A 72,089-nucleotide genomic window follows, 5' to 3' on the forward strand; every position below is an offset into this window, starting at 1 on the left:
CCTTCTCCATCATATTAGAGTAAGAATATAAAACAATTTTTAAGTTGCATCATGACAAGGATGAGATTATATTTATATATATATATATATACATCTTACTATTATAGTAGTGACAATTAATGTTCAAATCACCCGATGAGTCTCTGTTGACCCTAACCCACTGAGGGCCCAGAAGTACAGTATAACTTGGATATTTAAGATAAAAAAAAAAACATAATGAGTGGACTTTGAAAAAACTATGCACAATTGCACAGTATCATTTGTAAGGTGCTGTAGTTTCAAGGAAGTAAAGCTGATTCTAGTTAATCCAAGGGAAGGAGTTTATTGAAAGACCATCAAGGATTCAAAAGAAGTTTGGAGAGGCAAGTATTCCTCAGATGCTGCTGCTATTGTTCAGTTGCTGAGTCATGTCCGACTCTTTGTGACCCCATGGACTGCATGCAGCACGCCCGGCTTCCTTGCCCTTCACTATCTCCCAGAGTTCGCTCAAACTCAAGTCCATTGAGTCAATGATACCACCCAACCATCTCATCTACTGTCATCCCCTCCTCCTCTTGCCCTCAGTCTTTCCCAGCAGCAGGGTCTTTTCTAATGAGTTGGCTCTTTTAATCAGGTGGCTGAAGTATTGGAGATTCAGCTTCAGTCCTTCCAATGAATATTCAGGGTTGGTTTCCTTTAGGATTAACTGGTTTGATCTCCTCATAATCCAAGGGACCTCAGATGTGGCTGCTGTTAGAAGGTGTATGTATTTTTGTGACATAAGGCAGTCTCAGAAGCTAGGAAGCATGGGCCACACTTAGAGTTCTGAAGCTCACACAGTATGATCAGGATACAATGAAGCCCAATTACTTTCAGTTTCTGTATCCCTCTACCCAAGATTCACAGTCTAGGACAAGAGCCTCCATTGAATCTAATCATGCCCTTCGGCTAAGAGAAGACTATTTCCATAGAGGAAGAAGAGGAAATAAAAGAGTTCTTCAGAAGTGGAAAATGATATTGGGAAATCCCAAACAATAAATGCTAAGAAAAAAATGTGCTGGAGCATTCAGGGGCACACGCCCACCCTCCCTAGAAGCGGGCTCGTCTCCCGCCTACTCAGCAGATGTACTGGGCTATTCTATGGTGGTACTGTACTTCATCTCAGCTTCTGGCTCCACTGCTATTATTTTATTTCAAAAGCACTACTACAGCTTCAACGTCTACTTTTCTTCTCTTATTGCAAGCCTCCAAATTCCCATCTTTATACCTGTAGTCACATGATCCTGCTGCTACTGCTAAGTCTGCTGCTAAGTAGCTTCAGTCGTGTCCGACTCTGTGCGACCCCATGGACGGCAGCCCACCCGGCTCTCCCGACCCTGGGATTCTCCAGGGAAGAAATGGAGTGCATTGCCATTTCCTTCTCCAAAGCATGAAAGTGAAAAGTGAAAGTGAAGTCTCTCAGTCATGTCCGACTCCTAGCGATCCCGTGGACTGCAGCCTACCAGACTCCTCCATCCATGGGACCTTCCCGGCAAGAGTAGTGGAGTGGGGTGCCATTGCCTTCTCTGTCCAGTTGCCAACTCAGCCATGATCCTTGAATCTATTAATAGAAAAGGAAAGATACAGACTCAAAGGTCTTTTGAAGGATTAACCTTAACTATAATTCATTATTAAAGGATGCTTCTTCACTGTTTTTATTCCATGAAATAAAACTCCATAGCACAGATGTTTCTCTAGAACAGACCTCTTTACAAAATTAAAAGAATAAGAATATCTTCACCAAATGCAAGTCCCATAATATTATGGAGCATTTTCTTGTTTAGATTTAACATATTATCCCACAACGGAGAAGTCAGAGACAGCTGTTTTGGAGTTTTGGCATGTCAATATGTCAAATCACTTATGCTGATTTTCAGCTCCTTTATAATGCATATTCTTGTCTAAATAAGAAATTTACTTGAGTACAAACTTTCCCCCTTGAAGTTTCCCATAAAATGTTTTATCTTATGAAAAAAGTTCTTAACCTTGTGGCGGGGCGAGGGGAACTTTCATGCTTTTAAGATCATCCCTCTCATGATTGGAATTCTAATACAAATAAAACTGTTTTTAAAATACTAGTTCTTAATACAAAAATAAAAATAGAAATAACTAGAGGCTTTTATGGAAGTGTCTATCTTTTAAAATCTGGAGACAATTTCAAGTTCAAATTCCTCTCCTAAATCTCAATCAACATAACACATTTGTTGGTCTAATTATTTGATGTACTATTCTGAGAAGAACTTAGAAAAAGAACTGCAGGGCCGATATCCAAAATTCTCTGGAATAATCTTTAAAAGTTAAAGTCAGATATTATTGAAACCAATTAGATTAAATGTTAAAGCAAACAAAATTTCATCTACCTGTCCATTTATTTACGCTGCGTGTATTGTTTTCTTTCTTTTCACCAACAATGAAAACTTTGATTGTGCTCCATAATGTTGCAAGAAAAACTTCGCTGCTGCCAACAGTTTCTTCTAAGTCAGAGAACCTCTATTGTCTTTGCTCTGGTAATAAATGATAATAATTAAAGGCAAATACACAATAATTAGTCACACTAGGTTTATCCATCTGGTCTACCTGTATCCTATCACTGTGTCTTTGAAACAGATGACAAGCAACATATTGCAGCACATCCCACTAATGGGTCTAAGTGGAAAATGAGGAGGTAAAGAGGTCATTGGAAAAAAAGGTCAGCAGCAAAGACTAAGAGCATTATTCCTTTTTAAAAATTTAAAGTGGTCATTGTTCATTTAGCTCTGTATCCTCCCAAAACACATATGATTCCACAAGATGATAGTGAACTATTAAGATACTTAGCAAGCCTAGGGAGGTCTATAGATTCTATTGATTTCATTGTTGTTTAATGTTAAATTTCATTGTTGCTTAAATCACAAGAACCATGAACATGATCATGGCTACTATTTATTGCTTGCTTGCTATCAGGTACTGTGTTCGTTTAAAATATATTTTTCTCTGCTTCTGAGAATCTCGCAAGGTAGATACTAAGATCATCTCCATTTATAGGTGAGAAATTGAGATAAGGAGAGATTAAATAAATTCTTCCAAGACTACTTTATTCATCAGTACTGAACCAAAGTTTAAAGAACAGACATTTCTGGAAGGTTTAACAAAGTATATGGAGCTGCTTGTCAATTATCTTAGTTGGAGGCTGACTTTAAAATAGCTTAAAATATTTTTGTCCAAGCTTTTATGCATGATATATACTTTCAGAGCTTCAGTTAACATGGTCATCAAATTCTTCTGAGGAATATAATGCCAAAAATAAACATAAGAACTAAGTTTTATATGTGAGAAAAGCACATCTTGGATGGACTATTAAAAGTGAACTACAAATGAATTCTTCTTCCCCTACAAATCCAAGAGAGATGGTCCTTCTCGAGAGTTATTGTATTTCACGTGCATTCTTTAAGGAAGAGAAACAATATTACTCTATTTAGGAGCTGCCTCTATAAACTAACAAAAGCCTGATATCTCTCTTTAACTCATCTAGCATATTCTGTACTCGGTTCATGTAACTTCAACCTCTATTCACATTTTTAAAGCTTAAAATGCTCTCAATAGACAAATTCATATATACAAGATGGGCCATTACTTGTCACTCCATCTCTTTGCACTCTCTGAATTTGTCATTAGCTTCCTACAAGTAAAAATATAGACATTTCTATTGGCCTTTTTTTGTCCCCAAAGTGGAAAATTAGGCACTTCCAGATTATTAAAGATAACCATCTCATGTTGTCAGTGTTTCTCTGGGAAAATATTCTTTCTTCATTGTTGTTAGAACTGCACATTATCAGGCCCATCAGATGAGAAGAGAGTAAAAAGATATCGTGGGAGATAGAACCTTCAGTGCAGAAAAAAATTCACAAGTGCATGTGTAAAATAGGTTGAGTAAGAAATAGTACCTCCACTTGCTCAACAAAAGAGGGAAATTTGAGAAAAACAAGATGAGGGTTTTGCAATCAGTGTAAATTGTTACTCACCACCATTTTGGAGTCTCAGCTTCTCTTTGGAAGCACACAGTCCTACAGAAGCAACAGCACCTGTTGCTGACTGTGCAGTCACAGCCTCACCAAGCAATCAAGACACTCCCATCTGTGGTGAAATTTCCCAATTTTTCTCGTACAGAACAGATCCTTCACTGCTAATGAGCTAACTGGAGGCATGCAACATCGGATGCTAGTCTATGGCTGTGGTATAAAGCAGTGGGAATTAAAAATTAAAATCAGCTGAGGTTTTCCCCAACATCTAAGGCTGATGGTCCCCTTTTTCCAAAATTCCCTACTTTGCACAGATTTTTCAAGCTTTTATTTAAATCAGGACATTAGGCATGTTGGCTTGCTTACATTTCTTACTCATTGTGTATCTGGTCTTTCTTTGCAGGACAGAGGCCACTCATGATCTAAGGTTGGAACGTTGTCCTGGTCTCTTCCTTTCCTCTTAAATCCACGTCCAACTTGATAACCAAGAACTGGAAATTTTGCAGCTTTAATGCAAATTTAAATCTATTCTCTCCTCAGGGGTTTCATTCTCATGACCAATGTCTTAGGATATCTATGTATAGATATTTATTTCTCAGGGATTTTTTTCAACAGCTTTTAAACAATCTCTCCTTGCCTCCCACTTCCCTCAACTTTCCCTTTCAACCCAGAATTCATGTCACTATTGTGGAGCCCTATGCCAAGGGCACAGGTGTGGAGCCCTATACTAAAGTCAAAGGACAAAAATCTCTGGAACTGATCAACCCCCACAGCAACTGTTGCCACGAGCCTCCAGATCTAAACTGAAACCCCATATTATGCAAAGGCTTCCCAGGGGTACCAGTGGTAAAGAATCCACCTGTAGGAGACACAAGAGACACAAGTTCAATCCCTGGGTCAGGAAGAACCCCTGGAGTAGGAAATGGCAACTCACTCCAGTATTCTTGCCTGGAAATTCTATGGACAGAGGAGCCTGGTGAGCTACACTCACAGGGTCTCAATGAGTCAGACACAACTGAGCACACACACATACACACACACACACATTAGGTAAAATACCCATCCTACTGCATCCTAACTAATCACCTAATGCCACCCTTCCAGTAGGAATTTTCTCTGCTTTGAGGCTATAAAGGGGTTCCCAGGTGGCAGAGTTTATAAAAGTCGGCTGCTAACCTATGAAAGGGGTCAGCTCTCCCGTGAGCTGACCCACTGTTCTAACAGCATCTCCCATTTTAATAAGCTTTATTCCCCTCTCAATATCATGTCTCAGATATGATATTCTGCCTCATATCTAGAAAATTTTTTCCAACCCATGCACAGACCATGACGGATATTCTAAAATATAAGTCGGACCACAACACTACCTTGATGAAATACATCAGAAACCTGAGTGTGACTCTGAGATTCCTCATGACCTGATTGCAGCCCCCAAGTTCACCTTTCCCTTCAGCCCCTTCTCTCCTCTGAATTCCTTGCCCCCTTTTCAATGAATCTTTGCTCTTCTTTTGAACACTGTGCCTGTCCTTGCCTTGTATTCCTCCTTACAGTGTCCCTGTCCCTCTGTCTTATCTAGTACCTTGCTTTTTTGCAGGAGAGTAGAGAGGTGGCAGAACAATTCATCCTTTAAGAGAGGCATGAAAACATTACATTTCACATGGTAAAAGCAATGTCATTCAGTAGTGTTCATTTCTGAGCTTCTGTGTTCAGTGGGGTAAAGATGCTCTGTCTGGAATTGGTGCAGAAATAGGTTAAAGATGTCTTTCCAGGATTAGGAAAGGAGTAAGGGTTGGTCTGGATAAAATGATACCCCCTCTGAGAAACCTTCTCCAACTTCCCCAAGAGGATTTATCATCCCACTCACTTGCATTCCTACAGCATCCTGAACATCATTGTATTTAGTTTCTTCTGTATCAGTTCTCTAGTTAGACTGTGAACTTCCCTGGGGCATGTACTAGACACTGGGCACTTCCTAAGTACTTGTTGAGTGAATGGTTAATTCTTTTCTGATCCCACCATAATGTGGTCTAGAGCTGAGTTTGGGAAACAGCTATGGACTGCCTGCAAGGTAAATCCTGCTGACTAGGTGTTTGAGTCAAGTATTGTTGGAATACATCCTGGGCCATCCTTTTATGTAGGACGTATGGCTGCTTTCATGCTACAACAGCAGACAGAACTGAATGGTCACACCAGGGACCCGGTGGACTGCAAAAGCTGAAACATGCACTCCTTGGCCACTTGCAGAAAAGGTTTGTGGACCCAGCTCTAGAGCCTAAAAATAAAAGCTAAGATTTCACACATTGCACCTTGTTTTTTTAATTGAGGGTAGGAGGAGCAGGGGACGACAGAGGATGAGATAGTTGGATGGAATCACCGACTCAAATGGACATGGGTTTGGGTGGACTCCGGGAGTTGGTGATGGACAGGGAGGCCCGGCGTGCTGCGGTTCATGGGGTTGCAAAGAGTCGGACACGACTGAACTGAACTGAACTAAAGGGAAATTCTACACCATGGAATCTAATTAAGCCCAAGTGAGAGACCCTCAAGGTCAAAGTTGCCTCCTGAATTTCATTTGCGTTCTGCAGCAGATTCCTAAATGATTTTTCAACACTTTTAAAAGTTTTGCCAAAAAGACACTTTACTAATTCTGGAAAGAACTCTGATCATTAGTATGGTATTTTATGGCTTTTATGAAAATGTTCTGGATTCTGTGGCTGTGCACAGCACTGCTCTTTGAAATCATTCCAGCCTTTTGCCTTGTATCCATTTGTCAATATAATTATGCTTAATGAACAACAGGAAATGTTCCTCCAATAGTCATATCCTTGATTCCCCTTCTACCATCCCTAAGTCTCATCTCCTGATATAGTTCAACTAGCTACAACCCAAGCAATATAACAGTTTCCTACACATTAGAGGGCAACTTGCTCTTATAACCTAACTGTGGTAGAGTCAGATCATTGGAGTCCTAATCCTGGCTCTTCAGATAAACTACAGGAATGATCATGTATTTTTACCATCTTCAGTATCCTCCACTGTAAGAAAAAAAAAAAAGATTATAGCAGCAAAAATCTCTGCAGATTGTCATGAAAAATCAATTCAATTATCCCTGAAAAGCACTTGACAGTCTTGTGATCAGAAGCATACCATTTGCTTTCTATTTTGCTTCCATCCTTCACATCAATTCAACTTGCCAACTCCATACGAGGAACTAGGTCTTTTAAAGTACATGTATCAACCTCCAGGTGTCAAGGTCACAATCACGGCCCTTTGACTTTTGATGTTGCAACTAAGCAGGACACTATGGGGCTCCTGGGCACAAAAGCCTTTCTGTGTCCCCAGTTTCCTGACCCTCTCTGAGTTCCAAAGGGCAGGTTCAAACACCGGGTGATCAGGGAAGTGAGGGGATGCAGAGCAAGGTAGGAGCAGTAAGGAAACAATAAGGCAGCTTTGGGGCAGGGTCTTAGTTTCACCTCAAGGGCTACACATGGCAAAACTAAAACTCCCAACAAAAGGAAGATGTTGGCTACTTGAAGAAACGGTCTTCATTACAGAGAAGGTCACAGTTTGATAACCTTGAGAAGCAGAGAAGCATCAGGAGACCATCTAAGGCCAGATTAAAGGAGTGTGGGCCCAGGACACACCCTGATCCTTATCAACAACTCTCAACCCCACCCTTGAGCCATTGCTGTTAAACTCCTCATCAAATCCCCCCAGGTTGCAACACGTGAATATGGGAGGCGCAAGTCCACTGTGTCCCCCTTTGCCTGGCAAAACAATAAAGCTATTGTTTTCTACTTCACTCAAAGCTCTGTGTCTGAAATTTGGTTCAGCACCTATGCACAGAGGCCAAGTTTTTGGCATCAGTGTCAAGAAATCATGGTTTACAGAAGCCTGAGGGGGCCAGGTCATTCTAAGTATTCTAATCTGCATCAAGGTGAACCTAGAATCATTCTAACAAGTTGGAATCAGCTTCAAAGCAGTGTATGTCTTGAAAAGTAAGACAATTCTCAAGATACCTGACTTGTCAAGTCTCTTCAGGAATGTTTTCTAGCTCTCAGAGTGGAAGAAGATTACCCCCTTTTTCTAACAGCCAAGGGTGTTCCTAATTGTAACCTATGTGGCCAGTCTGGCCTGATATATCTGTGCTTTTTCATGGCTCAAGGCCTTGGGGAATGAAAATGGCTGCATAATTTCCCTCTGGTGTTTTGATTCTAAGTTCATTGGCCCAGAAGCAGAAAAAAGAACAGATTTTTTTTCCCCCTTGAGCATTATTTTTCTGATTCTATCTTGGAAACCAAAGAGAAACATGTTTTGATTATATTTACAAATTTATCTAATCATCCTGGAATGTTGAACTACATTTTCTCTTTGGAAAAGGCCACTAATAGAGTGCCTCTGGGCATGAAGGTTATTGGCCTTCAGGGACTTCCTCTGTGGGACACCAGGCACAAAGGGGGAACCAGGGCAAAGACGTAAATTCCACACGACTCGAATGGCTCCACCCTCAGGGGACCCAGTGCACAGTGGGGTCTTCCGACATTTGTTTATTTAACAACAAACGTGTTTTGGAAGCCTGGACAATTGGAACCACCTTCAAACTGCTATAACTGCTGTGAGTTTCTCTCCCCGACACCATCCATCTCTGCACCAGAGCCATCGATCCAAAACACAAATCTGATCATGTCGTTTCCCCTCTTAGAAATCATCAGTGTCTCCCCCTTGCTCAAAGGATCGTGTCTTAACACCTTTAATAAGACCCACTAGCATTCACCGTCTGGCCCTTCAGGTCTCCAAGGCAAATCCATTGTTTCTGTAAAAACTCAGATATCTTTCTTCATTCTTTTTTTTTTTTTTTTTAATTTTGGTATTTTAGCACAACAGTTGCATGTGTTCAGGATTAAAATATTTTATATATCATTAAGTAACGTGGACATAGCTACCTATCTCTTCTCTATTGTACACACCAGAAAGTCAGAGACTATGCCGAACTTTCTGGAAAGCACCCATGATTGGCTAAACATAGGGTCTTTGGTTGGAGAAGGAAATGGCAACCCACTCCAATGTTCTTGCCTGGAGAATCCCAGCGACGGCAGAGCCTGGTGGACTGCCGTCTATGGGGTCGCACAGAGTCGGACACGACTGAAGCGATCTAGCAGCAGCAGCAGCAGGATCTTTGGTGGGCTTCCTGAGTTGTTCAGGGGATAAAGAATCCTTCTGCAATGCAGGAGACACAGGAGATGTGGGTTTGATGCCTGGGTCAGGAGAATTCCTTGGAGGAGGGCATGGCAACCCACCCCAGTATTCTTGCCTGGAGAATCCCATGGACAGAGGAGCCTGCTGCAAAGAGTTGGACAACACTGAAGCAGCTGAGCACACACACACAGGCTCTGTGGAAATATTGAATGAACGAAGGCAAGACTTGGTTCTCCAGCAGATTCCTAACTGCATCTCACTCTCGGAACTTTCATTTTCTACTGCAGCCAGGTCTCTTCTAGCAGATTTTATAGTCTTTGAGGGCTAGAATGCTGCGTCTATCTTATTTTCCACTGTCTCAGGCTTCTCTATACTTCTGATGTGTGTGGAAAGCTTCATAATGATCTGTTGGGGAAAAGGTTAAGATTTTCATGTTAAAAAGTAAATAGTGGTCCAGTGGTTGAGAATATGCCTGCCAATGCAGGACACATGGGTTTGATCCCTGGTCCAGGAACATCCCACATGCTATGAGGTTAGCAGGCCTGTGAGCCACAACTCCTGAACCCTACATGCCCTAGAGCCCATGCTCCATAAGAGAAGCCATCACAACGAGAAGCCCTCGCACCAGAGCTAGAGGGTAGCCCCGGCTTGTGGCAACTAGAGAAAAGCCCCCGTGCAATAGCAAAGAGCCTGTGTTGCAACCAAGAGCTGCAACAGAGTCTCAATGCAGCCAATAATTAATTATTTATTTTTAAAAGTAAATAGACCTGGAATCTACTCCCAGGCAACTTTCTCTCCATGTGTATGTAGAAGACAGGATTCTGATACCAGGCAGACAAAAGTCTGATAATCTGTTTTAAATGTCTAAGATTTAAGAAAGAGGCAGAACAGGGAAGCATGACAGTGTGAGAGAAAGAAGAGATTACCTTTGGTTGCAAGGATTTATTTTTTCAGCAAACATATATTGAGCATCTTGCATATGCTTGGCATGCGATTGGCTCTGGAGAAAAGAGGAAGAGACATGAGAATAAGACTTCGCTTCCTGATTTTCCAAACTCAGGACTAAGACAGGCCATTGCCCTTTCATGGGGCAAGGGTGATGGCAGAGGAGAGCACTGCGGGGGCAGAGGCACAGTCCCCAAATCTCCCAGGAATTGGGAGGAGGAGGGGGGATGGGAAGCATAATAAACTATGCTGTGAAAGGTCAGCCAGCTCCTTAGCGCTGTCTGGAATCTAATGGGGGAATGTGGGAAAGATGACTAGCTTGAGAGTCCCTTGATCAGTCTGATAAGCAACTCTAGGTTAGTTGCTGTTTCTCCTATTGTCCTCTCCTGGCTCCAGGGTAGCCGAACAAACCATGGACACAAGGACACTGAGGCTCTGAGAAGGACACAGAAAGGCCGAAGTCAGAAAGAAAGGCTGGTTCCAAACCAATGTCCCCAAAGTACCCAGCACAGAAGCACAGAGAGGGTCAGGTCAAACCCTAATATCTCCTGGAAGGTCATTCCAAACCTGGAACTATTAAGATGGGCTTGGTGGAGATAGAAGGTAGCAAGTTTCCCTTTGACCAGTTTTGCGCTGAGTGTCGTCTTTGGCTTGATATAGAGGAGGTGATTAATCCATAGCCTTTCATATTTTATTTTTGAGAAACTGAAAATTAAATTATGGTTTAGTTTTCTAAAACTAAAAACTAATTTCCTATGGAATTCAGGAAACTCTCAAACTTCTTCTTATGAATGCTCTATTTCTGAAAAGATCTCTGTGTAGCCTCAGAACAGAACTGAGCAGATTTCAGGTTCTTGACAACTGTTCTTAAAAATGAACTCAATTGACTAATTTGACACATAATCCCATTATGTGTCTGGCAGTAAAGATATAGAAAAATGAGATAGATGGTTATCTCTTTTCAAACAACCAAAAATCAAATGGGAAGGAAGCTTCAGAAAAGGTAAAATAAGAATATACCAAGTACAGATTTTTTTTTTTAATTGCTATGGAAAGTCAAAAAAGGAAGAAATAAGATTTTTAAGTCAATTAGGAAGAGTTTAAAAAGAAGGTAGCACTTGAAGATCATTGGTTTTCCTGACCTAGATTTGGGGTTTGTTTTTGTTCAGTTGCTAAGTTGTGTTGAACTCTTTGTGATCCCATGAACTGCAGCACACCAGCTTCCTTGTCCTTCATTATTTCCCAGAGTTTGCTCAAACTCATGTCCACTGAGTCAGTAATGCCATCCAACCATCTCATCCTCTGTCACTCCCTTCTCCTCTTACCCTTAATCTTTCCCAGAATCAGAGTCTTTCCCAGTGAGTCATCTCTTCTCATCAGGTGGCCAAAGAATTGGAGCTTCAGGATCAGTCCTTCCAATGAAGTTTTGGGATTAGAACATCTCTTATTCATCAGCTTACAAAATGCTTTCAGTTCAGTTCAGTCACTCAGTCGTGTCTGACTCTTTGTGACCCCGTGAATTGCAGCACACCAGGCCTCCCTGTCCATCACCATCTCCTGGAGTTCACTCAAACTCACATCCATCGAGTCGGTGATGCCATCCAGCCATCTCATCCTCTGTCGTCCCCTTCTCCTCCTGCCCCCAGTCCCTCCCAGCATCAGTCTTTTCCAATGAGTCAACTCTTCACATGAGGTGGCCAAAGTACTGGAGTTTCAGCTTCAGCATCATTCCTTCCAAAGAAATCCCAGAGCTGATCTCCTTTAGAATGTACTGGTTGGATCTCCCCGCAGTCCAAGGGACTCTCAAGAGTCTTCTCCAACACCACAGTTCAAAACATCAATTCTTCGGTGCTCAGCTTTCTTCACAGTCCAACTCTCACATCCATACATGACCACAGGAAAAACCATAGCCTTGACTAGACGAAACTTTGTTGGCAAAGTAATGTCTCTGCTTTTCAATATGCTATCTAGATTGGTCACAACAAAATGCTCTAATGAGGTATAAAAACTGGTACTATCCCACAACAATAATCAAACAATTTAACTTGGAAATTAAACTAAGACAGAATAAGAAGGAGTACGGGAAGAAAGAAAGAAGAAACAATTTATCAGTACTTATTCTTTGACAGCCCACCATTTTGTATCACAAGTTTTGAGATTTCCAATAATAGCCATTGTTGCCTAAAGCTCTGACCACATGTCACATTTATATTTACTTCACAGGGTTTACAAAGTCCTTTATTACAACCTGTTTCATTTGATCCTCCTATTAACACTGTAAGATAGATAACCTGGGTAGTGGCAGCCCCAACTTACTTCCCATACTCTGAAGCTCAAAAAACAAAACAAAACAAAACAAAAACTCATCTTCCATGTTTCTTCAAGAAGCAGAAGAATAGAACCAGGTTTTGACTCTGTTCTCCCAGCTCCCTCAACTCTACTCTGCTGTTTCCCATAGAGTTTTGAAAAGTCCTTCAGCTAGATTTATTTGAATAAAAATAATTGCCAAAGCCTTCCTGAAAGCAGTCTATTTTTAGCTAGCCAAAACTGGCATCTCTTGCTTTCATCTACCATCACCCTACGTCATTTACAGGGCACTGTTCTTTAGTGTTTCCATTCCCATCTGAAAAACAAGCCTTTTGTGTTAGAAGGAATTAAGTCCCTGAGAACAGATATGATAAAATAGGATATATAAGCTGCTGCAGGAAACAGGAAAGGTAAGGTATTTTGCTAGTGTGACTCTAATATCTCAAATGGAAGAAAACTAAGGCTTGTTAACAAGAACAGTGGTTTCCCAACTTTAGTAATGATAGATAAATGCCGTCTTGTGTGCGGGTGTGCTCAGTCATGTCTGACTCTTTGCAACTCCATGGAAATCAGCCTGCTAGGCTTCTCTTGTCCATGGAATTTTCAGGTAAGAATACTGGAGTGGCTTGCCATTTCCTACTCCAGGCGAACTTCACAACCCAGGAATTGAGCCCACATCTCCTATGCCTCCTGCACTGGCAGGTGGACTCTTTACCACAATGCCACCTGGGAAGACCAAATGCCTTCTTAGTTCAGTTCAATTCAGTTGCTCAGTCATGTCCGACTCTTTGCGATTCCATGAATCGCAGCACGCCAGGCCTCCCTGTCCATCACCAACTCACGGAGTTCACTCAGACTCACGTCCATCGAGTCGGTGATGTCACCCAGCCATCTCATCCTCTGTCGTCCCCTTCTCCTCTTGCCCCCAATCCCTCCCAGCATCAGAATCTTTTCCAGTAAGTCAACTCTTCACAAGAGGTGGCCAAAGTACTGGAGTTTCAGCTTTAGCATCATTCCTTCCAAAGAAATCCCAGGGCTGATCTCCTTTAGAATGGACTGGTTGGATCTCCTTGTAGTCCCAGGGACGCTAAAGAGTCTTCTCCAACACCACAGTTCAAAAGCATCAATTCTTCAGTGCTCAGCCTTCTTGACAGTCCAACTCTCACATCCACACATGACCACAGGAAAAACCATAGCCTTGAATAGACAGACCTTTGCTGGCAAAGTAATGTCTCTGCTTTTCAATATGCTATCTAGGTTGGTCATAACTTTTCTTTCAAAGAGTAAGCGTCTTTTAATTTCATGGCTGCAATCACCATCTGCAATGATTTTGGAGCCCCAAAAAATAAAGTCTGACACTGTTTCCACTGTTTCCCCATCTATTTCCTATGAAGTGATGGGACCAGATGCCATGATCTTTGTTTTCTGAATGTTGAGCTTTAAGCCAATTTTTTCACTCTCCTCTTTCACTTTCATCAAGAGGCTTTTGAGTTCCTCTTCACTTTCTGCCATAAGGGTGGTATCATCTGCATATCTGAGGTTGTTGATATTTCTCCCGGCAATCTTGATTCCAGCTTGTGCTTCTTCCAGCCCAGCGTTTCTCATGATGTACTCTGCATATAAGTTAAATAAGCAGGGTCACAGTATACAGCCTTGACATACTCCTTTTCCTATTTGGAACCAGTCTGTTGTTCCATGTCCAGTTCTAACTGTTGCTTCCTGACCTGCATATAGGTTTCTCAAGAGGCAGGTCAGGTGGTCTGGGATTCCCATGTCTTGAAGAATTTTCCATAGTTTATTGTGATCCACACAGTCAAAGGCTTTGGCGTAATCAATAAAGCAGAAATAGATGTTTTTCTGGAACTCTCTTGCTTTTTGCATGATCCAGTGGATGTTGGCAATCTGGTCTCTCGTTCCTCTGCTTTTCTAAAACCAGCTTGAACATCTGGAAGTTCACGGTTCACATATTGCTGAAGCCTGGCTTGGAGAATTTTGAGCATTACTTTACTAGTGTGTGAGATGAGTGCAACTGTGCGGTAGTTTGAACATTCTTTGGCATTGCCTTTCTTTGGGATTGGAATGAAAACTGACCTTTTCCAGTCCTGTGGCCACTGCTGAGTTTTCCAAATTTGCTGGCATATTGAGTGCAGCACTTACACAGCATTATCTCTCAGGATTTGGAATAGCTGAACTGTAATTCTATCACCTCCACTAGCTTTGTTCATAGTGATCCTTTCTAAGGCCCACTTGACTTCTCATTCCAAGATGTCTGGCTCTAGGTGAGTGAGCCAGACATGCTCCCTTATGGACCCAATTAATAATGGCTGCCTGGAGCACTGTTAAGAAGGCTGTGAGCTCAGCTTCAGGAGCCCTGTATCAACTATCAGTGCATCCTTGCTCTAACAGCCATGGGGTCATGTGGTTCTATTCCAGGAGATCCTGATTCTGCCTTATTCAAGATTTCCCTGGTGGGTAGCACGTTTACGGATGATAGTGGTGACAGAACTTATAGCCTTACTAGCCTCTGATGTTTCTCTAGAGCATCATGCTGACTTCAGGTCTCTCCAGTAGTAGCCTTCACAACATCTCTCTGATATGTGACTCATTCATTATATAGTATAACTACTCACTGTCTCTTTCTGTATCTTTCAGGTTTGTTTTGTCAATATATTCCCTAAAAAAGGGTCTAAAGCCAAATGAAACCAATTAAAAGTCAGATAGTGAAGCTAAATTATCTTCTGTGATGACAAACATTTTTTGCCTCATAAAATTAATACTGCTTAATGTAAAAAAAAAATGTGAGTACAGAGAATGTACTGAAGAGTGTGTTTGCTATGCTGCTGCTGCTGCTAAGTCGCTTGTGCGACCCCATAGACGGCAACCCACCAGGCTCCCCTGTCGCTGGGATTCTCCAGGCAAGAACACTGGAGTGGGTTGCCATTTCCTTCTCCAATGCATGAAAGTGAAAAGTGAAAGTGAAGTTGCTCAGTCGTGTCTGACCCTCAGCAACCCCATGGACTGCAGCCTACCAGGCTTCTCCGTCTATGGGATTTTCCAGGCAAGAGTACTGGAGTGGGGTGCCATTGCCTTCTCCGGTATTTGCTATAGTCATCTACAAAAATAAGAATAATATCCTTTAATAATGTTCCCTTTATCTTTTCTATTAATATATAATATTATTGAAGAGATACTTCATAGGTAATTTCATTTTGTACCTTTTTACAAAAAAAAAAAAAAAAAAAGGAAAGGCTTGCCAGGTGTCTCAGTGGTAAAGAATCCACCTCCCACTGCAGGAGATGCAAAAGATACATATTTGATCCCTGGGTGGGGGAAGATCCCCTGGAGTAGGAAATGGCAACCCACTTCAGTACTCTTGCCTGGAAAATTTCATGGACAGAGGATCCTGGTGGACTACAGTTCATGGAGTTGCAAAGAGCTGGACACAGCTGAGCACACATAATAAAAATAACTCTTATGTGTTATATGATGAAGTCTTTGTAGGTAGTTTTTACAGCCAGATTTCACATATTCGTACAGAAGTCTCAAGTCACTCCACTAAAAATGTACTTCTTTCAAGTCTGCCAATCTAATAAATTGATACCACAATCCACTCAATAACACTTGCCCCAAATTGAGGCATCTTTCATGATTCTTTTTTCCACTTATATCCTGAATGGTGCTGCTTTTATCTTGAGTGGTGTTTTATCTTATCTAGAGCTAATCCTCATCCCACACATCTGCATGCATCCATACCCCTCAGTCTCTGGCCTGGACCATTTCCCTCAGTTGGCTTCCCACCTCTGTCTTTCCCCTCGACCCCTCCAAAGGATCTTTTTTTGGTAAATTGCATCATGTCCCTCCTCTGTGTAACACCCCCAACCACTCCCCTTTAAATGGAGATAAACTTCACGTGCCTCATTGCTGCTGGGAAGGCCCACCACCCTCTGTACCTGTCGCTCTGCACATCTCCTGCAACTCTTGCCTACTCATTATCTGAAATGGCCACACTGTTTGCTGATTTGCTGCCCATTGGCTTCATTGTGTGTGTACTGCCTGTTTCTCATCAACAGATTACCAGCTCCATCTCTTGCCTGGGCCTGTCTGCTCATGGCCTATCCTCCGAGCCTTGAATGGTGGCTGGTATATGGCTGGCGTTCAACCAGCATTTGTTAAACGGATGAATAATATTCCATGACAAATTGTTTTAGCTCTCCTTCAGTTTTAAAACATTTATCGTCTCAATACATTCCTTTGGCTTCAAAAACATGACATGGAGCTTTATTCTCCCTAATCCGAATTCTCACCCACCTGACCTCTGCATCCCCCACACATGGAACTCCAGTATTTGAGCCCACAGGGACATCCCTGGCACCAGCCTAAAGTCTCCTTCATGTTATGCCCTGCCAGACAGAGACCTCCCTATTCCTACTCCTAGGTATTTTCACTCTCTGCTCCCTTCCTTAAAACACCGACTTTCCCTCCGAGACCCAAGTTTCCATCTCTTCCTGAGGAAGCCTTGTGGTGACACCTGCCCTCTGAGGACTTATATCCTCAGAATACAGGATAGAAGGAGCAGACAGTAAACAAGTAATCCAAATAAAAACCCAGCATCAAAAGGTGATAAAGAGCTATGAAGGCCTAGGTCTAGTAAGAGATCAAAGAAGGCCTCATGGGGAAAGTGATGATTAAGCTGAAACCCCAAGGCAAACCATCACGATGCTTGAATTTCAGTTTCCCTGCGCTATGTCTCAGCATATATAGGTGCCAGTTCTACTTTTCCTCTTAGGTTTTAAACTCCTAAAAGACTGATTTCTCATGTGATTCACAGCACTTATGCCTTGCACACACCTCCCTAAATGGGGGAGAAGAATTAGGGAGAGAGAGGTGGGGTTTGGGGTGAGCAGGAGAGCAGAGAGGAAACGGAGCAGAGAGTCAAGGGGGAAGGGAAAAGGGAGGGCAGGGAAACCAAGAATCTGACTCTGAGTATTATAACATCAAGGCGGCATCTGGCTTATCACTGGGTTCTGAAACTCAAGCGAGGGTCTTTGTGCCAGTGCAATACATTATTTTCTTGATGTCAAGTACCCTTAGCATCACCTTAGAATGGAACCAAGCCTATGTATTTTTGCATTCTCTTTGCTTCCTTAATTAGCTTGCACCCTATTAAAGTGAAATTAGTGATCCATTGTGCTTTTCTTTTTTCTTAAATGGAGACTTTGCCTTTTAGTCCGTGCAATTTTGTCAGGTCCTTCAAGACCAGCTCCAATTTGGATGTATAAAGCCCAGTTAAGTTGGAGCTGGCTTTAAACCTCACCCTGTGCAGGGCAGTGTGGATGAGCTTCAAGTCTGAGCCTGTGCAGAGGGTGAGCAAGGGACCATCCTGGGCTTGTAGGTGACACCCAGGGCTGATGAGAGGTGAGGTGGAGAGAGCAAAGTTACCAGCCCGTCTCCTCCTTTGGGACAGCTTCCATAAAGTCTCTAGAAAGCAGGTCACCCTCTTCTGTTTGCTCCCATCCCTGCTGCCCTGCAAGCCTTTCTCCAGCCCGCTGGAGAGGACTAGGGCTTTAATAAGGGGATCTGACTGCCCAGAAGCTGATGTAGCTTAGAAAAAAGAGCCATTGGCCAGAGAGCAGGGAGGCCAACGGGCTGACCCCAGGCACAGAGGAGAACACCATGGCAATGGCGAGAAGGAGGCCAGGAATGAAAAGAGGATAAAAGTTAATATTTACTGAACATCCACTTGCATGAGGGCTTCCCAGGTGGCACTAATGGTAAAGAACCCGCGTACCAAAGCAGGAGACGTAAGAGATGTGGGAAGATCCCCTGGAGGAGGGCGTGGCAACACAGTCCAGGGGTTACCCGGAGAACTCCACAGACAGAGGAGCCTGGTGGGCTACAGTCCATGGGGTCGCATGGAGTCAGACGCGACTGAAGCAATTTGGCACAAACACACACTTGCATGAACCTGGAACTCTTTTAAGCAGCTCTTTGAACGCTCACTCAGCCCTTGAGATAAATATTAATGTCATTTCACAGGACAGAAAGTCAAAGCTCAGACCTGCTGAATTTCTTATCCAAGTTCACTCTGCTGGAATTCAAGCCACTCCACCCCAGTTTCTAGGAGAATAGTGTCTGTATCTTGCTATGTTTTTCAAGCATCTAGAATTGTACTGAAAACTCAGCAGGCTGCAGATAGTTTCATTGCAACTAAATGAACAAACTACAGAGAAAAAGCACAAACTCCCGTCTTTGGAAGTGAATTTATTATTCATGCATCTGGATGATATTAACAAGTCTGAAGAGAAAGTTCACCTGGGGCGTGGCTGGAAAGTTCACCTGGGCACATCACTTAGCCCTCCTGAGCTTTATTTTCTTAATCTGTAAAACAGAGATCAAACTGTCCACCTCAGGAAGATCCCTGAAAGGATCAGAGGCAATAAGGTACTACAGCACCTAACCCAGTGCCTGGCACCCATGCGCCCTCTGTCATGGCAAGTTCATGGTTTCCCTGTTTACCAGCAAGTGTGTGGGGTAAAGGGCCGTGGGAGAAATGCGCTGGAGGTTTGAGTCGCCGTGCTCCAAGGTCATGGAAATTCCTTCCTGCCCTGGCCCAGGCTACCCCTGCAGGGTTTACTCTGGCCTTCCTAGCACATTTGTCATTTGGATTTCCTTTTTCCTCTTTCCTCTTTGACATTCATGGAGTGGGATAGGATCAAGAAGTTCTTTGCAAACAAGCTTGGAAAAGGTGAAAGGTGTCATGCGCTCAAGTTTGGGGTCCTGGACACCAGATTTCAATATCAGGACCAGATTCTCTCTCTCTCTCTGTTTTTTTTTTTTTTTTTTAATTGGAGGAAAATTGCTTTACAATGTTGTGTTGGTTTCTGCCGTACAACATCGCAAATCAGCTGTTACTATACACATCTCCCCTCCTTCTTGAGCCTCTCTCCCTTCCCCCCAAACCCTTCTGGGTCATCACAGAGCCAGGCTGGGCTCCCTGTGTTACACAGGAGTGTCTCACCAGCGACCTATTTACACATGGTAGTGTATATATGTCGATGCTACTTTCTCTGTTCGTCCCGCTCTTTCCTTCCCTCACTGCATCCACAAGCCCATTCTCTCTTTATGAAGGCTTTGGACTACCGGAACACAGTGGGTGGATGCTGACTGAAAGACAGATTCCCTCAGGGTGGGGCTCACATGATCTTTCTGGTGTAATTCAAGATCCTCTGGCTACAGATGAGGGTTAGTTAGGATGGGCTCCATCCCAAACAAACAAAACCCCACACAGACCTGCATGAGGTCAGTGCTCTGGGCCAGACCATTTAGAAGCAATATTTGAATACTTACCCTTTTAAAAAGACATCATTGTTTTCATACATCCAGGCACATCCTCGAATGGGGGTGGGGGAGCCAAGTCAGGGGGAGAAACTTCCCTGCCATTATCACCTGCCTTCATCTGCTCCTGGCCCGAGCTGTGTGGGTTGCCATGGTGACACAAGACTGACCTCTCACTTTTTACTCTTCCAGGAGCGAAAAAGGTAAAAATGAGCCATTTGGTCTCAAATGAAAATCAACCTCTCAGTTAAAAGATGTTAAATCGCTTTCCCTTCATCAAACCTAATGTTCCGTAGCCAAGTTTTTTGAAAAAAAAAAAAAAGGAAGAAGGAGGGGGTGGGGATAGGGATGGGAGAAAAAGGGTAAGAAAGCCAGCCAGAGGTCTCAGAAGCAGAGATGTGGGGCTAAGGCAGCTGGCAGAGAAGCAGACGCAGCTCCTCCAGGGAGCGGCAACTTTCCCTGAGCTCACATTGGCCGCTGTCGCGATTCCTCAACTTCTCCCGGCCCGTGATGCTGGCTCCAGCGTTCTCTCCGCCTCCCTCTTCCACTTGCTTTGCAGCGGTCCCTGATGCGGCTGGTCTCTTGCTTTTATTTATTTATTTTTTATGTGGAGGGATGTTGGTTCAGGAAATCAAAATATTGATTGAATCCCATCACACTTGAGCAAGCCTCTTATTGGTTGGGCTCATACATTTGCTGTGATCAATCGGCCAAGGAGGCTTTCTGCAGCAAGCCAGGCCGCTCTGCCAGGCTGCCAGGAACTCCATCACTAGGAGCCCCGAGTGCAGGAACTCCCAGGCTGGGGACATCTCCTGCTGGATGAAAAGTACCAGCTGGGCAGTGGGAGAGGTGTGCCATGTGTCTCTGGGCAGCAGGACTGACTGTGCTTGGGAGCTGGAAGCATTTTGCTGCCCGTTCCTGGCTTTCTGATGCGTGGTAGGGCAGCTGGAAAATTTCCCTTCCTCTTCTTTCCTCGTCCTCTCGGTCTGTGAAAGAGCAGACTGCAGCCTGTCCGCCTGCAAAACTTCTGCAAGGGCGGTGAGGCTGTGCTTTGGCTTCAGCCGACTCATTGGTTCCATTCTGATGCAAGTTTCTGAGTAAGGGGGCTAGAGCTGCCAAACCATCTTCTACATGTGAATTACCCTTAATTATAAACTAGGCAAGAACCACCGATTTATTCCTACCAGACTTGGTTTTTAATCCTTTAACTTCTTGAGAGTGGTAACATTGAGAAAAATGGGAAAAAGTAAGTGGATGTAGGGAATGGGTCTAATTCTTATCAAAAAGATTTCTTCACAGTATTTGGGAGCAAAATCCTCAGTTTTTCAGGAATTACTGTTAGGAACCTCAGGTGTCAAACATACAGAAACAATTAAATGACCAATTTCACTAAACCCAACATCAGAATAAACAAAAGCAAGTTATAAATGATAACCTGAAGAGGGAGAAAATGATGCCCGTTTGCTCGTTCATCCATTCAAAGGATATACATTCTTGAGTCATATTTCTCCCAACACTGAGAGCATTTGGCAAAGATGTGCTAGTTTAACAGTCCTAGGCTTTATTTATACCATCAACTTCCTGTGGCAATAAAACTTACAGAAAGATCCTTTCTCTGCTGCATTCATGACATCTCTTGGATTCTACCTGAAATCAGCTGTCTCTGAAGCATGAGCAGTCTTTTTCATGTTACACATACACACACACACACACACAGCCACCCTTGGGCACACACACACACACACACACACACACACACAGCCACCCTTGGGCACACACATACACATACACAGTCCATATTCCTAATGAGATCTCTGTGGTCATCTTATTCTCGGGGGCCATTGCTAAGCCCATGCTCTGAAGGCAGCTTAGTCGCACTGGACTCTTTAATTGGCTGGCATTTGAGAAATTGAAAGGGTTAATGCTTATAAGAGAGAAAGAGAAAATACTCTACCGCGCGTGCATTTTGATCTGAGGTTCAAAACATACATGGAGATGAAAATGCCAGCCTCATCACAACACACAGTCCCTTTCTCTGCCTCCCGGTCCTTCTCTTCCTGCCTCTTCACAATCTTACAGATCTGGTGCGATGAGAGCGGCCGATAAGTGAATGGACAGTGGTATTCTATGGTTTCAATGTAGCCTGAAGATTAAATCCCTATGAAAATAATATATCTCTTCTCCTCTCCCCTACCCCTGGCCCATTAGAAGCAGCCGCTTTTCACATTTAAATGTAGCAGGGGTAACAAGAGCCTCTTTTATCAGCTACTCCTATTCATAACGCATTAAAATACATGCCTTCTTAATCCCTAGCACAGCTCTAACTGGGCTTCAGCTTTGTACTGAAATAGTACGTATCTTTTTAAAGTGGCTGATGGAAATCATCTTCTAAACCAAATCAGTCTCTTAAAAGCAGCTCTCCCCAAGGTTTACACAGAACACAAATGGAGTCCCGGACACAGTGTGTGTCCGATCAGAAAGGGTTTGAGAAACAAAGCCAAAGTTTGTTTATAAGTAGCCCGAGCGACTTGGCAAGCCGCTTCCTCCTTTCTCCCCTCCTTCCCACCCCGATTCCATACCCATCTTTGCAGCAGCAAAACTTGGCATGGTACAGCACCTCTTCTGGGAAAGGCCTTTCCGCATGAGCCAATCAGCATGCTCCATGCAAGGTCACTTTCAGAGGCAGCTCTTTTTGAAGGCAGAATCTCCAGGAATGGAAGCAGAGGGAGTGGGGGCATGGATCAGGTAGAAAATCACCTGGATTCCCAGTTAATCCTCAAGCCTCAGAGGAGCGTGTGCAGGACTGGTGAATTTCACAGCCACTGAGAAAGCTCTCTTATAGGCAGGTGGCCGATAGAAACTAACACACCACCATGCTGTATGTATAACATATACATACAGCATGTATCAGTGGTGCAGTTGATAAAAAATCCACCTGCAATTCAGGAGACACAAGAGGCTCGGGTTCGATCTCTAAGTAGGGAAGATCCCCTGGAGGAGGAAATGGCAACCCACTCCAGTAATTTTGCCTGGAAAATTCCATGAACAGGGGAACCTGGTGGGCTACAGTCCATGGAGTTGTGAAGAGTCAGACACAACTGAGAGCATGCACACACAAACACCCTTACAGATTCACACAGAAGCGAACACTTTCTGCATCAGATAATAGCATTGGTTTCATGCACAATCATCTAAAAATAGCATTAGAAGCACCATTAGTACAGAGCGAACATTTAAAACATAGACAAAAACAAATACTCAAAATTGCAGTTAATTATTGCAGCTATATTTCTTTGACATTAGTTCCCTAAAACCAACTCTTTCTTACATTTTAATTAAGACTGCCCTTTAAAATGAATTCATGCTGGGAAAGATTGAAGGCAAAAGAAGAGGGTGGCAGAGGATGAGATGGTTAGATAACACCACCAATTCAATGGACATGAATTTGAGCAAACTCAGGGAGACAGTGAATGAAGGACAGGGAAGCCTGGTGTGCTGCAGTCCATGGGGTTGCCAAGAGTCAGGTATGACTTAGCAGCTGAATAACAAATGACATATATATGCTTTTATGTACATAAATTTTAAGGATTTATTTTAAATGAATATATTTTATATATTTATAACTAAATTATTTCATATCAATTTTATTTTAAATAAATGTATTACATAGATACTTAAATATTCACACTTTCTTCACAAATATATCTATCTTTGGTAAAATTAATGGCTTCTTAGGCTTTGGCATTATTGTTAATGAAGAAGACAAAAAGGTGGCAGAAATATTTGTGATATTTTGTCTTCAGCTCTAGCTTACTTCCACTTAGAAGCTTACAGAAGATATTTCTATAAAAAGTATAGAGGGAGAAAAGTGTTACATTCTTCCAACATTGTTTAACGCAAAGCTCCAGTAAAAGTGTAATTATCTCTTTCTTCAAAGCAAGTAAATGCTGCTAGAAATGTTTTGGATTCGAACTTCCTGGGCAGATACCTGTTTTTCAATGGCTACGAATCCTCTATTTTCTAATTCTCTCTCTTTTCTTGACTTGCAGCCCAAGTGCTGATGAGGGCTCTTTTCCTTGTGCAATGTGTTTCTTTTTTACCTATAAAACGTCACAAAGTTATAAAGTAGAAAAACCGTCTACAGTGTAAGATTCGCCCCCTCCCCCAGTCGAACACTGAAGATGGCCGATAGGAACAGAAAAAAAAAGAAAGAAATGCACGCAGCAGCAGAACGTACACATAAATATGTACCAGCATTTCACCCCTTTTGTGAAAGTATCCATCTCACAAAGGTGGTAAGGTTCTTAATAAAAAGCGGAACATCTTCGGGTAATTCTAAATACCCTTTAAAAGCATTAAAGGAAAACTTAATTCAGATCACTGAAATTTATTGAAAAAAAAATCTCACTTTCTGGGGTAATGGTGATTACTTCTCAATCGTGTAACCTGACTGCCCTCTTCTGGATATAAAGAGAAATAGTAACACCCTGAAAGTATGTGGAGACCTATACGTTGAGTATTCTTTCACTGATTATTCCTTTACTGCTAGAAAATCTGTAATAAAGACTTTCTACTTGCCTATTAAAATTTGAGCAGGACTGTAATTACAGACTAAATAATCTGACTTCCCCATCACTCTGAGTGAGATGATCCCTAATTTTTTGGACAGCATTTCTGACTTGTGTCCTATTTTGTGTTTGAGACCCTCTAGCCAGACTCGTGTTCAAAAAAGGCTAAATTGAAGAACAAGCAATTTCTCTGATATTTCCACAACTCTCTGAAAAACCGATATTGAAGTGAGCCAAGCTCTCTTAAACCTTGCATTCACTTTATAGGAGGGACTTAATATTTCTGGAAACTTCTCCAAGTAGCTTGTCAATAACTAACTAGACCACATTTTAGAAATTTTAAAAAGTGAAATAAAACTTTTCACAAATAAAATAAAAACTTGAGAAAATAACTTATGCTGTACCATAATTAGGTAAGACTTCACTTGGTATTTGGTAGAAGAATTATCAAGTGAATAATCCTAGATCCACTTGTTTTTTCCTCTGTTAGGTGATACAATCTTACATACCACTATCACAATTAAAGAGCTTTATGTTTCTCTCTTTTTTGCATTTTACATCTGAAAAATGGTATAACAAATTCAAGTGGATTGATAATTCTGAATGGAAAGTCATTAAATGCCAACAGGAAAAAAAAAATTACCCTCAATTATAATTGTGATACTACGTCAAACAGAGAGAGGAAATTCTAATTTTGAGCTCTATTAAAATGCACTTATTTCAATTTCCAGTTGCTATGTATGTCCTGTTAGCAGCCTGACATTTTGAGTAGTACACTAATTCATATGAATTGGGTTTTAAATGAAAGCTTTCAAGTCAACCTTTATGGAACACTGAATATGCGATAAGCCCAGAATTAGCCCGAGAATGAGGTGATACTTTTTCACCAAGCAAGCTTCTTGAGAAGGCGCAAAACTCGAACACTCTGAATTACAAAATGCTTTCATTTCAAGCGCCTCACTCCTAGGTAAAGTGCAAGCTGATTTCATCATATTTTTCTCTGGAGACCTCTGAAGTAGTTAGGAGTGGATATAACTGTGGCCTGCGGCTAGAAAATTAAAGGTCAGAGGTTAAGTGCATGTCTTACCAGGTAGGTTGCAGCCAGATCGTCACCTGTCAGGCATCGGAGCTGGGAACAAATTCCAAAACATCAGGCAAAGTGGCCTAAGAACACACAACTGGGCAATGCTTATATAGGTCAAGCAGGAGTCGAGCAAGAGGGACCCCCTGATTGTTAATTATCCTCTAGAAAGGTTGTTGAACTTCCAGGGGGGTTCTGCATTTGCCTGGAGAGACCTTTCCTTTCTGCGGGACTCTTCTGATAGAAGGCTGGTTTGGAGAGGCGCAAGCGGACTGCTCATCCTCAGGCCATCTGGCTCTAAGGTGCTCATCCTCAGGCCGTCTGGCTCTAAGGTGCCCACACTTGGCAGTTTTCAGGGAAGTCTGACTGTGCACACACGGAGAACTTGGTCTCCAGGCTCTGGCAAAGATCCCGCTCTGGCTGGGAATATGTGAGCTGCCCTCTTCAGTCTGCTTGTGGTCAGGGGACCCAGAATGGATGGCAAAGATCACTTTTAGCCAACTTCGCTCCAGCACCTCACTGTACTAATAGAAGAGCATGGAGACCAGGAGTCAACATCATCCAAACTCTGACAGCTGCTGATCATCATTTCCATCACGGGACCATGTTCTCTCTACCTCAGTTTGCTCAGTGGCTCAGGAGTGTCTGACTCTTTGTGACCTCATGGACTGTTGCTCGCCAGGCTCCTGTCCACAGAATTCTCCAGGCAAGCATACTGGAGTGGGTTGCCATTTCCTCCTCCAGGGGATCTTCCTGATCCAGGGATTGAACCCTCCTCTCTTGCTGCTTCTGTGCTGGCAGGCCGACTCTTTACCACTCGGCTACCTGGGCGCAAATTAGCCATGTATAAAATAAGGGGCCTGGATCTGGTGCTTCCTAAGACAGCTTCTGGGTCCCAATCCATATATTCTTAGGAGGTCACTTATTTGCATTAAACTACATCACTATTTGGGTACTCAGTTACCTCCATGAGCAAAGGATACCACTTAATCAGAGGAAAAAAAAATCTAAAGTTTTATGAAAAATGTTATGTCAATTTTTCTCCTTTGATACTCAGTAAGTCAGAAAGTGTAAGTCACTCAGTCGTGCCTGACTCTTTGCAACCCCATGGGCTGCAGCCCTCCAGGCTCCTGTGTCCATGAGATTTTCCAGGAAAGAATACCGGAGTGGGTTGCCATTTCCTTCTCCAGGGGATCTTCCCAACCCAGGGATCAAACCTGGGTCTCCTGCATTGCAGGCAGATTCTTTACCAACTGAGCTACAAGGGAAGCCTTTGATATTAGATGAAACAAAATGAGTGTAAGACATCTGACTTTTTATCCCTTGCTCACTTATGTGATAAATCTGCCATTACCTGAGACTGTCTCACTTTTTTCAAGTAAATAAGGTCACTGATTTCTCTTCTCACAGAAATCCTCCTCTGAGAGAGAAAAGTCATCGTGGGCCAGGGTCTCAGGGGAGAAGTGGAGAGGCCTGACAGCATCTTTAGGTAGAACATTTGTGGGGCAGCAGGAATATTTGGTCCTCTTTTCTGGGGAGGATGCTCGGGTGGAATTGATGCTGAATCCTTTGGAAGGAGTCCTGTCAGGTGTAGCTTCCTCCTGTTCTGCTGGGCAAAGAATTGTGACAACAAAGGCGGCCAACTCAGCTGTTAGATGTCTTGTGCCAATGAAAACTCCCCAAGCAATGACAGATGTGGGGAAACGGGGCCAGAGATAGGGAAGCAGAGAAAGGGAGAAATAAATAAAGATAAAGGATAATGTAAACCAAATAGTCAAGCCTTGACTCCCAAAGAACACACCCATCACCACTTAAAATACTTGACTTCATCCACTTGAATCCATGTGACTTCCTTGTTGGAATTACAAGAACATGGACTATGCTTCCTTACTGGGTAAGTTCTGTGTGGGCAGATATTTTTATCTCCTTTGTTCTTTGCTAGACCTACATCATCTTGAGCAGTGCTCGGCATCTAGTTGGAATGCATTACAGATATGGGAAAGAGGTGGAGATGTGGAGGTGAAGGGGAAGTTGGTAATGGAGGTTTTGATGGTGGCAGAGGGAGAGTTGATGAAGGTGAAGGTCATGGAAATGAATGTGATGGTGGTGGAGGTGGTGATGAAGGTAGAGGTGGAGATGGAGGAAGCCATGGAGGGGAAGTCGTGGTAGGTGCTGCTGGAAGATGATGGAAGTGGCCCTGGAGGTGATAAAGGTGGTTCTGAAGGTGGGGAGGTTGGAGGGGAAGTCGTGGTAGGTGCTGCTGGAAGATGATGGAAGTGGCCCTGGAGGTGATAAAGGTGGTTCTGAAGGTGGGGAGGTTGGAGGTGCAGTGGTGGCCATCGTGGACCATGAAAACTTTCTGAGATGGATATTACAGACTCAGAAGCAAAGGGGTCAAAAGAAATGCAGAAATTCAGACAGAGTGACAGAACACCTCCTAGGAGGCAGCTTGTGGCCCTGCTTCCAGCTGAGTCTATTGACGGAGGACTTCTTCAGGTTTGAATGACAAGGGTCAACAAATGCTCTTGGCTTTCTTACACAAGTCTGAATTCCTGAGAGTGCATCCTGTGGGATCTGAAACTTCAGGCCTCGGCCTCCCAAAGCCTGTCAATCCAGCTCTGGTCCTTATTGAATTCAATCACCACCATGGATTGTCACTACCTGAACAGGCTCACTGCAAGCTTCAGACCCTCCGGAGCTCTGTTGGAGAAGTCCAGCAAACGTTGGATGCATCCTGGACCTTCCCACGTCTCCCTGAATATTAAAGGCTAAACTCCTGCTTTGTGTCACAGGCACCCTCCTCTCCTCCCTTCACCTGGTCTAAACCCCCTTCAGAGCCTTATCTACCCACCCTGTCTGCTTATGTTCACCTCAATATGTCTATCAACCCATCCCACATTCTCACCTACCCTTTTTTGTATCCTTCACTCTGTGCTTTTCCTGAAAAATCTTTGTACCTTCTTTGCCATCCCTTCAAGGCCCCTTCAAATGCATTCCTGAAATCCCATCCTTCAAACCCACGTTTTCCTCTCATTATCTGAAATGAAGGGAACTTATGAGAAAAACAAGTATTGATAGACCAAAGGGGACTCTGATCAAAGAATACAGCTGTGTCCCCTGGAAGGAAATATAAACCGACTTCATAATTAAGAGTGGAGAGAAACTAATAGAGACTTCAGAATCCAAACACAGAGTGGAGTAGGACAGTTAGGTCCTGCAGTCTATTGGCTGGGTGTGCAGGTGGGTTGGGAGCTGTATGGAGACTTGTTCAGAGGTTTATTTCCTCTACAAGGATACTCTTGTTGTTTAGAAGGCATTTTATTCGTGTGTTTGTGGGGAGTGGAGACTGGAGGGTTCTAACGCACCCTCTAAAGCTACTCTCTGCAGAGCTACCTTTAGAGAGACAAAAGGAATGAGTTAGCATGTAGGCGTTTACCACAGAAGCATCCCAGGTGGCGCTAGTGGTAAAGAACCCACCTGCCAATGCAGGACAAACTGGAGACGGGTTTGATCCCTGGATCGGGAAGATCCTCCGGAGAAGAAAATGGCAACCCACTCCAATATTCTTGCCTGGAAAATTCCATGGACAGAGGAACCTTGTTGGCTACAGTCCATGAGTCAAAAAGACCCCACGCGCGCACACACACACACACACACACTCATTGTGGTCTAATATTTTCTATATACATGGCTCTGCAGGTATATTTGGAAAGAAGGGGACACCGGGAACATGGGAGAGATTCTTTGGTTACCTGAGTTCCCAAAGCACTGACCAATGAGGGTTCTGACTTCAAAAGTCATAGAGAAATGGTATTTGGAGAGGCAAGAACTATCACAAAGTCATTCAAGGATATCCAAGAAGCCCTCTGCCATCTGTGTCAATAGACACAATGATAGAACGCCACATTTTTTTAAAACGGAGAGAAAAACAGTAGATTTAGATGTCTATAAGGGACCAGATAATAAGGGGCAGGAAATAAGTGTGCCGTGTCCAATTATACCACACAGCAGGGACAGAAGCCCTTTTCAAGATGACAAGCTACTTTTCATTTCCCTGAAGCCTTGAGATCAACAAGGTGGTGGGGGCTGAGGGAGAGAGGGAAGGATCTGAGATAGCAGAGTCCTTGGTCAAGGCCGCTGGGGATGGAGTTTGAGGTGGAGAGAAGGGAAAGAAGACAGCGGCGCTGAGAATCAAGTCTTCAGGCAAGTGGGTGTGGGGTGGGGTGGGGTTTCACTGCTCCTCTTTTTTGATTCCCTCTCTATTTTCTTGGTGGAGATTCTTGGCTCTGCATCAGGCATGAAGCAACCAATCCATAAATGTTAGTTCTTGTTACTGTTATTATTAAAAAATATTGTTACTATTATTGAGCAATTTATTGACTAAAGAGGCAGTAATATATCTTTTGAAAATTTATTTTTAATTGGAGGATAATTGCTCGGCAATGTTGTATTGGTTTCTGCTGTACAACAACACGAATCAGCCATAAATATACATATATCTCCTCCCCACTTGAACCTCCCTTCCACCTCTCTCTCCCACCATCCTACTCCTCTGGGTCATCACAGAGCACCGGGCTGAGCTCCCTGGCTTATCCAGCAACTTCTCACTAGCTATCTGTTTTACACGTGGTAATGTGTATGTTTCAACGCCACTCTCCCAATTCATTGTCCCACCCTCGCCTTCCCCTGGCGTGTCTACAAGTCCGTTCTCTGCATCTACGTGTCTATTCCTGCCTTGTAAACAGGTTCGTCAGTACCATTTTTCTAGATTCCATATTTATGTATTAATATGTATTCATTTTTCTCTTTCTGGTTTACCTCACTCTATACTTCTTTTATTACCTGAACGTTATTGACCGAAAATGTTTCAATATTCACTGACATAACTAATTGCCGGCCACAGGCCTTAATTTCTGCAAAAATTTCCTGGTCGGTAATGTGTTAATAAAAAGTTTCAAACATATAGAAAAATATCAAATCCTGTGTTATATAACAGGAATTCATAGAGTGCTCTAGATCAATTATACTTCAAACAAACTCACAGAAAAGAAGATCAGATTTGTGATTATCGGGGGGAGGGGGTTGTGAGTGGAGATGTTGGGAATTAGATGAAGGTACCAACTTATAAGATAAATAAGTACTAGGAATATAATGTAAAACATGATAATATAATGAACACTGCTGTATGTTATAAGTGAAAGTTAAGAGTAAATCTTGAGTTATCACAATTAAAAAATTTTACAATTTCTTTAGTTTTGTATTTAAAAAATAGAGGCACATGGAACTTGTAGTAAAGTTTACAAAGTAAAATGACTGAAGAAGTGAAGCCAAAATATCAACTCTAGATACATGTGTAGTGATGGAACAAGATAGATAAATAATGAGAACCTACTCAGTGTTCTGTGGTGACCTAAATAGAAAGAAAATCCAAAGAAGAGGGGACATATGTATATGTGTAACTGATTCATTTCACTGTACCATAGAAACACAACACTGAAAAGCAACTAGACTTCAATAACGATTAATTTTTAAAAAAAGAACAAGAAGGACCCAGCAATACCAAAGACCAAGGGCTAATATATCAGGCAAGATGTGTAAAGCCAGCTAAGTTGTTACACATGGTCAAAGCATTGGGAATACATTCATCTTCCTCTCGTGCTACAGCAATTTGGAAAAATGAGCTCTGACAATGAGCTGTCATAAAAATCACATACAAAATCTTCACTATTGGAGATTATAGTCATCAAGGGCTCATGGGATTAACAAAGAGGGAAGCCAGACAAACTTCAGTAAGAAGAAAAATTATGCTTACTTACATTATTCCTTTATAGCATCATTTGAACATTTTTAATTTAATGTGAATTTCAGAAGAATGGTTTGGCTGCTTGAATAAGAATGGAGTGTATGTAAAATTCTGAGTTTTGCACTAACCCAGAACATTTTTCTAGGCAAAAACCCGAGGAATCACATGTGGAAAAACTTCATTAAAAAGTCTTATGAGAGCGTCCCAGGTGGCTCAGTGGTAAAGAATCTGCCTGTGATGCAGGAAACAGAGAAGACTCAGGTTCAATCCATGGGTCAGGAAGATCCCCTGGAGAAGGAAATGGCAACTCACCCCAGGATTTTTGCCTAGAGAATCCCATGGACAGAGGAGCCTAGCGGGCTACAGTCCATGGGGTCACAAAGAGTCAGACACGACCCGGCAAGCACTCACATGAGAGCAGTAATGCATGAATATGTGTGTGCTGGCTGCTGTTCCTTCGTCTATCATCACAGAGCCACGCAAGCCCTGCTCTGTGCCAGGGCACATAACCAGTGCTAAGGAAAGGACGTTAGCCAGACATAATCCCCGACGTCCTAGAAACTCCTGAAAGAAGTGTGTTCATTCCTAAGGGAGAGTTCTTATTGTTTGAAAATGATCATGATTTGTTAGTCCAAGTAGAACTTTCTGCTTATGTTTCCCCAACCGTCCATGAAAGGTCAGCTGAGCTAACCTGTCCTTCAGAGCTCATCTCATGGAGGCAGGGTCTAGACCCTGCCACATGCCATCGCCGGGTCTCCAGGAAGAAAGCCTAGTACGGACGCCGCTAGCTACTTTCTCTTTGTTTCCATATGTTTTCCTAGGGGCTCCCTCATCACAACATGTTACACAACCCGTATCAACATCACGTCCCATTTGGTCACAAGGCATTTCCAATCCAGTGCTTCCTAACCCCTTTCAGGGGAAGTATTACATGCAAGTTAACATTACCATGCTCTGACAGATCAAATGAGAAGATCCAGCCAGAAAGCACTGAAAGTTCATGACAAACCAGGTCACTTTCTATTATATTTACATTTTAGTAATAGGGTCCTTTAAGGACTCCTCTTAAAGATGGGTTGCAATATCCCATGTCAGCTTTTTTCTTGAATTCCACTCTGCGTATATCAGGATTATTGTGTGCATGGCTGAGTGGACCTTGCTCAGTTACATACAGCAGGATGGCAGGTACTTGTGGGTGGGTGTGGGGAAGATCAAGACATAGAACCAGACCCAACCAGAGGACAGGACAGGAGCTGAGGGGTGCAGAAATGTGATGGAGGCCAATACAGCCATGGGAGGAAACAGTGAAGATTAGACAAGGAGGCTGACCATCCTCCCCCTCAACCAGTAAGCCTGAGTAAGGCAGGTGGGTACTAGAATTTGAGAGGAATCCGGGAAGAACCATAGCGAGTCACAGAATTTTGAAGAGGAATACTGAAAAGTAGGTAGGCCTCTGCGAGTAGTAAAGAACATGCCTGTCAATGCAGGAGATTCAAGAAATGGGGGTTTCACCCCTGAGCTGGGAAGATCCCCTGGTGGGGGACATGGCAACCCACTCCAGTGTTCTTGCCTGGAGCATCCTATGGACACAGGAGCCTGGCAGGCTACAGTCCACGGGGTCCCAAATGTTCAGTTGTGGGGGCACAAATGAAATGACTTAGCACACACACACACACATTGAGAAGTAGGTATATCAGTGTGTTTTGCCTTAGAAAGCAGCTTCCCAGGTGGCTCAGTAGTCAAGAATCTGCCTGCCATTGCAGGAGACTCAGATTCAATCCCTGGATCAGGAAATGGCAACTCCCTCCAGTATTCTCACCCAAAAATCATACAGAGAGAGGAGCCTGGTAGGCTACAATCCATGGGGTCGCAAAGTCAGACACGACTGACTGAGTGCACACACACACACACACACACACAGCTTCAGGATAAATATTTTATCCATCATAGGAAATAGGACTAACAATAAAGAAGAGTGAGGGACGGCCACATGGGTCTAGCCGCTGGGAAAAAAATGTTCATTGTCCAGACTGACTGTCAGAGACCTCGGAGAGAGAAGCTGAGTCTCGGGGATAAACAAGGAAGCCAGTGGTCAGCGCAGGGCTCTGTGAGGGAAGCCTTGTGTGACAGATCAGGAAGTGAGGTCCACCCATGAAGACTCGGTACTGTGTGTCTACAGGTGTATGGGGTATGTGATAGTGATGGTGAGGAAATGACAGTGGAATCACTTAGATACCCCTTGCTGTGGGCGAGGATTCATCTGGAGCTGGGGTGAGGCTGAGCTTGGAGGTGGCAATTTCATTGTCAAGGTGATCCTGGGGACAGAGTTGAAGGAATTTGACAGACTTAACTCTTCTTGGGTTCTTTTCTTGAAGAGTCAGACCTTAGAAGCATCACTACGAACAAAGCTAGTGGAGGTGATGGAATTCCAGTTGAGCTACTTCAAATCCTTAAAAATGATGCTGTGAAAATGCTGCACTCAATATGCCAACAAATCTGGAAAATTCAGCAGTGGCCACAGGACTGGAAAAGGTCAGCTTTCATTTCAATCCCAAAGAAAGGCAATGCTAAAGAATGTTCAAACTACCGCACAATTGCACTCATCTCACATGCTAGTAAAATAATGCTCAAAATTCTCCAAGCCAGGCTTCACCAGTATGTGAACCTTGAACTTCAGCTGTTCAAGCTGGATTTAGAAAAGGCAGAGGAACCAGAGATCAAATTGCCAACATCTGTTGGATCATCAAAAAAGCAAGAGAGTTCCAGGAAAACATCTACTTCTGTTTTATTGACTATGCCAAGCCCTTTGACTGTGTGGATCACAACAAACTAGAAAATTCTTAAAGAGATGGGAATACCAGACCACCTGACCTGCCTCCTAAAAAATCTGTATGCAGGTCAAGAAGCAACAGTTAGAACTGTACATGGAACAACAGATTGGTTCCAAATCAGGAAAGGAGTACGTCAAGGCTGTTTATTGTCATCCTACTTATTTAACTTATATGCAGAATACATCATGCGAAATGCTGGGCTGGATGAAGCACAAGCTGGAATCAAGATTGCCGGGAGAAATATCAATAACCTCAGATATTCAGATGACACCACACTTATGGCATAAAGCAAAGAGAAACTAAAGAGCCTCTTGATGAAAGTGAAAGGAGAGTGAAAACTTTGGCTTAAAGCTCAAAATTCAGAAAATGAAAATCATGGCATCCAGTCCCATCACTTCATGGCAAATAGATGGGGAAACAGCGGAAACAGTGACAGACTTTATTTTGGGGGGTTCCAAAATCACTGCAGATGGTGACTGAAGCCATGAAATTAAAAGACACTTGCTCCTTGGAATAAAAGCTATGACCAACCTAGACAGCAAATTAAAAAGCACAGACATTACTTTGCCAACAAAGGTCTATCTTAGTCAAAGCTATGGTTTTTCCAATAGTCATGTATAACTTGGACCATGGATGTGAGAGTTGGACCATAAAGAAAGCTGAGTGTTGAAGAATTGATGCTTTTGAACTGTGGTGTTGAAGAAGACTCTTGAGAGTCTGTTGGACTGCAAGGTGATCCAACCAGTGCATCCTAAAGGAAATCAGTCCTAAATATTCATTGGAAGAACTGATGCTGAAGCTGAAATTCCAATATTTTGGCCACCTGATGTGAAGAACTGACTCATTGAAAAAGACCCTGATGCTGGGAAAGATTGAAGGCAGGAAGAGAAGGGGACTACAGAGGATGAGATGGTTGGATGACATCACCAACTTAACGGACATGAGTTTGAGCAAGCTCCAGGAATTGGTGATGGACAGGGAAGCCTGGTGTGCTGCAGTCCATGGGGTCGCAAAGAGTCAGACACAACTGAGTGACTGAACTGGACTGAACTGAAGGAGTCAGAATCCTCTTTAGCCCCTGGCTTCTTCTTGAGTAACCCTGCGAGCAAATATCTTCTACTGTTCCAGATTCAAAACAATCTCTACTCAGTCCGCCTGTCACTTTCCCAGAGCAAATGATCACCTAACAGGTTATTTTCACTTCGCTTTGGTCAAGCTCAGTTCTTCCATGCATGAAGTGTTGACTGAATTGTATTCTGCGCCCTACACTGTCCTAAATGCCTCATGTCCTCTGCCCTTATGCAGTTTCCAGGTTAGCTGTTGTTGTGCGTTGCTCAGTGTGCCGATTCTTTGTGACCCCCTGGACTGCAGAGTCAAGGGTGACTTGACACTTTTGCAGCGTCAAGGTCTTTTCCAATGAGTCAGCTCTTCACATCAGGTGGCCAAAGTGCTGGAGCTATAGCTTCAGCATCAGTCCTTCCAGTGAATATTCACGGTTGATTTCCAGGTTAGAGGAAGAGGCAAAAAATAACAAATCAGTTCAGTTGCTCAGCCATGTCCAACTCTTTGGACCCCATGGACTGCAGCTCACCAGGCTTCTCTGTCCATCACCAACTCCCAGAGCTTGCTCAAACTCATGCCCATGGAGTCAGTGATGCCATCCAACTATCTCATCCCCTGTAATAACAAATGGGTGGTCTCAGTTTAGTGTGACTGTGAATAGGGTTGGGTCCCCTTGGAGTCTTGGAAGCGATTTGTTCAGGGACAGCTTTCCAGAAGGAGTCAGAACAAACCAAGAGCTTTGCAAGTACAGTGGCCTTATTGTGGAAGGGCCCTGTGCCTCCATGGAACCATGATCTGTTTGACATGTCGATTTTTCTATTCTTTCAGTACGATGATACTTAATAGGTAGTCACCAGGAGCATAATAGGATGTAGAAAACTCATGTTACCTGATAAATGTAAAATGAAAATCAGATTAATGTTCTGATATTTGTGACTACTATGAATATAGCTCTCAGAAAAGGAGACATGAGTCTGCAGTTATTTAGGCCATCTAAGAGAGTGATTCCCTAAGAGCTACAGTTAGATATAAAATTTTACTGTACTCATAAAATCTATGTCAAGCTTAATGTAGTCAAGTGGTGAGAGAATTGGATCAGAAGCTAGGATTTTCAATTTGCCTTTTCCAGTTTTGTCCCTAAACATCCCTCTGTGCAGTGCTAAGTCTTTTCAGTTGTATCTGACTCTTTGCAACCCCATGGACTATAGCCCACCAAGCTTCCCTGTCCAGGCAAGAATACTGGAGTGGGTTGCTATGCCCTCCTCCAGGAGACATTCCCAACCCAGGGATTGACCCCACATCTCTTACATCTCCTGCACTGGCAGGCAGGTTCTTCGCCCCTAGCACCACCTGGGAAGCTCTAACCACCTCTCAGCTATGGGAAAATCACGTCTGTGGCTTCTGTATCCTTATTTCTAAAATGAAAGAATCAAACCCAGTTTCTTACTAATTGTAAGGAACTATGATCCTGTCCTAAAATTATTCTGAGAATGGTGCTATAACCATTCATTACGAAAAAGATGACTTAGAACATAATGTTCTTTTTGAGTAAATTAGTTCAAGACAATAGACAGGATGTAATAAATTATCTGCCTTGGGGTAAAAATAAACTCCAGTCAAGTGTATGTGCTTAATACCTGGGTAAAAAAGTGCTTAGCTATTTGTCTGTTTAGACTAAATACATAATGACCAGACTTATACAAGCAAGGATGTTAAAATCATGCTGTGTAGTCTGCCTGTCACTTCATGGGTAAAGCAGACACATGTGGTAACAAGACAGATCTATGGACTGCTTTGAGGAACAAGAATGAAACTTTCCTCTGGTCAAAAAGATCTCTCTGACTGTCCCACTATAGTCCCCAAAGCCATGGTTTCTTGGGAATTAAAGATGAATTCTAAACTCCATATCTTCCTTCACTCTCTGAACCTCACAGGACCATGAAGATTAACTCAACTGTTTTATGGAGGGACTTCCCTGGTGGTCCAGTGGTTAAGACTTTGAGGAGGCGCAGGTTGGATCCCTTGTTGGAGAGCTGAGATCCAGCATGCCTCTAGGGGAAAAAAAAGCACAAGCAATACTGGAAGATCATGGTCATCCGGTCCCATCACTTAATGACAAACAGAAGGAGGAAAAGTGGAAGCAGTGACAGATTTCCTCTTCTTGGGCTCTAAAATCACTATGGATGGTGACTGCAGCCATGGAATTAGAAGTTGATTGCTTCTTGGCAGGAAAGCTATGACAAACCTAGACAGCGTGTTAAAAAGTAAAGACATCACTTTGCCAACAAAAGGTCAGTATAGTCAAGGCCATGGTCTTTCCAGTAGTCAGGTACTGATGTGAGAGCTGGACCATAAAGAAGGCAGAACACTAAAGAATTGATGCTTTCAAACTGTGGTGCTGAAGACTCTTGAGAGTCCCTTGGAAAGCAAGGAGGTCAAACCAGTCAATCTTAAAGGAAATCAACCCTGAATACTCTTTGGAAGGACTAATGTTGAAGCTGAAAGTCCAATACTTTGGCCACCTGATGTGAAGAGCTGACTCATTGGAAAAGACCCTGGTGGTGGGAAAGATTAACATCAGAAGGAGAAGAGGGTGACAGAGGATGAGATGGTTGGATGGCATCACCAATTCAATGGACATGAACTTGGGCAATCTCCAGAAAATGGTGAGGGACAGAGAAGCCTGGCATGCTGTACTCCATGGAGTCGAGAAGAGTCAGACACGACTTGGTGACTGAACAACAGCAGCAACAACAAAAAGATTGTAACAAATTCAATAATGACTTTAAAATGTAACTTCATGCAGCCACTATGGACAACAGTATGGAGGTTCCTTTAAAAACTAAAAATAGAACTGGCATATGACCCTGCAATCCCAATCCTGGGCGTATAGCCAGAATAAAATATGATCTGAAAGGATACATGCACCCTAATTTCATTGCAGCACTGTTTACAATAGCCAAGACATGGAAGTAACCTAAATGTCCTTTGACAGAGGAATGGATAGAGAAGTGGTACATACACGTAAGGGAATACCACTCAGTCATAAGAAAGAATAAAATAATGCCATTTGCAGCAACATGGATGGATCTAGAGATCATCATGCTGAGTGAAGTCAGTCAGACAGAGAAGAAGAAATATCGTATGACATCCCTTCTATGTGGAATCTAAAAGGAAACAAAACAAATGAACTTACTTACAAAACAGGAGGAGACTCACTGACTTAGAGCTGGACTTGGGGTGGACTTGGGACGGACGCTGCTCCATTTAAAATGGATAACCAATGAGGACATACTGTCTAGCACAGGGAACTCTGATCAGTGTTATGTGGCAGGCTGGATGGGAGGAGAGTTTGTGGAAGAATGGTATAAATGACTAAGTCCCTTCACAGTTCACACGAAACTATCACAACACTGTTAATCAGCTATGCCCCAATACAAAACATGAAGTTAAAAACTGGCCCATATCGAAAAATCTTTCAAAAGAAACACCTTCTGGAAATGTGACTGGCACACAACAGTCAATCAAGAAGCATGAGCTCCCTGTGCACCTTCTGTGGCTGTAGCCTCCTCCACAGACAGCCCTTCCCCTGCTCTCTCTCCCCTGAGCCCGGTACATGTGGGGCTGCCTTGCAGGTGCTGTTTCCTCGACCTGGAGTGTTCTTCCCCCTTCTCTGAACTCACCCAAGTGCAGTGTGCGTCAGTCAGTCGAGGCTCTCGCTTGCAAAGAAAAAAGCCATATCTGCCTCTCTCGAGTTCAAAGAGGAAAGTTCCCATGGGCTCTGACATTGACGAGGGGCCGGGGAGCTGGCCGTGGAAAATGAGATGGAAGCCAGGGATTTCCAGAAGGCCTGGGGCCACACCTCAGGAACAATCTGGTGGGCATGCCTCCACCACAGCTGTGACCTCCCTGACCGCCAAGTGGCCCCCGTTTGAGGGCACTGCGTCCATAGTCAGAGCCCCTGTTTGTGGAGACTTTGGCTGGCCTTCTGGCTACTCCCAGTCAAGGTGTGACTGGAGACAATCCCTTAGCTCTAGGAGAGGAAAGTTACAATGAGAAGCAGCATCTGGCATTAGCTTTCCAACCGAAGAGTGCGCTCAAGGAGAAAGCCCACCAACACAAATTCAGGGCAAGAATAAGAAAAGGGATTGGACGTCAAAGAGCCCCTCAACTTTCTGCAGTGCCCACAAAGCCCATTCCCCAGAGCTCTTAGCCAAGCCTCTCCCCCCAGGCAAGACTTCCCTAACTTGCTTCCCTTGGCCTTAGCATTGCTCCTCTGAGCTCATTCCAGTATCATCGCTGCCACACATTTCAGGAAAAGCATCACACTACCCTGAACACACCATCTGACACTTCAGTGTCTCCACGAATAGTTTCACACTGTCTAACTCTGCCTATGCGTTCTCCTTGCAGGGAACATGCCAGGTTTCTCAAGAGTCTCTTGTTAGATGAGGGAGACAGTGGAGTGTACTTCTGATAAAATTTGAACTAACAGAAGAAATCAGTAATGTCCAGAGTGTGGTCATGTCAGGAGCATTGGGGGGCATACCACAGGGCTGCAAACTCTCGGTGCAAAACTGTAACTTGAGTGTGTTTTTCTATCAGTGAGACACTGCTTTGACAGAAAGACCTGAGTCTGTGTGCTTCCTCCCTGTGCTTGAACTCTGGGAATAAAAACCAGGAAACTCCACATGGGCTTCTCTGGTGGTCCAGATGGTACAGAACCTGATTGCAATGTGGGAGACCCGGGTTCTATCCTTGGATCAGGAAGATCCCCTGGAGAAGGAAACAGCAACCCACTCCAGTGTTCTTGTCTGGAGAATCCCATGGACAGAGGAGTCTGGTGGGCTACAGTCCATGAGGTCACAAAGAGTCAGACAGGATGGAGCAGCTTTCACTTTCACTTTCTTTCAACTCCAAATGGAACTTAGCAGAAACCATGCAAGTATGTCTGAAAAAAAACAAAAAAAAACAAAAAAAACTCCCTTGATCAATAAGATGCCTTGAGAAATAAGACTCCCAAAGAAGAAAGTATTCTCTGATTAAATGAAGATTTATTTCAAACCAAAAGCCAACATCTCCATAAAATTTTAAATCAAACCAAAGATGATTACTGACTGCAGTATCACTCAGCATTAACTTCTTAGCATTAAGCAATACCATAAGAAAATATTTTAAGCTGCTTCTAAATGATGTGGTTGTACACTTACAAAGCTGAAATGATGGTGAGATCAAGAAAATCATAAAGGTCTACTACTTGCTTTCTTCTACAACTAGCTCCTAAAAATATGTCTTTAAAATGTTAAACAATAGATTCATATGTTCTAAAGATTGTTTAATTCCAAGGGAGCTTACAATTTTTAAAAATTAACTTAAACTAATTTAAATTATGTGAAGTGATATATAGCCATGTGTGTTCTAGAATGTATCCATTCTAAAACATTCTGGCATCTATCCAGGTTGTGAAAAATGCTATTCAAAAGGAATTTTTACCCCAAATTATAAGTTTGTTCATTTGCTTGAAGTAATATTTTTAATTGCAAGGGACTGATTTTATTGTTGAAAAAAAGTTTTGATATTTTAATCTACTTTTCCCATTTTCTACTTTGATTCAGGCATTCTTCAGTGTTTACTTGTGCATATTTCTAAACACATGCACTAAAATCATTAGCACTCTAAGTCACATTTGCTATGTCTATTTAAACTTTCAGTTCAGTTCAGTCTCTCAGTCATGTTCAACTCTTTGCGACTCCATGAACCGCAGCATGCCAGGCCTCCCTGTCCATCACCAACTCCCGGAGTCCACCCAAACCCATGTCCTCTGAGTCGATGATGCGATCCAACCATATCACCCTCTGTCAGCCCCTTCTCCTCCTGCCCTCAATCTTTCCCAGCATCAGGGTCTTTTCCAATGAGTTAGCTCTTCACATCAGGTGGCCAAAGTATTGGAGTTTCAGCTTTAGCATCAGTCCTTCTAATGAACACCCAGGACTGATCTCCTTTAGGATGGACTGGTTGGATCTCCTTGCAGCCCAAGGGACTCCCAAGAGTCTTTTCCAACACCACAGTTCAAAAGCATCAGTTCTTCAGCCCTCAGCTTTCTTTTGGAGAAGGCAGTGGCACCCCACTCCAGTACTCTTGCCTGGAAAATCCCATGGATGGAGGAGCCTGGTGGGCTGCAGTAGCAGCAGCAGCTTTCTTTATAGCCCAACTCTCACATCCATACATGACCACTGTAAAAAACCATAGCCTTGACTAGATGGACCTTTTAAACTTTCAGAAATAACCTTATAAACATAATTTTTACTGGCCCAAATAACAGTTCAGTCTCAGCAATACTTCCATCAATTTGGCAAAGGGGTGCTTGTGCAATTAGTTCAATATGTTATTGCATTTTGGCATACAATTTGTACAAGTACAGCAGAGTGCAGAACAATGAGTTAAATATCAAATGAAGTAAAATCAAGAATAAGAATCTCTGGTCTATCTATACAATGGAATACTATGTGGGCATTAAAACCATGATATCTAAGAATATCTGCTCACAGTTGGAAATCTTCATGACACATCTTTAAGAGAAAATGCCAGAATAAATCTGCACATACATATGACCTTCATTTTGTATATCAGCCTTCTTTTTCTTTCCTTAAAGCTATCTTTCCTGCCATTCTTACAACACCTGTACAGACATGTGAACCCTGTGTGTGGGTGCCTCGTCTTAGCAGCAGAAGCAGTGTTATGACTGAAAGAGGTCAAAAAGGAATTCAGGCAAAGGCACTTTTTGGTCTAATTTTGCTGAGAGTTGCCTTTATAAAAAAGGAAGCACTAATAATAGCAGTAGTAATAGCAGTAGTTACAGGCAGCAGTAGGAGTAAAAAACAATATACATAAAAGAATGCAGGTACAACGGGTAACTTTTCACGACAAAGGTCATAGAAAAAAAAAAAAAAGCAGAAACATCTAGAACAAGTAAGAAGAATGTGTGCTAAGTTGCTTCAGTCATGTCTGACTCTGCGACCCTGTGCACTGTAGCCCCCCAGACTCCTCTGTCCACAGGATCCTCCAGACAAGAACACTGGAGTGGGCTGCCATGCCCTCCTCCAGGGGATTTTCCCCACCCAGGGATTGAAGGCACCTCTCTTATGTCTCCTGCATTGGCAGGCGATTTCTTTACCACAAGCACGGCCTGGGACGCCCAAGTAAGAAGATTAATAATCTATTAACTACAAAGCTTATTTTAGGAACCAAGGACCCATCAGTTGGAATCCGAGGCATTCTTTGACCTTGAAGTCAGGTCAGAAGAAAGCTGGCTTGGGGACACTAACTAAAAACTATTTAGGTGGGTCCCAGGAGTGGGAACCATGTCAGGTGAGTGAGTCATTCAGAGCAAGAGGAAGAAATGGGCCAGGAAGACTGCTTTGGTCACTTACAGTAGATTCCTAGAGATCTGAGCTACTCATCTTAAAAGTTATATCACACAGTTACATATCATTTTTACTGACAAAGTAAAATTTTGTTTCCCAGTATCCCTCTAATGCGGGCAAACTTTTGACAGCTGCTATGTTTCTGTTTCTTCTCTTGTGCTCAGTCATGTCTGACTCTTTGCAACCCCATGGACTGTAGCCCACCAGGTTCCTCTGTCCGTGGGATTTCCCAGACAAGAATACTGGAGTGCGTTGCCATTTCCTTCTCCAGGGGATCTTCCCAACCCAGGGATCAAACCCACATCTATTTGTATCTCCTGCATTGGCAGGCAGACTCTTGACCACTAATGCCACCTCGGAAGCCCTGCTGTGTTTACAACAGCATAGCATTAGCAATCTTGCTCAGTGGAATCTTTGCTTTCAACTTTTCAGCAGTTCTTAATTTCAGTTTACATCAGATCAGATCAGATCAGTCGCTCAGTCATGTCCGACTCTTTGCAACCCCATGAATCGCAGCTCGCCAGGCCTCCCTGTCCATCACCAACTCCTGGAGTTCACTCAGACTCACGTCCATCGAGTCAGTGATGCCATCCAGCCATCTCATCCTCTGTCGTCCCCTTCTCCTCCTGCCCCCAATCCCTCCCAGCATCAGAGTCTTTTCCAATGAGTCAACTCTTCGCATGAGGTGGCCAAAGTACTGGGGTTTCAGCTTTAGCATCATTCCTTCCAAAGAAATCCCAGGGCTGAGCTCCTTCAGAATGGACTGGTTGGATCTCCTTGCAGTCCAAGGGACTCCCAAGAGTCTTCTCCAACACCACAGTTCAAAAGCATCAATCTTTGGTGCTCAGCCTTCTTCACAGTTCAACTCTCACATCCATACATGACCACAGGAAAAACCATAGCCTTGACTAGACGAACCTTTGTTGGCAAAGTAATGTCTCTGCTCCCCAACCGTTTTGGTACCAGGGACCAGTTGTGTGGAAGACGATTTTTCCATGGACCAGGGAGGTGGGCCGATGGTTTCTGGATGCTTCTCATAAGGAGCGTGCAGCCTAGGCCCCTGGTATGCACAGTTCACAGTAGGGTTGGCATTCCTATGAACATCTAATGCTGCTGATCTGTCAGAAGGCCGAGCTCAGGCAGTAAAGCCAGTGATGGGGAGGGGCTGCAAATACAGATGAAGCTTTCCTCATTTGCTCACTGCTCACCTCCTGCTGTCCGGTCTGGTTCCTAACAGGCCACAGACTGGTAGTGGACCATGCCACAGAGGTTGAGGATCCCTTGGTTTATGTCATTTCAAATTTCCTTAGAAGCCCAAGTTTATTAATAGGAGCTCACATTTATTAAGCTTGCTACTAAGTTCTTTGCGTGTGTTATCTCATGCAATCCTATTGTTTTGTATTATTATTATCCCCTTTTTGGCCCTTTTTTGCAAGGTCTGGGAGGCCCCCAAGTGCTGCTTCATAGGAGACCACCCATGGCTGTTAGCTGCATTTCCAAAGTTCACACTCTATTCTAGTCTCTCCTGCATGTGTCTCATCATCTATCACCCAAGTTACTGCTTGAAAGAGCATCCTGCCTGCTTCTAATGGTACCACCAAGAGTACCGAGCCCAGTGTCTGTGCTGAGAGCAGGACACTCACAAAGCTGGCGGTCCCTGAGTTGGCAGATCCAGGTCAGGTTCGGGTTCCGGGCAGGGTGACTGGTCCTCTCACTGTCCCCACCCTATATTTTGTTACAGGGACTGAAGCTCATCTAGAACAGTCTTACTGTGTCATTTGGCTAAACAGCTGCCAGGCTCTGTCCCAAGCTTAAGTAGAAGGGCTCCAAAGGCAGTAGGGGAGAGGATGGAAGTCAAGGCTCAGCAGGCCGTGCGTGCCCTTCCTACACGTCTCCAGCAACAGTTGCTTGGCCTCTGGGTGACCCTGGCTTTTCCACAGAAATCTTCTCTTTTCCGCTTTGAAGCTTTATTTATTTTTTCAAACCCTCAAGCCATGTCTTCATCTCAAGAAAGGAGTTTGGCTTTGTGCTTGTATAACTAAATAGCTCGTGTAGGTGGTTTTCATAGGAAAGAAGTCTCCCTGGTGATAACTCAAGCACGCAAGTCTAAAGAAACAAATTGCTCAGTGCTCTTTAAAATATCATTATCTTTTTTTTTTAACTTCTATTGAAGGAGAGTTGCTTTATAATGTTGCATTAGTTTCTACTATATAAAGTGAATCAGCTATATGTACACATATATCCCCTCTTTTTGGACTTCCTTCCCATTTAGGTCACAACAGTGCATTAAGTAGAGTTCCCTGTGTTATATAGTAGGTTCTCATCAGTTATCTATTTTATGCATACCAATGTATATGTTAATTCCAGTCTCCCAGTTCATCCCACACCTCTTTTCCCACTCAGTATGCATACATTTGTCCTCTACACCTGTGTCTCTGTTTAGCTTTGCAAATAAGATCACCTGCACCATTTTTCTAGATTCCACATATACTTGTTAATATATTTGTTTTTCTCTTTCAAACTTACCTTCACTCTGTATGACAGTCTCTAGGTCCATCCACATCTCTGCAAATGACACTATTCCATTCTTTCTTATGGCCGAGTAATATTCCATTGTACGTAGTATATGTGCCATTAGAATTCTTGCCTCCCACGCGGGAGACCTGGGTTCCTCTCCCTGCCAATGCATCATACTCACATTTGTTTTGGGGCTTCCCAGGCACCATATCTTTGTGCATTCCTCTGTTGATGGACAGCTCTCTGCTTTTGATTGGAAGTTGTGCAGGCATGGTGGGTTGTCATGGTTACTGCTCAGTTTTATTTTCTTCATTGTTTGCCCACCAGGTCTTTGAAGTCCATAGAGAAAGATTTGGCCCCAGCCTTCGTTTCTCTGAATGACTTTACCAGCTCAACTCCATCCCACCTGACCTCCCTAGAGGTCCCAGTGTTGTCAAAGCTTGCCTTCCTGTGCCTCATCACTTCTGGGATCATTTCCAGCTTGATCTCTGAAGCAGGTAGCTCAAACTTTCTGGCCTTTAATGTTAACATTCTTTGAGAATTTGGGTTGTGTGTTGTTTGCTTTGTTTTGTGTTTTGCCACCTCCCTGTTCCCCTGGACTTGCCCCTTGGGATTACTTCAGTTTCTTAAATATACCTATGCTCAGCAGATGTCCATCTACACTCTCAGCAGACTCTCTCTTTACTCCACCTTTCAAGGATCTCAGTTCAGATCAAAGCTTTGAGAATTCAATACCCAAGAGTAGAGTTTGGGTATCAAGAGCTAGGGGCATCTGCAGCTACAGTCCCTGTATAAGTCAGCCAGCTGATAACTATATCCTGGTGACAAGAATGAGCCAGAATCTGGGTCAGCCAATGAAATATCAAGGACGCAGAAGGGAGCCAGGTACACCTGAGTCTCCATGTACAGGAAACGCATGTACACTGTGGACAGGGTGTCAAGAACCTTATTCCAGTTTATGGAAGTGAGCCTATATCCATTCACTCAGATTGTAAGCATCTCTGTTCCAATAAATATTAGGCAAAGGAATTGTATATTAATCAGGTGTAAGGTTCCTTCTGAAGCTGAGCTTTTAGTTAGATGGGAGGTTTTCCATCCCACAAGAGACCAGCAATACTTGTATCCAATAGCAACTTTTTGATCTGTGTAAATACTAAAGCTTTTGATTAACATTTTAAATCTCCAAGTGTGTGACATTCAGCACAAAAATAAATAAAAGGTGAAGTCCCTAAGGTGAAACTTTCATGAAAGAAAACCAATTGGACTATTTAAAACAGGTTTTTCCCATTACTAAGAAGTTAAATTTCCAAGCAGAAAACATCATGAACTGGGAACTCCAGGGTACCCTCCAGATAGTGCATTGGGTATTGCTTATCTTATCAAAGTTAAATTTGCTTTCATTGGGGATAATTCCCATTTAAATGGGTGACCTAGACAAGCTGGTTTAAGCTGCTACAAATGAAAATGCAAATAAAACATCTGCTTCTAACTAATTTTCACTCATTATTTTAACTTCAGAAGAGGAAAGGTTAGGAAGTTTTTAGAATCATTTGAATGCCAATTGCTTTGATCATCTATGCTGCTAGGATCCCATGAGGCAATAGGCTGAGTTTTTAAGAGGTAAAATACTTCAGAGCTTTAAGACAAGTAGAATACAAACAAGATAACAAGCTTAAGAGACTGGACAGTCCAGGTAGAAATGTCTAGAAAGCAAATGAGAAATTGGGGAGATGTGATATATTGCAGCAGAGGGAGGAACGAATGTGAGGCATAACTCAATGTGAGAGAGGCCTGAGGAGGCAGAATCTCACTTGTGTCGAATATATCTTCTTTAGAGACTCAGCAGTCATGTTGAAATAAGTGAGTCAATGCAAGAAAGCCCGTTGATTTGGAGGGTGCTTGACAGGTACCAGAAGCCAAGGAAATATGGAAGGACAGCCCAACCTAACGATACGTACATAGAGAAAGCGCAGCACTGTTCTGATGAGGTGGGTCACGTCAGACACTCACTGTTACTTCTTGGTCCTTTTGGCCCAGGTTTCCAAAATTTTCAAGTGACATATGAAAGTTTGGAACAATATGTATGACTGTCATCTCTGGAACTGGCAACTCTTTCATCCAGTGTAGTTATTCCACCAAAATAAGATTGGATGGAGCAGAGAATCAGATATATACGTGCTCCAATCTCAGGCCTGACATTTTTGTCCATATGACTCTGGGCAACTTACTTAAAGGCTCTAAAGAATATTCGTCCCATTCCTTAGAAAGAAGCAAGTGTCTGAGAGGGGAGTTGTTCTATGCAAAGTGCGTGAAACATAGCAGTTAATCATTAAACATGGCTATTGGCCTTATTATTAATTCTTCTACAAAGAGCTGGGAGATTTTCCTAAGAAGCCATGATATTGCCTTGAAGGAAAATATTTAAATATTGTAGATATGTATGCATCCTTTAAGGCATGTTTCTGTTTGAAATCCCCAATGTAAAATCCAGGTATCCTCTTTCTTCAGGAAAGATTTTCAGGTTTTGTCTCTAACATCTTATTTTATTCTCGTAACATTTTGCTTCTCCTACTCAACATACATGCACTTTTTTCCAAATATTGATTCACAGATCTTTCATTTTGCTTTTCTGTCTTTGTATTGTGGTTTTAGAGATTCCACAGAAATCAAGAGGAAACTCTAATGCAGTGACTCTTAACTTCTTCTGGGGTCACACATCACTTTGTATTCTGAAAAAAGCTGTCATTCTCATATCCCCCACTAAGCAGACATGTGCAATACAAACATAATTATACAAGCTCAGAGAGCTTCTCAAAGCTCCAGGAAAGCATATTAGGTTAAGGAAGATTTTGTTGTTTAGTTGCCAAGTCATATCTGACTCTTTAGTGACACAATGACTGTAGCTGCCAGGCTCCTCTATCCGCAGGATTTCCCAGGCAAGAATACTGGAGCGGGTTGCCATTTCCTTATCCAGGGGTTCTTCCTGACCCAAGGATTGAACCCGTGTCTGTTGCATTGGCAAGTGGGTTCTTTACCACTGAGTCACCGGGGAAGCCTATTTTTCTAGGCATAAATAAAAGTTTTCAAAAATTTCCCCCACCCCCTAAAAAGTAAATTAAGAATTACTCAGAACCAGTTCTTTATCCCCAAGAAGAGTCATTTGTTTTGAAGTTTGGTTCCAAGTCCTAATCCCTGGATATTCATGGGGAACATAAAGGATTCACAGCCCATATATGATTATGGATAGATTTAAGGCTACCAACCTCTAGATATTCATCTTTCATATAATCTCTTTCAGAAAATAAATTTACCCGAGAACTCACTTGAATGTCCATTAGCTCTTCTTCTTTGTAAAAGTAAGGCATTCATCTCAACCATCCTCAAACTTGGTGTGGCCCAATGTCCTAAGGAATGAAAAGCTTTGTGTCAACCAGAAGGGAAACCTCTGATGATTATGGTCAAGCTACTATAACCCCATAAACTCTACTGAAGATTTTGGACACTTCCATTCCATACCAATGGTCAAAGCAGCCCAAACGAAGTAAACAGAGTGCTGGTAAGAAAAGGGGAATGCTAAAAAAAAAAAAGCATTGTATTTTTCATATCTAAATGTATCACATATCTAAATTCTCTTCAGTTGGGCTTAGTACTTAACCTTAGGGCAATTCAAGAGCAGAAACCAAAGCACTGTCAAAACAACAAAAGGAAAGGAGGTAGCTGACTGAAATTTTAAACTGTAACTAGATCCCCTGGAGAAGGGAATGGCGACCCACTGCAGTGTTCTTGCCCAGAGAACTCCATGGACAGAGGAGCCTGGCGGGCTACCGTCCATGAGGTCATGAAGAGTCAGACATGCTGAGCAACTAACACTTTCACTTCCGTACTTTTCAGAATATTTTATGGGACTACCAAATTTTTCAATAGACACTGGATAAAATCTCAGATAAAACTTTTAAGTGTTATATTTCATATTATCTGTTATTCAAGGAGTTATTAAAACCTAATTTTTAACAAATTTCATTAAATATTTATATGGATTGCAATCAATTATCATTTTATTTCATCCTATAAAAGGTTTAATCATTCCTACTTCATATTTTTATAAAAATAATATGCCGATTTCCAGACGAACTTGTTCTTGCCAGCATTTCCCTTTCTCTTTCACTGTTGCATAGAAAAAGTCTGGGCATAATTTATCTTATCAAAATTTTATTAAAATTTAATTTATCTTTAATAATTGTCAGAATTTGTAATCTAATTTTTTTTATAGTTCATCTGGGTACTAACAATAATGTAGCAATATCCCAATCAGAAAAATTGCTTTTAATAGCTATGTTCACAGGAAACAGAGCATATTAAAATATTTTATATGTGCATAAATACCATTCATAATGTATGTATATCTTGTTGGATATATGAATGATAGTGTGATTAGTAGCAGATTTTCAAATATATAACTATACCATATTAGATAACTGTGGAAAAATAATAAAACTTTGAAATTCAAGAAGTAAAAAGAAAGACAAAATCATTGAGTTTTTCTCAAGAAGTGTTTGTGAATTTTTTTTAAAGTGTGTTCATGAGTTTCAAACTATTATATTTTGATTTTATTAAATGTATATAAAATTGCAATATGACTGTTTTATCTATAAACAGCTATGAGAAGTCTATTCTTTGAATTTATTTAAACTTATAATAAAAAGTTTTACATGCCATTACTTATATGGAGAAAGCACATTGTTTGTTCAAATTATTTTAGGGAGGGGCTATGCAAATAAAGAATTCTGAAGACCAGTGCTTTTAATTATGTATTTGATATGTGATACAATGTTAATAATAGTAAGACTAACCCAAATATATATTAAATTAAACACACATTTATATGTCTGTATATATCTCTAATATTATTGTCATGTCCTCTTTCGCTATTCATTTTTTTCATTTTTAGCATGACTTATTATATGAAGAATAGATTTATAGGCATTATTTGAGAAATCTTTCCATTTTGCCTAGGGATTTTTGTCAATAATAACAATAGAATTGTACTCATCCTACTCATATTTAGTATCCTGTATGACCCAAATTTGGAAAGTTAGTGCTCTTAGAGTTGAGAGTCTGTGATAAAACAATCTCAACACAGTCATTTTGGCTTATTTTGCTCCATTGGAAAAAAGTATGATTAGTTTTCCAATCCTATTAATAATACTTTGTTTCAAGTGTCTTTCTTCCGCACTGACTGTCCTAACAGTGCTTACTAGAAGCCATCAAAGACACACAGAGCAGCCTATCATAGTTCTTTCAGGCTGTGGAAAGTGCACTGAGGATGGAGAGAGGAGAACCACATCACATGGATTTCGGGATTTCACGTAAGGAAGCAATCACTTTCCAATCATTTCCACAGACCACAGGAAGATTATGGAAGAGACAGCACTTGGGTCTGGAAATACGTGTAGGATCTGGACATTTGGAAATGGGAGAAAGCCAGTTAAAGGGGTGTAGTAAGTATGCAAATAAAAGGGATAAGAAATATCATTAAAAGTTCAATGAAGAGTAATCTAGGATCTAGCATGTTCTACATATTTTAGCAAAGACTTTGTCTGTATTTCCTTATGTGATTTTCCTCTTGGCTATATTGTTCAAACTGCAGGTTGCAATCCACATATAAAACAGTGAAATAGAACAGAACAGAATAGAACAGTAGATTAGTAGTAGGTACACATGATCTGTTGTATAAAAGGAGGAGTTGTTTTGTGACTTTTATTTCACATGTGTGTATATGTGATGTGATGTGAAACATAATTCTTGTAGGTGTTTGAACAAAAAGTTGGGGAAAAAGTCTGGGATAAACACAAACGCAGGTGACGCTAGTGGTAACGAACCTGCCTGCCAATGCTGGAGATGTAAGAGATGAGGGTTCAATTCCTGGCGCAGGCGGAAGGTCCCCTAGAGGAGGGCATGGCAACCCACTCCAGTATTCTTGCCTGGAGAACCCATGGACAGAGGAGCCTGGAGAGTTATAGTCCATAGGTTTGCAAAGAGTTGGACACGACTGAAGTGACTTAGCACTCACGCAGAGAAAAATCAGGTTGTAGTGGAAGTTTGCATCCTATTTTCTACTTTGAGTGATTCAAAGGGTGGTGCTGCATTAACCAAATTGAAGAAAACAAGAGGAGTGGGACCTTTGGGGAGAAACTGGTTTGTGGGCGAGGTCTGAGATGTGTTACTCTGAGAAGTGGAAATATCAAGTAAACTGCTATCAGGAGAGAGGTATTACCCAAAGATATAAATTTGGAAAATATGAGCAAAAAAAGATGGTAGTTGAGGCTGTATCTTTAAGTAAAGGTTAAAGTAAATTTTCCTAAAGGTTAAAGAAAGTTGAAAAAATTGAGACTAGTGGCCCAGAGAAAACATTAGATTTTCATTAGGATGAAAAATGTCACATAGAGTCAGTTCCTTTGAGTGACTATATTCAAGGACCCATCAAGGGAACGGAAATGGTGCCGTTCCAGTTTTTTTCAGCATTATATCCAAGTGGTGCTGCACTGCAGATGTGCTAGACCAGAGAAGGGCTCATTTTCTTTGCGTCTTGCAGCATCTCAAAGTCTCTGAGGTTCTTCCCATTGAGGATATCGTTGAATACGGTGGGGAAATGAGTGTGCAGTGAAGCATCAATTTCCTCAGAAATGTCAGTCTCACCGATTATCCTTTCCCTCGGACGATCTCTCCAGATCAGTGACAAACAAGCTCCACTGAGATTCCCTGGCACACACAAATGTCCCCTTAGTAGGAGACAAGTAGCACCCAGTCTCCAGACCATTCCAGCTGACCTTCTACTCCCATGCAGGCACACTTTGCCCCTGGAGATGAACTGGTACCCACAAAGTATGTCTCTGAAAGGAGACAGAGAAAACTGCGAAGCTGGGGATGTAAACTCACATCTGCATTTCAAAGTGACAGTGTTAATAGTAAATTCTAGTTGGACTATAAAGAAAGCCGAGCACCGAAGATTTGATGTTTTTGAACTGTGGTGTTGGAGAAGACTCTTGAGAGTCCCTTGGACTGCAAGGAGATCCAACCAGTCCATCCTAAAGGAGATCAGTCCTAGTGTTCATTGCAAGGACTGATGTTGAAGCTGAAACTCCAATACTTTGGCCACCTGAGCTGACTCATTTGAAAAGACCCTGACACTGGGAAAGATAGAGGGCAGGAGGAGAAGGGGACGACAGAGGATGAGATGGTTGGATGGCATCACCGACACAATGGACATGAGTTTGGGTAAACTCTGGGAGTTAGTGATGGACAGGGAGGCCTGGCATGCTGCAGTCCATGGGGTCACAAAGAGTTAGACATGACTGAGTGACTGAATTGAACTAAACTGAACTGAAGTCTTTGAAGACCTTTATCTTTACTTCCCTTCTTCTCCTGAGCTTAAAGGACCACTGCAATGTAACTTCAAAAATTGGTTTGAGGTTAAAATCCATAGCTATCCCCTTGTCCAGGTTGTTTAATAAATGTTGTTGTGGATTTTGGTACAAAAGTAGCTGAGACGATGTGATTTAATAATTTTGGGGAGATTTTTTTTCATTACTATTTTTCTCTCTAAATTTTCTCTCTTCTTTGGTTCATTCACTCAGATCACAGCCTCTAGGTTTCCCTGTCCTAGTTGAAGTATGGGATGGGGAGAAATCATTCCAGCATTTTCTTTTCAAGACAGGTGGGGGCAGTGGGGGCAGACACAGCTTCAGGCTGAGAAGAAAAGATTTTATTTATCAAAAAGAGTCTTTCAAAGGCTGGGGAAATAAAAAAGAGGTCTGTGGGTTCTAGAGAATAACCTGCATTTCTTACCCTCACCAAGGTGACTGGCACCCTGAACAACATGTGAAGGTTATCAGGGAGCCAGCGAACCTGAAGAGATGATTCAGGCAGGAGTAGGAAGGTTCTTGACAACAGCAACAGAGGGTTTGGAGCATGTCGCTGATGAATGAACGTCACTGACATGTGGACGGTACAGTAGATTCTGGAAACATGCCTGTATTTGAGAAGTATCTCTAAGAATGATTAACTTTCAATCTCTCACAGTCCAGGAGGATAGGAGCTTATGGTGGAAATAAAGTTGATTGACATGAAATAAACAGATCTCCCCTATCTGGTAAATCCTGATCTGGGGACTCATATTATTACCCATTGCACTAGTGTGTGGTTGTTGGAATGTTGAAATATCCCTTGATTCTACTTATTTTTTCACACCCACACCCACACACACGCGGGCACACTCATGCACACACACTTTAGAATCACGGGTGAAACTTTCCTCAAGAAAAATCCTGACCACTCGTGATACATGAGAATAAAAATATGAAAAAGGAAAAAAAGGAAACAAAAGTTGAATGTCTTACAAATCATGCAGATAATAAGGACCACCATCTTCCCCAATTCCTTAGAGTCCATCAACAATCATTTTCTTATGCAAGATTAGTTTCCTTCTAAAAATCCCTGTGCATACACCTAGGACTTATGAAGTTGGGAGCACACTCAGTATGGCAGAAGAGGGGAAGCTGTCTGCCAGCTGTGGCTTTGAGGGGCTGCCTGTCTCTTGATGGCGTGATTTTAGCCAGTTGTGCAGGACATCACTTCCCTGGTCTATTTCTCCCCAACGAGATCATGCTAATATGACAAAGACCAAAGCCACTTCCTCTGTGATTTAATCTCCACTATTTAGAGCTCAGATACCATCACTGGAGTACACATTCAGGACTCAATTTCTGCCTGTTGGCCAATGTATTAATTTCTGTGGCTAACATAATAACTAACCACAAACTGAAAGCTTACAACAAAAATGTGTACTTTCCCGCTTCTGGAGGCCATAAGTCTACAATCAAGAGGTCTGCCTGGCCATGTCCTGTACAGAGGCTCTAGATTCTGTTCCTCACCCCTTCCCAGCTTCTGGTGGCTGTTGATGGTCCTTGATTTATGGATGATTTATGGATTATAGCTACATCACTACACTCTCTGCCTTCATTTTCACATGACCTTCTCCTGTTCTACTCTGTGTCTCTCTTATGAGGACACATTATTAGATGGAGTGACCTCATCTCAAGATCCTTTACTAAATCTTCAAAGGCAAAGCTCTTCTTCTAAAAAAAAGGTAACATTTACAAGTACCAAGAACTTGACATGAATATCTTTTTAAAGGAGGAGATAATTTTTTTAGCCTACCACAGCCAGCATTAATTTCAATTTATACAGAAGAATATTCTCAATCAGTGTCCTCCATATGACCTGGCAATTGTTGTTATTCAGTCGCTCAGTCATGTCCAACTCTGCAACCCCATGGATGGTATCATGCCAGGCCTCGCTGTCCTTCACTAGCTCTCTGAGTCTGCTCAAACTCATGTCCATTGAGTCGATGACGCCATCCAACCATCTCACCCTCTGTCATCCCCTTCTCCTCCTGGCAATAGAGCTGCACGGAAGGCTGGTTTTCACAAGCCTGCCCCTTAACTGTCCCTGTCTGGGCAAGGCTCATGCTTTCCCTAAGTTGCTCTCACCAAGAAGAAATAGCTCTCTTAGATCAGTAGTTACCAACTACACCAGATAGAAAGAAACTCGTACTTGAAAAATGCCTTATTGTTTTTGTTATGAAAATAATTGTGCAGTCTATAAAATCAAAAAATATGCATGTGCACACACAAAGAGAATGGAATTTAACAGTAATTACACTAATTGTGTATCATTTTAGACATTTAGTGGAGAAGGGAATGGCAACCCACTCTAGTACTCTTGCCTGGAGAATCCCATGGATGGAAGAGCCTGGTAGGCTGCAGTCCATGGGGTCACTAAGAGTCAGACACGACTGAGCGACTTCCCCTTCCCTTTAAACATTTAGAGCCTGTATGTTTTATTTATCTAGTAGTTCATGCAATAGGTTATGAAATAATGTCGTTAAATCCCTTCAATGCTTGAAATAGTCGATTGTATACATAAATCATAATTCATAGTTTACATCTTTCCTTACTCATAGGCAGTTAACTTACGATTTCAAATCTTGCTTTTTTAAAAAGATATCTTGGTGCCTATGTCTCTGATCTGAGAGTCTCTCTACTGTAGACACCTAAATTAGGACTGTTTGGTCACAGGCCGTGTGCATCTTAAACTTCCCTGGACTTTGCCATTTGTTCCCTACGGATGTTGTCATGTTTAACTTTCTATCATCACACTTGGAAGAGTCCATTCTTTCTTCACCAATTTAACCCATTTTTGCCATATATCAAGTTTTAATACATGTGAAATAAATTGTCAATATACAAATATATATTGGTTCCATGTCCTCTATTTTATTCTACTACTTTAATAGTCTGGTTTATTATAATACCCTAATTGCTTTATAAAATGTCTTCATATTTGATCATGGGAGTCTCTTTAATTCTTCTTCAAAAATGTTCCTGTTATCTTCTCTTTTTTACTCTTCCATATATACTTTAAAATCAGATTATTCAATTTTATAAAACTCTACCAATGTACTGAATAGAATCACATACTTCTAATTTGTGGAGAATTTCCACCATTACCATAGTTTTACTATTCATGTCGTTGGTATATTTATTAAGGTATTCTATTTATTTTTAAGGAATTATATAATTTACCTCATAAAGGTCTTATTATATATTCTGTTAGGATTATATATGGTATTTATGATTTTAATGCTATTATAATGTTACTTTTAAGGCAATTTTATTTTTGAATAATTGCTTATGCAAAATTAATATTAGTGACTTTTGTATGTTGGCAGCATATCCAGCAAACTTGCTGAATTCTCTTCTGAGTTTTAATATTTTATGTTCTTTATTGTTTGGCATTTAAGTTGATTTCAGTTTTTCATTGTTAAAAACAATAATGCAATGAATGTCCTTGCTGAGTAAATCAATAAATGTACAGTTTAATTACTTTCTTGTAATAAATTCTGGAATCGATTTGTTGGGATAAATTTTATTGAGAATTTCTAATTCTGTTATTGTAAACATATTAAAGTTTTTGTTACATATTGCCAAATTGACTCCCAGAAAGTTTGAAACCATTGTTATGGCTATGTTATCATTCATTCAGGGGACATGCTAAAATTCATTCAGCTGGAGTTTCAGTAATTTATCACTCTGGGCATCGCTGTAGCTTTGCATAAATTCTTAATTATGTTAGTTAAAAATATTCTAAGAAGCAAAGTTCTCTAGTCAAGAGGCATTTCAAAAAATAGTATTATAACAATAGCCATTTTGTTGACCTCTTATTATGTACTATATTTATATTATACTATCCTTATTTTTTGGAGAAGGAAATGGCAACCCACTCCAGTATTCTTGCCTGGAGAATCCCCATGGACAGAGGAGCCTTGAGGGCTACAGTCCATGGGGTTGCAAAAAGTTGGACGTGACTGAAGCGACTTAGCATGCATGCATGCATACTTATTTATACTATACAATAAGTAAAGAAAAGAAGTCTACTTCTTCACTTACATTATTTTAGGCCTCACAATAACTTCCATGAAAGAATATTCTAGGGGAACACATGTATACCTGTGGCGGATTCATTTTGATATTTGGCAAAACTAATAGAATTATGTAAAGTTTAAAAATAAAATAAAATTTAAAAAAAAAGAATATTCTAATTTTGTTATGAGGAAAAGAGAAGGCCAGATTGGTTAGGTAAATTACCAAATTAACCCAGCAAGTGAATGGCAGAACTAGGATTCAAAGTCACATCTCTGTGACACTTTTAGCCCTAGTCTTACACTGCATCTCAGTACTAAATGGCCCTCTAGACAGGGTATAACAGAGGGCCTACTTAATTGTATGCACTGATATTAAATGAAACTTCACTTTGTCACATGGTCACATAACACATCAGTGATATTAGCCTCCTATTGTTCATTTAAACTATAAATATTTTTGTAGATTATCTTTTTGCCTTTAACATTTTTTCTGAAGGTAGTTCTTTTTTTAATATAGTCCTTATCAGGTTTTGTGTACCTGACTCTGTGCATGTATATTGCTCTTTGTTGATTTAGGCTTTGTAGTCATGCTTGGAAAGCTGTTAACACAAGGATGTTATTTTGCCTTCTATTTTGTTTTTTTTTTTTCATTTTTATTTTATATTGGAGCATAACCAATTAACAATGCTGTGATAGGTTCAGGTAAACAGCAAAGGGATTCAGCCACACATGTACATGTATCCATTCTCCCCCAAACTCCCCTCCCATCCAGGCTGCCACATAACACTGAGCAGAGTTTCCTGTGCTATCCTGTAGGTCCTTGCTGATTATCCATTTAAATATAGCAGTGTGTACATGTCCAACCCAAACTCCCTAACTATCCCTTCCCATCATCCTTTCCCCAGCAATCATAAGTTCATTCTCTAACTCTATATATTTTATTACTACTTAATTGAGATACAGGGCTTCCCTGGTGGCTCAGTGGTAAAGAGTCTGCCTCAAGTGCCCCAGGTTCGATCCCTGGGTGGGGAAGATCCCCCGGAGTTGGGAATGGCAACCCACTCCAGTATTCTTGCCTGGAGAATTCTATGGACAGAGGAGCTTGGCAGGCTACAGTCCATGGGGTCTCAAAAAATTGGGCACAACTGAACGACAAGCACACACAATTGAGATACAATTCACAAACCATACACTTCACCTGTTTAAAATATACACTTCAATGGTTTTAGTCTTTTCAGAATTGTACAGTCATCACCAGAAACAACTTCACAACATTTTTACTACCCCCAAAAGAAGTCCTATGTCCTTTAGCTATCACTCCCTACCCACCACTTCTCCCCCGTGCTTGAAAAACATGGCAACCATTCATGTATTTGTCTCTATAAATTTACCTACTCTAGACATTTCGTAAAAATGGAATTATATAAAATGCAGTCTTCTGTAGTTGACTTCTTTCACTTAGCATATTTTCAAGATTCATCCATTTCGTGGTCTATATCACTATTTCATTCCTTTTATGGTTGAATAATATTCCACTGTATGATTATACCACATTCTGTTTATATATTCATAACTTGGGCATTTGAGTTATTTCTACCTTTTGGCTATTCTGAAAAATATGCTCGGTAATATAAATATTTACCTACAAGATTTTATATGAAAATGCTTTCATTTCATTCCTTCATTCTTTCATTTCATTTCCAATATACCTATGAGTGAAATGCCTGGTTCAAATGGTAATTGTAGGAGTAATTTTTTGAGGAAATGCCAGATTGTTTTCTAACAATCTTAAATTTTAATCAATATATAATTGATACAGTATGAAGTAATATAGTAATATAGGGGACATAGTATATATAATGTAATATATATAAATAAAGGAATTCCTGAAATAATTTTCACTCAATTATTGCTATAGTTATTCCTTGACATGTAAAAAATTTATCTTTAATTTTTTTAATTTTTTATGATTTTTCTAGGTATTATTAAATGACAAAATATTTCTTATAACTTTAATGGGAAAATCCAAGTTTCCATCAACATCTGTAACAATCATAGTTGATTTCAGGTATTTTTTATCATATCAGGAAAGAATTTTTCTAGAATAAGTTAGAGAATTCTTATGAGAAATGGATGTCAGATATCAAATAAATTGCTGAATACATTGTGATAAGCATGTTTTTCTCTTTTGTTTATTCATGTAATAAATTATTTTAATAGCTTCCTTAATGTTGAAACAGTCTTGATTTCAACTTAATCTCATTCACATTTAATTTAGGACATTTGCAACTACACTGATAGCAAATGAGAAAAGTATGCAACTTTTTTTAGCAGCAACATTATGCTAATGTAACAAAATTCTCCTCTTTTCTTACCCAGATATTTTAAATACAAGAGGAATTCTCTGCTCCTTGAAAGTTTTCTGGAATTCATCTGACAAACCATCTGGGCTCAGTGCCTTATTCTTTAATGATAAATAAGTACTACCTGGACAAGTTCGTACATTTTTTGGAATCAATTTTGGTCATTTTTGCTTTCCCTAATAATCATCTATGTTATGAGACTGTATATAGAATTGTTAATTTTATAATATCCTATGTAGTTGCATTTGCACTCCCTTTCTTAATCCTAACATCGTGCATAATGACTTTAATTCTAGATAAAATTTTATTTATTTTTAAAATATAAATTTATTTATTTTAATTGGAGGTTAATTACTTTACAATATTGTATTGGTTTTGCCATACATCAACATGCATCCACCACAGGTGGACACGTGTTCCCCATCCTGGACCCCCCTCCCGCCTCCCTCCCCGTACCGTCCCTCTGGGTCATCCCAGTGCACCAGCCCCAAGCATCCTGTATCCTGCAGAGAACCTGGACTGGCGATTTGTTTCATATATGATATTATACATGTTTCAATGCCATTCTCCCAAATCATCCTACCCTCTCCCTCTCCCACAGATAAATGCTAGATAAAATTTAACAGAAATGTGTCACTTACTGTGTGTCCAGAATCAGCTTGTTACCATGTCCAAGCTCACAGTGCTTGCCTCACAACAGGCCAATCAATCCTAGAGACAAGGTGTTGAGGCAAGGAAGAGACTTAATCGGGGAGCTGGCAGACCCAGAAGACGGCAGGCTCGCACCTCAAAATACCATCTTATTGGGGTCTGGATGCCAGGTTCTTTTATAGATCAGAGAGAAAGAAGCAATGAGGAACTAAAGTCCACAGGCAGAATAGAGAGGGAGATGCAGCGGGGAAGTGCAGTAGAAGGGTCTCAGTCCAGTGAAACATCGCCCAGGGAATGTCCAGCCTTCAGAAGGGGTGTGTTAATCTCTTCTATTCACAGGTGGGCAGGGACAAACTGTCTCTCCATGAGCTGAACAAAGGCACTTTATAGTCAAGCAGAGGGCCAGGGTCCTCCAGGTAAGACATTGAGTATGATTATAATAATAAAAGCAAGTCAAAGAAACAGTTTCCAACGTGGAGTCAAAAGTGGCCTCCTCCCTGCAGCAAGTTTAGTAGTGTGTCCCCCAATCAGTTCTGAAATTTATCAATTATACCGAATAATTTTTTCCTCTTTTTTCCTTTTCTAATTTTCACTACTTTTAGCTTAGTCATCAAGTCTTTTGATGTGACTTTCAAAAATGTCACGGAGCCCAATTAATAACAGTGGTGCTCTAAGCATCTGTTGAAATAGTAAATAATAATTAGCAATATCCATCATTCACTATACACCAGGAACTTTTCTAGACACATTATATCTATTATCTTGTTTAATCCTCATAGTTATAAAGAGATAACACTGTTTTTTTCCAACTTACATATGAGAAAAATGAGGCTCAAGAAGAGTCTACCTGCCCAAAATTGCATATGAATTAAGATCCTGTGGAATCTTAAAGCACCTTTAATTGATGTCATGATTCGTGAATGTGACAAACACCATGTTGACATTTCATCTTCCAAGTGAAGAATGCCAAAAAGGAAAAGTCTACTCCGCATGTGGTATTGAAAGAGATGGGGAGAGCTTTGCAAAAGCTCTTAGACCTCCTCAGTGTCTGCATCTTGTGGTTAACCTCAAAGACAAACACCATGTTCACAGATGCCAAGTGCTGTTGGATCCTTGGGGTATGAATGGCGGAGAGCAGGGTTCACGGTATTAGACTATAAGGAAGTTGTTTAACAAATTATAGCTATAATATATGATCCCTCACCATGAAAAAATATTCATTTATGTGTGGTAATATTTCTTTGATCTCAAAGAGTCGGACATGACTGAGCGCATGCACGCATGCATACACACACACACACATTTCTCTACCACTGTAAGTAGCGATCTAATAGAGCTAATGGTTTGGATTTAAATTAATGAAGCATACATGATGTAACTAGGATTTCATATACTTAGTTCTTGAAATATTTGTCAATATTTGCTAGAGGTTTTTGCACACACTGCATCACATCAGCCTTTGAGGTGGTGGAGGGTGCCTAGACACATTTAGCAGAGGAATAATGAAGAAGTAAAGGCACTTAATTTATTTGGGATTTTTAACAATTAAATAGCATTCCAATTTGCTGTTGCTGGCTTTAAAATAGGAACAGCTTTTGAGATTACTTAAATGCCTCTATTCACCCAGCACATGCTGAAATGAGAAAACAGAACATTTGATATGTATGAAGTGCTGTTTTTCAACACACATTAATAATTGTTGATTAACAGTAAGAATAATTATGAATGTTAACTAATGAGATGTCATTTTTTAGTTCATATCTTTTTCAGTGGCAAGATGAAATCTGGCAGAAAGTTTCGTGGATAGGATAGAGGTGGGAGGAGAGTTATAGACAAAACCACTGTGGTGCAGCCAGAAAGATATATTTATATCTTATATTTAGGGTATTAAGGAATGCTCAGAAATTCACAACTGGCTTCCCACATCCCAGGGAAGTGTACATTTCCAGGTTACAATACCAGTCTCATTCTCGTAACTCAGTCCAACTTACCATTATCTTTTGAGGGAACCCTAAAATTATAGACTAAAGTTAAGAAAGTTTAGGGTGTCTAAATTAATTCGTCTCTTTCAAATTAAGATACTGGAGCCCAGAGAGGAAAGTGGCTTGTCTAAAGTCACATAGCAAATTCCTGGCAGTTGTACAATTGGCACTTCACTTTCCTCACCCCTATTACATTAACTCTCCAGGATAATCAGGACCAGCATTCTATTCATACAATTTGTACAGTCATGCTGTCTGTATCTATAAGGAAAAAAGTTCATGTCATGCCTACTGTTAAATATTTTTGATTTCACAATGACAACACCACATGTTAAAGAAAACTTCCAATACGATTTGGAATTAAAAATAAATCAATTCAACCTGTATTTTAAGATTCATGAAACATGGCTCTTGATGATTTCAGAAACCTGTACCATATTCTTTAATGACCACGCACGCACTTCTCCAAATCAAAATGACTAGTCACATTTTCCATCACTTTCAGAACAGCTCCACTCTTGTGAATGGGCCAGTGAGGCTCATTAATGAACACGCGTGGGTGTTAGTCTTTTCAGTCATGTCCGACACTGTGTGACCCTATGGACTGTAGCCACCAGGCTCCTCTGTCCATAGGATTCTCCAGGCAAGAATACTGGAGTGGTTTGCCTTGCCCTCCTCCAGGGGATCTTCCTGAATCAGGGATTGAACCCCAGTGTTTCTGCTGCTCCTGCATTGCAGATGGACTCTTTACTGCTGATCTACTGGGGGTGTCCCTTAATGACACTATCTCTATCTAAATACCCAGCTGACTGTTAAATGGGAGGTAGAGTTTTAGGTATCTATGACATTTAGCCATCCTACATCTATTCTTCAATGCAATCCAAAAATTACTGCAATTGTTGTTGTCTTTTTATGCAAACATGACCACTGAGACTGACAGAGGATAGAGGGGAATCCTATCACCGTAGGCCATCAGAGTAGCCCACCAGAAAGAGACCGGGTTGGGATCATGAGATGGCAGCCAGGGAAGGACTCAGTGGCGGCACTTCCCTTACTTGTAATTTCAATCAGTGACTTCAAATGCTTGACTGAGATGTGTAAACAAAAATGATTCTTGGTTGAAGTGAAAAAGGAATATGCCACCCTAGTCTCCTGCTCACCCTCAAACTGGAGTACTGCTCAGGACTCTACGCACTGGAAATCCTTGAACTGGAGTCTTTACAAGGTCTCTAAGTCACCAACAATTTACGATTCAGACCCAGGCTGTTACCATGCATGGTGGCTTAGGAAAGGAATAGAAGAACTGCCTTAAGCCAATAGTTCTTGAAGTGTGGTCCCAGAACCAGAAGCATAAGCTTCTCCTGGGAACTTGTTAACAATGCAGGCTTTCAGCCCCACCCTAAACCTGCTGAGTAAGAAATTCTGGAGGTAGAGCCCAGACATCTGTATTTTTCAAGCCCTCTGAATGATTCAGATGCATGCTAAGCTCTAAAAACCATTGGATTAAATACGAGTAAGAATATTTACTAAAAATGGGAGGAAAATGAAATGCAGAAGTGTACTTATCTCACTCCCAAGAAGTTTAGGTGCAGGTAGACTAGGCCTGATATGGAAGCTCAATAATAGTATAAAACTCACGCTGTTGTTGTTCAGTGGCTCAGTTGTGTCCGACTCTTTGCATCCCCGTGGACTGCAGCACGCCAGGCTTCCCCTTCACTATCTCCCTGAGTTTGCACAAACTCATGCCCATTGATTCAATGATGCTCTTTCAACCATCTCATCCTCTCTTGCCCCCTTCTCCTCTTGCCCTCCATCTTTTCCAGCATCAGGGTCTTTTTCCAATGAGTTGTCTCTTCGCATCACGTGGCCAAAGTAATGGAGTTTCAGCTTCAGCAGCAGTCCTTCCAATGACTATTCAGGGTTGATTTCCCTGAGGGTAGTTGAGTTATACTATTACTGAGTCCAATCCCATACTGATCATCACATGAAAGGCCAGTAAATTGAGAGACTTGTTAGGGCAAGGAATAGCAACTGTATTCTGAAAGCTAGTGGACTGAGAAGACGGTGAACTAGTGTCCCAAAGAACCATGACGTCTCCCCAGTTAGAATTCAGACTTCCTTTATCCTAAAAGGAAAGGGAGTGGGGTTGGTTGCTGAAAAACCTCTTGGTGCCAAAATCCTTTGTTCTTGCAATTGCCCACATAGATCTGGGCACAATGTTCCAATAAATTTCCAAGAAGACGAATGTTAGTTTCTGTTGTATGACTTTTTGTCTCTGTTTGGATAGAAAAATGTTATGCCTTCAAAGGTCAGAGTCTTGGGAATGGGCTATCCTGTGTACTTTAAGCTGTAGACAACATTGTTAATGTCTAGCAAAAGCAATAGAATACGAAGGTTAAAGTAAAAGAAATATCCAGTATGGAGGCCGATTGTTCTCCCCTAACACACGGCTGCCCACTCAGCCTCTTTCTGTTGTAATAGCACCTGGCCCGCCCCAGCGTCCTCTCCAGCAGTCTTCTGAGATTGTGCAGGGTCTTCAGGGCAAGGGGTCACTGACAATCTCAGCCCTGGCTCCCAGAGACAGATACCATTTCACAAATGCTGAGAAGCCTGCACCACCATGCCTATAATTCTACCACAGATATCAAACCTGTCACAGGAGATGTCAGTGCCGTGCCCCCTGTTTTTCCTGACAATAGTAACACCACTGGGGAGAGAACTCACGAAGTCTCTGACTCCAAGGTGAAGTGGAAGTGAGAGGACATGGAGATGACATGAGAGCTTGGTGGCAAGATGACCCCCAGGTCAGCCGAGGCAGTCTGAGAGCCTGGGTTGCAAGCACACAGGTAGATGGCCTTCAGATGCCAAGCAAAATGCCGTGCGCTGTGGGATGTGAACAGAGACAAGTCTGGAAAGCACGGCTCTGGAAGGGGTTGTAGAATTCATGTTTCATTTGTTAATTTGTTTGTATAACCCAGGCTCTGAGGTCTGGGAAGCAGAGCAGGGGAGATGGGCTGGGAAGTCACCCAAAGGTGCAAAGTGTGGGGTGGACGGGGTTTGGGGGGCGGTGGGCAGATTGTAGAGAGAGACAGAAAATGAGGCTGGCCAGTAAAGGATTGTGTGGGTAAACAAGGAGCCAAAGTGTGGTGTGTGTGTGTGTGTGTGTGTGTGTGTGTAAAACAGGAGTGACAATCAAATCACCACATCTGTCAGTGCGGTAGATGGGAGGACCAGAGAGAAGGTGTGTTTAAAGACTAGAAGGAAGACAATTCCAATAGTCCCGCAAAGACCTAGGATGTTAAAAGCAGCAGACACAGTGGGGATCACGAGGGGCTGCCAGATTCGGCAGAAATCCAACGGAGTCTCTTGCTCACCTCGGTTTTAGTCTGCACGGTGGCAGTAATCAGGCTAAAATACACACAGTAACCCATAGTGTGGCCCCAGGTTGGGAGAGGCATATAGAAGGTCCACAGAAGACAAGAGAGGCCCTTCGCTTGCCTGGGTCACAGCTGGTCGACTTGCCCAAAGGTCTGCAGGATGCTGTGGAAATCCCCGGCTGCCTTACAAGCTCTGAAAGGCATCGAGAACTTCCCAGTACCACACAGGGTCAGGTTCGGGAAGGTTCTTCTACTTAGTGCAGAGATCAGTGAACAGATTTTAGTCTCTTGGAGGAAGAGGACTTGGAAAATGCTCTTTTGATGTTTTTAAATGTGCCCCTTTTATTTTCATTTTTTTTGGCCACAACTTCTAACACGTGGGATCTTAGTTCCCTGACTGGGGTTTGAACCCAAGCCCCACTGTATTGGCAGCTCAGAGTCTTAACCACTGGATGAACAGGGAAGTCCCTCTCTTGATACTTTTAAAGGCATCTGTGAGAGGAAGTATTTGCTGTCAGTCAAGATGGTAGTTGCAACTGCAGGGAAAGAACACGATAGCTTGTGAAAAGCTATTAGAAAGAAAAATAATGTGATTTGCCCACAGTGAGAGAGAAACGCTTTCGATCACTGTCAATTTTTTTTTAAGTTGAATATTTCCTATTCCTGTTAATATATTTGTTAACTTTGGAATTATTCAAAATGGTGGATTCCGTCAAGCCTTAAGAATCATTTATTTCAGGATGTTTTAAAATTGAATTTGGAAAAATTAATATTTTCTGCTTAATTTGCTCTTGAGAGGAAAAAGTAAAGAATATCCATCTTACAAAAAATATTTTTCCCTGGGGCACTTTAAAGGGAAAAATTAATATCATCCTCAAAATATAAAATCAGAAATGGCCCGCATAAGGATTTCCATGTGTCCTAATGCAAAATATTTGAGGAATATAATAAGTTTAAAGTCTTTTTGAAGACTCTCAACCAGTTTGTTTTGTGGAAGGCTTGAAGAAGAAAATAGATGCGCTAGGATGTGAAACTGTCTTTCGAGACCTGTGCAAATTTATGTGACATATTGCAACTTATTTTAATGAGTAGCCACCATTTAAAAATGACATTTCACATGAAAATCCAAATTCCTTTGGGTCCATGTCTCCTAGAGGGAACAAGTTCTTCCTCCATTAGTCTTATGTTGTAGCTGTTTTTAATTGGAGGATATTTGCTTTACAAGGTTGTATTGCTTCTGCCATACAACAATGAAAATAAGTCATAATTACATAGATGTGTGTATATATCCCCTCCCTTTTGAGCCTCCCTCCTCCTCCCTAGCCCACCCCTTTAAGTGGTCGTAGAGGGCTAGACTGGACTCCCTGTGTTATACAGCAGCTTCCCACTCGCTATCTGTTGTACATGTGAGAGTGTATATATGTCAAAGCGTCTTAAATCGTCCCGCCCTCTCCTTCCCCCAGTGTGTCCAGAAGTCCATTTTCCATGCCTGTCTCCATTTCTTCCCTGTAAATAGGTCCATCGGTACTCTTTTTCTAGCTCCCATATGTATGTGTTAATATGGGTATTGTTTTTCTAACATACTTCATGCCCCTGTTTTGTCTGCCACCTCACCCAGCAGCTTGACCCGTCTGTATTACCTGCCAGGCGCCGTCACATGTTCTCTGTGTAATCCTTTCCCTTGACTGTTCTTCATCCTTTGAGTGGCCTTAGGTTTATCCTTTCCTTTTCCACCATTTCTGGGATTTACTGGCAAATAGGAGAAGGGAAGTTGGAAGGTGAAAGTCATTTTTGCTTAATTCTTTTTGTCTTCTCTCCTCCTACTAACACTGACAAGCCCTATCTTCCCACACGCTCCTCACTCCTCATCACAAGCTTTGTAGTCATTGAAGATGATAATTACACATGGACAGGAATGAGCAACAAGAATCACAGTCAAACCTACCATTTGTAGAGGATGGAGTTTTTTTTTTTAATCATGTGGCAAATGTAACATGGACAGATCTAGAAACCATCATACTAAGTGAAGTAAGCCAGACAGAGAAAAACAAATATCATAGGATATTCGGAAACAGAATAGAAATGGACTTATTTATAACACAGAAACAGACTCACAGAGTGAGAGAAGAAGTCACTCAGTCGCGTCTGACTCTGCATCCCCGTGGACTGCAGCCTACCAGGCCCCTCCATCCATGGGATTCTCCAGGCAAGAGTACTGGAGTGGGTGGCCATTTCCTTCTTCAGGGGATCTTCCCAACCCAGCTATCGAACCCATGTCTCTAGCATTGCACAGGCAGACGCTTTACCGTCTGAGCTACCAGGGAAGACAAAGAAATAAACTTATGGCTACCAAAGTGGGAAAGGGGATAAACTAGGAGTTTGAGGACAATACTATATATAAACTAGATGATAAGGACCTACTGTATAGAACAGAGAACTATACTCAATATTTTATGATAAGTTATAAGGGGAAATAATCTGAAAATGAATATATATATGTACACACACACACACACACATATATACATATCCTGGAGGAGGAAATGGCAACCCACTCCAGGATTCTTGTCCTGGAGAATCCCATGGACAGAGGAGCCTGACAGGCTACAGTCCATGGGGTTGCAAAGAGCTGGACACAACTGAGCGACCAAGCACAAGCACGTCCATGTCTACGCACAACTGAATCACTTTGCTGCACGCCTGACACTAACACAACATTGTAAATACACTGCATTTCAGTTTTTAAAAGAAATTTTTAAAAACCTAAATGACACTGCCTCACAAGAATTCTCAAGCAAGAGAAAGCAGTCAAGGGACTAAGCCCTCTGTTCTATCCCGAGAAAGCTGAAGCCGGAGGCAGGACGAGCTTGTGGAGGTGACTAAGCTGGTCAGATCCAGGGCTGCTGTCCCTGATCCTTCCTAACTAGAAGGCCAAAGAAAGTAATTGCTCATGTTTTGTCCTCTTGCATTCTAGAAACTTTATAAGGTTACCCTGCCCTTTTCTTCTTTCTTTGTACCACCATGTTGGTTATGGATATATGCATGCATGTATGCGAAGATCCCCAGGAGAAGGGAATGGCAACCCACTCCAGTATTCCTGCATGGAGAATCGAATGGACAGAGGAGTCTGGCAGGCTATAGTCCCTTGGGTCACAAAGAGTCAGACACCACTGAGCAACTAACACACACACACACACACACACACACACACACTTGTATGCATAGAGCTTATTTTTGTATTTTCTGTTTATCATCTGGGAAACCCCCACTTTCAGAAAAACAATGTATTTGTTGAATGAGGGTGCCAAAAAGCTTCCCCATTTCTATAGGCATTCTGACATCTCTGTATCTTATTCTGGCCGCAAATCCTCAAGAAAATAACTCAAGGTGATATTAGCATTAATTTACCAGGAATTGAATTGTTAGGAATGGGCTGCTTTTTAATTTTATGCCATCACTGCATGTCCCTACTCTAACTATTCCTAGGGGTCGGCCAGAAACATTTTTCTCTCACCTGAACACAGAGACGTTGAGATTCTGCTGCACATCAAGGGCTAATTATATAATGAAACCTAGTCTCCGAACCCTCCCATTCGATCCCTGATGCTTAATGGAAACTGCATCACCTAGCAACAGTCAGCAACAAACTGCAGGAAAAATAATAGAGATTGTGGGCAGCATCTTTCCACGGAGGCAAAATTGACAGCAAATTGTATTTGCCCTTTCTTTTCACGTGGAAAATATACTGTTTACGGGCAAAAGGTGTAACAACGGCACACCTGAGTGAATGGACACTGTGACCCTTAGTTAAAAGTCATCTCTAAGGCAATGAGCTAAAAGTTAAGAACTCTAATATCTGCTACCCAACTGCTGTAGACCGAACCCACATTCGGGTGGGATATGGATATTAGAAAATACTACTTTTGAACGTCACGTGTCTGCCCTCTGGGTATTTGAGGTCCAGATGCTTAGTTTCTCTGCAAAATAAACCTTGCAAATGCTCCTGTCTCACAGACTGGAGACACCAGAGTCCTTTGTACACCATGCTGCTGCTAAGTCGCTTTAGTCGTGTCCAACTCTGTGTGACCCTATAGACGGCAGCCCACCAGGCTCCCCCATCCCTGGGATTCTCCAGGCAAGAACACTGAGGTGGGTTACCATTTCCTTCTCCAATGCGTGAAAGTGAAGTCGCTCAGTTGTGTCCGACTCTTAGCGACCCCATGGACTGCAGCCCATCAGGCTCCTCCGTCCATGGGATTTTCCAGGCAAGAGTAAAGGAGTGGGGTGCCATTGCCGTCTCCATACACAATGCAAACTTGTCAATCCCCTGCTGATTACACAGCCACTGTTACTGGTAACCAATGGGGAACATCTCAGCTCAAACATAGCTAAATTTTTCCAGCTCTGGGCTGAAGGTAAGGGTCCTTGTAGTATAGGCATTTAGTAAAATTAACTTTGGTGTGATCACTAAACAAAGGTTTTATGGAAATCTAGAGGGAGGAATTTAAAAGTGCTTGTTCAGATGACAGCTCAAGTAAGGCAAGTTTCTTCTACTTCGGAAGAAAAACGCCCAAAATGAATATACTAATATAGATATAATTTTTCTAATGAGTGTGATGCACTCATTGAGAAAAATTGTGGCTGTCATTCTAAATAAAAATAATGGAATAAATAAATTTTATACATCCAATGGACTTCTTTGCTCAAAAGGGGGAAATTGTGAGTATACATTGTTCAAAGTCATAAAACTGTTGTTAAAGATAATCATGTCTAGTAAAGAAAGTGCTCTTATATTTTGACAGCATTCAATAACTGTATGTAGTGACATCTATTCAAGAGCTTACTTCATGGAAATCATGCACTTCAGTGACTTTATTTCTAAGAAAATATCACACTTCCTTTCCTTGCTAGAAATAAAACATGAACTTTCAGATAGAGGATAAAATATTTCTTCCCTTTGTAGTAAATGATGATAAATGCACACTTTTTTTGCCTGTTAACTATTCAAAACACCACTAATTTCTTAAATAAAACAGTTCTATACATTTGCGTGAGCAAACATTTCTGGTTTTGAGTTTAGCTTGATAAACGCATACACACATGTGCAGATACATACAGATCCATGTACACAGGCATTTGGTGCTCTTAACACTTTGGAGGGTTTTTTTTTTTTTTTTAATTTTTAAATAAGAAGGTTAATCTGATGTTCTTAAACTGATGGCATTCTAACCTTCAAAAGCATGTGTTTATCATGAGTTTCCACCACCCCAAATAGTTTTGACCTAAGGTTACAATGCAGGCTCAGACTATTTCAAAGGGGGTAAAAATGGATGATAAGCAAACACTTCATTCTGGACTCTCTCGGGATGTATAAATCCCCAAGAAGATTTTTCAGCATTTCCAGAGAGTGATGGGGGAGTTCAAACCCAGACGGTACAGTCAATCAGAGTCCTGCCGCCGATTAACAAAGAGCTCAGCCCAGGGTCTCTTGTATCATCATTTTGTCGCCACTGTGGCTGGCTGAGGTCATTAGAATACTCAGGATTTCACTCCACCTGATGCCTCTTCGAAGGTAAGATTTTTTTTCTCTTTTCTTTCAGGGTTTTAAGTTTTAATTGAAAGTGCTCACCTCTCACAAAAGTCTGTGCCCTTTCTACCCAGGATGCCAAGGAAAAGAGAGAGAGAGAGACAAGGGGGAAGGCAAAGATACTTCATAAAACCACCTTCTTAGAACATTAAAGAAACAGCATACCTCCAACTCAGAGTAAAGTCTAATTTTTTATCATCATGGAATTTGTGATTTCAGAGAGAGATGGGGAAAAAATCAAGAATAGCAAGTACTTTGCATCATCGTTGCAGCTCACATACAAGTAAGCTAAGGACAGCAAATGGAAACAAGAGGGTCCCCTTTCGATCGTGGTTCCCTATTTCCCTTGCACAAATTACCCTGCATTGCAGCACCAACACCATGCCACTGTGGCCAGTCTTCCCTGGGACAGGCCCTTTCTACATCAGGATTAAACTGAAAGGAGGACTCAGCCACCATCAGTATTGACTAAATGAGGGTCATTTATCATACACACCCATTTGCACAGCACACTTCAACTGTTCTCCATGCCCTTCAACTTTTCCTTCTCCTGAAGGCCAGCTTCCTGCCCCATTAAATTGTTAACCCTTGGATCCCTGGCATTTTCTGGATTGACAATCAAACGAACACAGGCTGTATCTACACCCTGGCTCCCCCACCCCTACCCACCCTTCCACCCCACCCCACCTTCCAGGAGATCCGTGGAGAAAACTAATTATGTTTCCCTAAGTAGGCATAGTACTTCTATTTAGCAGAAGCTGGGACCCTATGTTGACCTAACACTGAGCGTTTCAAGTAAACTGCCAGAAGCCCCATCAAATTGCTGAGAGTAATTTAGAGTATGAAATGTGTTAAATTATTCAAAGGGCTGAATAAGCATAAACAGTCAGTACCGCGGGAGAGATACGCACACCCGGCGATGCCGATCTGACATTTAATACATCATATTAACACTCCTGTTAGTGCAAAGCACCCCCTCCCAGCACACAGCCCTGCACATTCAAACTACCAGACACAGAGGCAACACCCTCCTCCCTCAAGATTTCTGCCAACTATCTCCATTTTCAATAATTTGCCCCAATCTCCACGGAGACCTGTATCTATCCTGTAGCAAGTTCTGTTTATAATTCAGTCCCCCAAAAGTCAAGAAACATTCATGTTGAATAACACAGGACGTGGTTATCGCTCTCCTTTGCAAGTCAATATGTCATCTATCACCAAAACTGAAGGGAATTGTTCAAAGTAAGAAGACTACATTCTGAGGCCCTCCTTACTCAGAGGTGGCCAGGTGACTGGGTCCAGCTGAAAGATTGTGATTGGAAGAGAGTTTCCACTGCAAGGCATCTGCTCAAAAGAAGTAAGTAGGTATTAGAATCTCCTGATGTCCTAGTTCCCCTTCTTCCAGCAGGAGGCACGGGACTCCCCACAGCATCTCAGAGCCACGTGGAAGGAGCCTGGTTTCCTGAATCAGCTGGTGGCAAAAAGCTGCCTCTTAACTTGGAATACAGGGCTTCCCTGGTGGCTCAGTGGTAAAGAACCTGCATGTAGGAGACGAGGGTTTG

This window comes from Bos taurus, chromosome 21 (assembly GCF_002263795.3).
Source record: "Bos taurus isolate L1 Dominette 01449 registration number 42190680 breed Hereford chromosome 21, ARS-UCD2.0, whole genome shotgun sequence".
In the NCBI taxonomy this organism is placed as follows: Eukaryota; Metazoa; Chordata; class Mammalia; order Artiodactyla; family Bovidae; genus Bos; species Bos taurus.